The sequence below is a fragment of the Mytilus edulis genome, chromosome 1, assembly GCF_963676685.1.
Source record: "Mytilus edulis chromosome 1, xbMytEdul2.2, whole genome shotgun sequence".
In the NCBI taxonomy this organism is placed as follows: Eukaryota; Metazoa; Mollusca; class Bivalvia; order Mytilida; family Mytilidae; genus Mytilus; species Mytilus edulis.
The window spans coordinates 98,255,166-98,327,254 of record NC_092344.1 but is presented as its reverse complement, the minus strand read 5'-3'; the positions used below and the strand labels follow the sequence as shown (position 1 = coordinate 98,327,254).

Genomic DNA, 72,089 nt, shown 5'->3' with positions numbered 1-72,089 from the left:
ATGAATAGGAGTTCTGATTTTAAGTTTAAAATTCCGTGTAATTCACGATAATAATGTAGACCCATAATATTGTTAAACTAGTATGATAAATTGGACAATTTTTATAACCAGGTGGAATTACTGGCGAATCTAGAATAGCAGAATAAGAATTTGTCATACGATTCAGGTACAATTAAGTTAATTGCAGGAATTTACTTAAAAGTTGGATTTGTCATCAATCTTTGTATGGTAATAATATTTATAATGGTAACAAATTCAAAAAAATTATTGTCCTTTGAATCAATTGCACCGAGCCTAAAAGAGAATGTGCAAAACAACTAAAAACTCGATTTGGATTGGAGATAATATTCTATCAGCAGTTTGCCCACTGTACGTTTTCAGTCGGGTACAAACTCAGAATTAATTTTACATTAAAAACCTATGAACCCTTTTATTACACAGGCTATGTCACTGCTGTTTAAAACTTTGAATATCTAAAGATATAATATCAAAATGTACCATAGGTCAGGGCCAAATACTAATATAAGACAAGTATTATTGCTTCAGATAGCATTGTTTGGATGATCTTGCAGTAGTTAACGTTTTTTACACTACAGTGACTCAAAACTTGGAACAGGTTGTTTAAAGTAGATTTTGAGGTATGGCTATGCTACATATGCAAAGACAATACTGGCTAGATAAACATGTAGAAGTTCTAAAGCGTTATAATAATTCAAGTCACAGAAATGTTCCACTGGCCTCTGACAAATCCTAATGATAAATTGCCGAAGATAATAACCCACCGAATGTTAGAATGAGAATTTCAGGTATGTAATGAAAATTTGAATTATAAGTTCGAAATTAATGTTCTGTTTTTTTTTCTGAAACAAAGTCAAAATATTTCAGGATATAGCATAAAATATTGGCCATCGTATGGCTACATAGGCGTTCCCAGACGCCTGCCTATTGTACCGTCTCCTCCTAAACAAATACTAATCTATGAGTATAGTTTGCACTCAAAACAGAAAAATATAAACTCATTGCTCACATACTCGTTAATATTCTGTCATAATTTGTCAGGTGTGAGTTGATGTTTATTTGTTTCATCCCAATTTGAATGTAGAATAAAGCTTTAGCTAAAACAAAGTTTCAAATATATAAGCTAAGTAAGGTGCATATTTTCAATGTATCTCTTGATTATTTCATTTCTTGGTTTGTTTTCTCATTGACGTATACGCAACATTCGGATGAAATCCAATGAAGAACAGAAGTCATAAAGAAAATATGTAATTTCATTGTTTTTAGTCCACACAGAGTCGAGTTTAAAAGACCACGCTAGTACCATATGCCATTCACATTGAAATTATCGAGATGTTTTTAATTCAACTTTTCAATCCTTAATTTACGCAATAAGTGTGTCTCATGGGTGATAAATTGTATGTAAAAACAGGAGATCCATGCTCTAACTTTAGAATTTATTTCGTTTATTATCTGATGTTTTGACAATTGTTTAAAATATAACAAAATTTACATAAACAATATTTCAGTTAATTTTTTAAGATATTATCAGATTACATAGCATCTTCAGCTCTTTTTTTTTTAATCGGACGGATTTTATTGGCAAGGAATATCCATATCACAAACTGGTAGTACATAGTTTTGACTTGTCATGTTATTTGTTTTGGACCTTTATGTTACTGAAGCATAGACCCATGGTCTCACAACACGGAGCACAGAAACAGTCCATGCAAATGCTGTAGTACTTTCTCCATGCGCCACACTCGACTCTAAAAGCAGATAAACTGGGAGTGACACACCAGATGTGTTCGAAAGCCAAGCAGGCAAAACAACATCCCCAGTATAAAGCGATACATATTCCACAGATGGCTGTTAAGAACTTGTAACAGCAACTCTTTCCTCCTTCGAAACATCTGTAGCTGTTTCGCCATACACAATCAATGGCGTGAGCGCCTGGTACTTCTGCAAGGATATCCTCAAAAGCAACCTGGAAAGAAAGAACTATATGAAGAAAACAAATCCGTTCTATAAACGTATGTTTTATATCCTCGGAGTTAGCCTTTATCACTAACATCTATATTTTCCTGTTATTGTTTGAGTGGCATACGCAAAAGAATTGTTGTCGTAAAACTTGTCCACAGAACAATAATATCTTAAACATGTATTACTGGTAACAGATTTCTCTAAACTCCCAAAATACGAAAATATTTTCTTTTATAGATGTGTAATGAATGTAAGTTTGACTCATATTGCTGAATATTTCTATATGTGTGTACATGATTGTTCGTCTTTCAGGTTTTTTTTCTTTTTCGAGAAGTATTCATAAAACGATATTTTATGTTCATGGTGTGCATAGTAAGGTTGAAAGTAGCAAGAGGTTGAAAATAATCAATATTTTCACTTTAACAGTAATGGTTGTCATATTTCTGATAAATGTAGTAAACTTTTCAAATCACTATTTATGATAGAGTGGGGTCCTCATTTTCGCCATATCTTTCCATGTTTTCTTTCAGGTCCTTATGTTTTTGAAGTATAATGATATTTCTATATGAAGATAACTTCAAATGCAAAATATTCTTAGCTTTAAAACGTGTTTGTTTTGAGAAAAATAATTTGAAATGTTGGATTAAAGGGTGCTTGAAATTTCCTGATGTTTTGTCAACGGGGGACACATATTAAAACAATATGTATCAATTAAATTTCATTATAGATGAATAGCAGACATTTGAAAGGTGTAAAAAAAAAACTGAAATTTAGGGCAATCAGTCAAAGAATTACTAAAGAAATACTTTTTTGAAATTGTTTTTTTCATTCAGGAAATTGGCTGAAAATCGTTGTCCGTTTTTCGGTCCTTTGCGGTAAGTGCCGAAATTTGGTCTCATTTTCAAACATTATCATATTTCTTATAAAAATATAATTTACCGGCATATTTCTTCAATTTCAACCATCCTTTGAAGTTTTTACACCTCAAAATCATAAAACGGCGAAATTGTGTCCACGGCGAATATGAGCGCCCCACTCTAAATATTTGTTTCAATATACCTTAATGTGATTATTTATGTCATTAGGATCTCTGTTCTCCATATCCAAGCCCATGGCATCTCCACTAGATTGTTGTTGCTGTGACATGCTGAATTTATCCTAAACTTTCGTTCTCTCTCACCAGCAATTTGCTCCCTTGACGATATATAAAATCCTTTTTATATTTGTTTCTGTTATGAACCATGGATACACTCACACCTGTGCCCGTTATTGGGTAACACAGGGAGCAAGGATGGATAAACTTGCACTGAAGCATAAACATATGTTAACGTACAAAACACTTATACAATATATACTATTGATATGGAAAATGTTGAGATCTTATAAATAACCCAATACAGTTGGATATATGAATGGGGAAAGTTTTCTATGGTCTCTTTGTAAGAGTTTAATACGACTAACAATCTTTATTATATACTTAGTGATAAATACAGATAAATTTAATGTGTATTATGGTCAACGGCAATCGTGCTGTATCAGCCATCTAATGTGTATTATGGTCAACAGCAATCGTGCTGTATCAGCCATCTATAATGATATCGATATCAGTTACGGATGCAAAGACTTTATCAAACCTTTCATCTGTTTAAGGGCATACGATACAGTTTTTACCCCATAATGAAATTTTGATGAAAATTTGCATATTGGCTATTTGTTTACCTGATTTAATCAAATATGTAATTAAACGTATACCTTCATAAGCTATCTTTTGAGTAAAATGAGTTCGAAATTTCATATTTTTGTTCGAAATTCGGAGTTGCAAACTTTTTTTTCCTCTAGACAGAAATGCATAACTTTTTTTGTTTTAAAAGATAATCACAAACTGTTTTTTTTTAAATTATTTGTTATTTCTGTTTCATATAAAATATAAACTCATCATATATACTAGGATTATATTTTCGTAATAAAAAAACTTACCATTGATGCTCGAATCAAAACAGTTGTAAACACAAAATAAAGTACGAAGCAGAAGAGCATTCTTAACCCTAAATTAGATAAGGTTTTGCCAAATACATCTTAGGTAATCTACTCTATACGGTATACGTGACAAACAGAGCAAAATTCCAAGGCAATAATGAAGTAAAAAAAATGTCTAAAAAGTAAAATCACAAAAAAACTGAACTCCGAGGAAAATTCAAAACGGAAAGTCCCTAATCAAATGGCAAAATCAAATGATAAAACACATCAAACTAAAGGACAACAACTGTCACCAAAAGCAGGGGGATAGTGGTTTTTTTTAGCCAAGAGAGCAATAAAAAGCATGAGTCAATGAAAAAACAAACAATACTGTGACAAAAAGATATACAGACAAATAACAGTCTACTGACACTTCACAGAGAAATCGCATGAAAGATAAAGCCCAATAATAACTGGAGTTAATCGCAGGTGCTTCAGAAAAGTGAGATCTGAAGTTCTTTGATAGAAAATAAACCTGTAGTTTATATCATGGCAAACTGAAGGTATATAATCAACGGAGCTACTTAACTTGTGACCTTAATCTTTACATTAAATCAGTCTAGGGTGTACTGATAACTAATTAGTCAAGAAGGTCATGGTATTTTTACTGGAAATTAGAATTTCAATAGCCTTCAGTAACTGCAAGTACTCTAACGTATATCTTTAAGTAGTGTCGTATGTATTATGTCCTGCCAGCAAGGATCCTGTTATACAGTGGTTGTCGTTAGTTGTTGCCCACCATATGTGTATTTCGTTCATTGCATGGTGTAGTATAAATCAGGTGTTGACTTTCTCTTCAGAATTGTTTCACATTTTTTCATACCAGGGCCTTTTAAAGCTTATGGTATTGAGTTTGCTAATTGTTTAAGACCGTACATGTATATTGACCTGTATTTGTTAACATCTTTATCATTTGATCTCCGGTGGATAGTTATCTTGGTGGCAATCATACCACATTTACATATAAGTATTGTCCTCATTAACACATATTTGTCCTTTTGGTCTATTGACAGTTGTCTCATTGGCAAAGATGCAACACTTTTTTTATAAACACGCTGCAAAGTGTTTTGTTCGTAACAAAACAATTGAAAACCTAATGACAAAAGAAAACTATAAAATAGATATACTTTACTTAACCATGTTAAGTATATCATGGTCTAGTTTTTTTACCGACCGTGCGAGGGATGTACAGCCAGTCAGCTGTGTCATTAAAAACTCCCATCATCATGGTCTAGTTTAAGTAGTGAGTGTTCAGCATCCGATGATATGTTTTATATCAAATATCTAGATACTATACTTTTAAGTTTGACAAGAAATATAACTAACACCATTACACAATAATGATATTTGTATCATATGATATGTTTCTGTCGAGTTTAATTTCGTGTAGTGTACTGCCATCAATGAAATATAAAAAAAAATCTAATTTAAATTACAAGATAATTGTGTACTGACGTAAGATGTGGCATGATCTCATCTCTAATTATCTATACATCTGAACCATGAAAGAGTTAACACGATTTTCATCGTACCATCGAGGAAATTAAAAAACCTGTTGATATATAAAGATTTATTAAAATTCAACTTGATTAACTGTTGAAAATCTCTCAATCAGAGGCCAAAGAATTTTTAGTCAATATAAAAATTGTTTACAAGGAACTTTCTGTGATTTTGAATTTGTGACAATGGCGCAAAGACAACTAGTAGACTTAGAACACAGGGATCCTCATGACATTAATGACCACGTTCGGGTAAGTGACAAAACTTATTTGGATGTGGAAAATATTTACATGGATAGATGATTTTTTTTGTAAATTTGAAAATTTGCTGCTCTAAGGTTTATCAAATTATTGATTTGGTTTTCATTTACAAAATATTTTGAAGTTAAGTTTTTTAAGGGATTTCGATACCTTGAAGTTCATAGAAAGGTAAATATTTTACCTTTTATGATTAATTACCGAAACAAATATATGAAAAACATCTAATAAAATTGAGAATGGAAATGGGGAATGTGTCAAAGAGACAACAACCCGCCCAAATAAAAAACAACAGCAGAGGGTCACCAACAGGTCTTCAATGTAGCGAGAAATTCCCGCACCCGGAGGTGTCCTTCAGCTGGCCCCTTAACAAATATATACTAGTTCAGTGATAATGAACGCCATACTAATTTCCAAATTGTACACAAGAAACTAAAATTAAAATAATACAAGACTAACAAAGGCCAGAGGCTCCTGACTTGGGACAGGCGCAAAAATGCGGCGGGGTTAAACATGTTTGTGAGATCTCAACCCTCCCCCTATACCTCTAACCAATGTAGTAAAGTAAACGCATAACAATACGCACATTAAAATTCAGTTCAAGAGAAATCCGAGTCTGATGTCAGAAGATGTAACCAAAGAAAATAAACAAAATGACAATAATACATAAATAACAACAGACTACTAGCAGTTAACTGACATGCCAGCTCCAGACTTCAACTAAACTGACTGAAAGATTATGATTTCATCATATGAACATCAGGCACAATCCTTCCCGTTAGGGGTTTAGTATCATACCATCATAACATATATGAGAAGAACATAACCCGTGTCATGCCAACAACTGTTTTTAGAATAAATGTGTTTAGTTCCGATGCAAAGACCTTATCAGTGACTCAATATTAACGCCAAAATATGCAATCTTTAATGACTTGACAACAGTATCGTAATTATATCCCTTCTTAATAAGTCTATTCAAAGGTTTTGTAAGTTTCTGAGGTGAATACTGACACCTTTGTGCTTTATAAAGAATATTACCATAAAAAATTGGATGTGAAATACCTGAACGTATTAAAAGTCTGCATGTTGAGCTATATTTACGAAAAATGTCTTTATACCGATGATAAAATTTAGTAAATGTTTTGACTAGTTTGTGATATCGAAAACCCTGGTGTAATAATTTTTCAGTAATACATAAATTTCTCTCGTTAAAATCTAAAACATTGTTACATACACGAGCGAATCGTACAAGTTGAGATATATAAACACCGTAAGATGGTGACAAGGGAACGTCACCATCTAAAAACGGATAATTAACGATAGGAAATGAAAAATCATCCCTTTTATCATAAATTTTAGTATTCAGCTTTCCATTAGTGATATAGATATCAAGATCGAGAAAAGGGCAGTGGTCATTGTTAGTATTAGCTTTATTTAAAGTAAGTTCAACAGGATAAATTTCATTAATATACATACTGAAGTCGTCATTATTGAGAGCCAAAATATCATCCAAATATCTAAACGTATTATTAAATTTGTTTATCAGATGTTGTTTCGATGGGTCTTTGCTTATTTTTGTCATAAATTGTAACTCATAACAATACAAAAACAGGTCCGCAATAAGTGGTGCACAGTTAGTCCCCATTGGAATTCCGATAATCTGACGATATACGGAATCCCCAAAGCGAACAAAAATGTTATCTAGTAAAAATTCAAGGGCATATATAGTATATATAAGTCTGTCTATTTCATACAAGTGAGAAGGTCAGCTAGCTTTATAACCAGGTTTCATCCATCATTTTCTGCATAAGAAAATCATTCATGTCCAGTGAAGGATGTTTATTCAATATTGTCGACATCGCGATATCTACAATGTTAACACGATATAGTGTAAACATTGTTTACATTGTTTGAACCCTTATATAATGTATACATCGTTGACATCGCAATGTATATACAATGTTAAAACGATGTTGTGTCAACATCGTTTACATTGTTTGAACCTTTATATATTGTTTACATCGTTGACATCGTTAACATTGCGATGTATACAATGTAAACACGATGTCGTGTCAACTTCGTTGACATTGTTTGTACTCTTATATATTGTTTACAACGTTGACATCGTTAACATCGCGATGTTTACACTGTTAACACGATGTCGTGTCAACATCGTTTACATTGTTTGATCCCTTATATATTGTTTACATCGTTGACATCGTTAACATTGCGATGTAAACAATGTAAACACGATGTCGTGTCAACATTGTTGACATTGTTTGAACTTTTATATATTGTTTACATCGTTGACATCGTTAACATCGTTATGTTTACAAGGTTAACACGATGTCGTGTGAACATCGTTGACATTGTTTGAACTCTGTCTTATATATTGTTTACATCGTTGACATAGTTAACATCGCGATGTACACAATATTAAACCGATATTTAGTCAACTTCGTTAACATTGTTTAAACTCTTATATATTGTTTACATCGTTGACATCGTTAACATAGCGATGTATACATATAAGAAGATGCGGTATAAGTTCAAATGAGACAACTTTTTATTTAAGTTACATCTTTTATAAGTAAACCCCTATATGTTTGTCATTATTACGGAGTTTTGGTTTTTATCGAGTAGCAAGCTATGAAAGGCACAAGAAAACACTAGTGTAAAACTATTTGAACAGGAAAAATAAAGGTCTAATGTAAAAAAAACATGAAACCAGAAACACGTATGAACAATTCAACAAACGACAACTACTGAACGACAGATTCCTGATTAAGGACAGGTGAAAACAAATGCAGTTAGTTTAACGTTTATATACGTACCATAGACTCAATATAAAATATAAACACGATTTTGACACAATATTGTTAGCATTGTTATGTGAACAATTTAAACAGAAAGGTATTTATAAAAAAAGAGTGGTATGATTGCAAATAAGTAACATTTCCAGTACATACATACTAACTGGCACATCTATAGATAACCGTATGGCCTTTAACATTGAGCAAAGTTTATATGGCATAGTTAACAATAAAAGACGCCGACATGAAAAATGGAAAACAATTTTAACTATATAACTAACTGCTTAACCATGTTAACTTATTTAAAAAAAAAAAGAACGAAAAAAAAATGTATATACAACAACAACAAGATTTTGACACTATATTGTTAACATTACGATGTATACGATGTGAACGATGTAAACAGAAAGGTGTAGACACTATATATACAATGTAAACACGATGTTGACACAATATTGTCAACATCGCAAAGTATACGATGTGAACGATGTAAACAGAAAGGTATAGACTTTATATATATTAATACAATATAAACACGATGTTGACACGATATTGTCAACATCGCGATGTATACGATGTGAACGATGTAAACAGAAAGGTATAGACTCTATATATATATGTAGGACTCTAAAGTGCGATGGTACTCTAAAGTGCGATGGTCACGCTAAAGTGCGATGGTATACGCTAAAGTACGATGGTGTATCACGCTAAAGTACGATGGTGTATCACGCTAAAGTACGATGGTGTATCACGCTAAAGTACGATGGTGTATCACGCTAAAGTGCGATGGTTGTTTGTTTGCTAAAGTACGATAGAGTCTCACGCTATTTAAAGTACGATGCATCATGGATCAAAGCATAATGTTTAAAGCGCTTAAAACGTTAAATATCAGGGATGTTAATAAATTGTCTTTTTGCAAAAGCTAGTATGCTAAGACTTTATTTATAACGTACTTACATGTAGGCTTTCAATGATAATGATCCGGTAGGCTTACGTGATTGTTTCTGAATTTAATAGACTGACCACGTGATAATTATTAAAATGGCAATTTAGGGGTGACAAAAATCTTTATATCCTATGTTTGATTTTTTTTTTTAAATTGGGGCGTATCAAATATTTTGATAATAAGCGCAGCTTGCAGTTCACATGTAGTCTATCCCTTATGTGAACATCTCCCTTAAAGTCGTCATTGTAACTTACAAATACAAATTTCGTTCATTGTGTAACATTTATTTGTTTAAATCGTAATTTAAATGAGAGGAAAATGCAATGTTCTCCGAGCTTTCTCTTTTAAAGTTTCGCAGCGAGTACAAATACAGGTTGTATTTTCCTACAATGTACAAAATAATGTTTTAGCGGACAATTTATGATTTACGCATGAAAACTTGTACCTTTATTTTACCGACTTTAATTTTTAATAAAATCGACAATATTTTAACAGGGACCGACAAAGCACGGTTAGATTTGAATTAAGTAAGGCATGGACGTTTTGTTTAAAGTTTTTAAGGATGTTTGCTACTCTGTTAAAAACTAACAAGCTTTTTAAAAGACTATTATGAATTGATAGTATATTAATAAAGAAACAAAAAAAGGAGAAAAAATTGGAGGGTTCGTGTGCTCGTTTTCGAGATATAAGTCATTGAAAATTTGGCGGGAAACAATTTTCTCTAGATTTTTCATTTATTTAACAATGGCACCTTATTTGTTTCAAAAACTATGAAAAAATAACAAGAACTTTATAATTTTTTAAATATGGCTTTTTAAACTTTATGTAATAAAAATATGAAAAGAAAAGTAGGGGTTAGTGGGCAATTTTTTTTAATGACAATACATGGATAAAACATGAGGATTCCTAAAAATCAGACAAAAAATCAAAAAATGGAGGAGCAAACATCCTTAATCAAATATTCTACATTTATTTTTTCGGCATGCATGTTCATTTTCTTTTTTATAAACGACTGTTCACGTCATAATCCATAGTACGTTTATTACGTCTATAATTTCGCGGACCATCGCACTTTAGCGTATAGAACCATCGTACTTTAGCGTAGACCATCGCACTTTAGCGTGACCATCGTACTTTAGCGTCCCCATCGCACTTTAGAGTCCTACATATATAAACACGATGTTGACACAATATTGTCAACATCGCGATGTATACGATGTGAACGATGTAAACAGAAAGGTATAGACTTTATATATATATATATATATAATAAAAACTATAACACAAATTCCCATACGTTTCGGCCATTACGGCCTTCTTCATTGGAATAAATTACAACATTGAAACAACAATTACATTGCTTGGATACATTACGTTATAATAACTTCTATGACGTATGGGAATTTGTGTTATAGTTTTTATTATACAATCATTCAGAGACTTTACATATATATATACAATATAAACATGATGTTGACACAATATTGGCAACATCGCGATGTATACGATGTGAACGATGTAAACAGAAAGGTATAGACTCTATATATACACGATGTTGACACAATATTGTCAACATCGCGATGTATACGATGTGAACGATGTAAACAGAAAGGTATAGACTTTCTTTATATATATATACAATATAAACACGATGTTGATACAATATTGTCAACATCGCGATGTATACGATGTGAACGATGTAAACAGAAAGCTATAGACTCTATATATATACAATATAAACACGATGTCGACACGATATTGTCAACATCCCGATGTATACGATGTAAACGATGTAAACAGAAAGGTATAGAACATATTGATAGGATACAATGTAAACACAATAACGACACTATAACGTTGACATTGCGATGTTGACAATATCGACAAAACATCGTGCACTGGACATAGTTCAAGAAAATGTCGGTACCAAGTCAGGAATATGACATATATTGTCCATTCGTTTGATGTGTTTGGGCTTTTGATTTTGCCATATGATTAGGTTCTTTTTTTGTTTTGAATTTTCCTCGGAGTGCAGTGTTTTTGTGATTCTATTATGTCATTGATTTAAAAAAAAATAAAGAAGTTTTGTTAACTTTCTATTTAGAATATGAGATAAAGTTTTACAACATTTGGCAATTGCAAATATTCTCGTTTTAAGTTAGTCTTTTTAGTGTTCATTATGAATACACATTATTTACATAAAATGAAATATTCTCAATTACAATACACCATTTAAATAGATTTTTAAAGTAAATGCGTCAGTTAATTCTAAAAAACCGTGTTTAATAGCGAATGAGAAAATAAAATTAAACACCACGATACAAACGAATATTTTGAATAACAATAATTTTACAAAACAAAAACCATTGTTAAAATCCTATACTCATATTGAATTCGTTTTGTAAAACAAATTTATTTGAATTTCTTACAGGTTGCATTCGAAGATGTCTTAGCAGAACCCGATGGGGTCCACAGCTTTGACATTGTGTGGGATTGCAGTTTCAAGTGTTTTGAATGTGCCAAAAATTGCAGTTATAAATTAGCTTCAGCTCTTTGTGGTTGTTGTATTGCGTTTTATTGGGGAATTGAGTTTGGATGTCTTGCTTTTAACTGTATCTGGTGTACCACACCTTTCCTGCGTCAATACAGTATAATAATGGGGAACCTACAGAAATATTGTGGAATTACCATCAACTGTTGTTGTGCTCCATTCTTTGAAGTTTGCGGTCTGTGGTTCAGTAGAATAACTGTTTATAATAAGTCATAACGAAAATATCAATTTGACATATATATACTATTTATTATAAAGTAATGAAAACATTTGCATATTGATGCAAGCTGTATAATCATTTTACTTGTGACGTTCATTTTTTTGTTGTCTTACTACCTTGTTTGATTAAAAGTCTTCTCTAAAAAAAATATGAATTTTGTTGTTGCTGAAATACAAGTTCAAGTTAAACGAGTATTTATTACTTTAACCATGATAGTTGATTGTCAGAACAGGTTTAGACCTAGTGTTTCACCAGCCCAGTGGTCAACACTGTTTAAGTGCTGACATGCATTATCATTGATATTGTCATAATTATAAATTAACTGTTTACAAAACTTTTGAATTTTTGAAAAACTAAGTCTTTTCTACCTAAAGAATAGATTACCTTAGAGGTATTTGGCAAAACATTTAGGAACTTTGGTTCTCAATGCTCTTCAACTTAGTATTTTATTTGACATTTTTAACTTTTTTTGTATCCGAGCGTCACTGATAAGTCTTTTATAGACGAAACACGCGTCTGGCGTAAAAACAAAATTTAATCCTGGTATCTATAATGAGTTTATTTAGTACAGGTTTAGAACAAAATACATCAATCTTTTATAAATAAGAGTATCATCCTATTATGGTATACACTATGACTAAGCACAAGTAAGGACCAAAAACAGCAAATATCAATACACGTTTATAAACCAAAACATGACTCCAAGATCTTTTAAAGAAAAATTTCCGGGAAAAGCACATGAAGATCGGGAGATATCCATACCTCGCTGTTTTTTTTTTATTGTTGTCATTTAATCATACGCTTAATATTTCGAATTGATTGGGGATAAAATTACACTGTGAAAAAATTTGATTCATGAATTTTACAGTAAAGTAGTGATTTGGTCCAGCTGAAAAAGGTTAAAAATAAGTATTTTGGAAGCTGTCAAAAGATTTCAAGACCCCCTGAACATAAAATTGTCCATATTTTGAGTTAGAGTCGATGAAGTTTTCTATAATTTTGATATAATTTGTCCAAAAAGTAGTACATAACACTGTAAAAATATTATTGAGAAAGCGCAGGTGGGATTTTTGTATTTCCATATATTGTCTAAAAGAAATACACTACGAAATAACTGTGTTATCGGACCTTCTGTTTAAGACACCTTTCGGGGTCCTAAGATTTTGTCTTAACGATACATGCCTTCAAAAATCTGAATGGAGCAATTAGATAAGCTGATTTAAATACGAGAAGAACAGAAAATAGAGCCAAGCATTTCTGATTCTTATAGGCAAAGTGTTAACACAGGATTTTTATTTCAATTTGATTGTTGTTTATACACTTACTGTGATTCTATAATTAAAAAATCACCCTTGTAAAAAGTTTCAAATTGAGTACATTTATTGATCAGTACTATGAAAGTGTTTTCATTTTAACGAATGGACGCAAATATACACGGACCTATTATGTTTCAGTTGAGTTTAATTCCGTGTAGAATTTACTTCCATGTACTGCTATCAATGAAATTTTGAAGAAAAGAAAACTTATTCAATTCTTAAATTAGAATATAATTGTTTGGTGACGTAAGATGTGGTTTGATATTCCATCTCTTATTATCTATACTATACTTCTGAACCATGAAAGAGTTGACACGATTTTTATCGTATCAGCGAAATTTCAAAAGCCATTGATATATATAGTGTATTGAATATTCATCTTGATTAACTGTTGAAAATCTTTAAATCAGAGGCCAAAGAACTTTCAGTCGATATAAAACAGTTTACAAGGAACTTTCTGTTATTTTGAATTTTTGACAATGGCGTCAAGACAATTGGTAGACCTAGAACAACGGGATTCTTTTGGCATTAATGACCACCTTAAGGTAAGTGTCAACCCTAATTTGGATGTGGAGAATACGTTAACATGGATTGATGAAATTATTGTATTTTTTTTTAATTTGCTGCTCTAGAGTTTATTAAATTATTGATTGATTTTTTTTTCATTTACAACATATTTTGAAGTTCATTTTTTGTAGATGATTTCGATACGTTTGCGGTTCGTGGAAATGTAAATCGTTTACCTTTGATTCTTAATTACCGAAACAATTATATGGAAATATCTAAGACTATCTATTTCAATATGACCACTCTAGGTTCAATCCACCATTTTCTACATAAGAAAATCCCTGTACCAAGGCAAGAATATGACAGTTATTATCCATTCGTTTGATGCATTTGAGCGTTTGATTTTTTCGTTTGATTCAGTATTTTTCAGATTTTACTTTTTCATTGATTTAAAAAAATAAAGAAATTCTGTTAACTTTCTATTTTGAAGTTTTAAATCATTTGGCAATTGGAAAGATCTCGTTTTAAGTAAGTCTTTCTACTGTTCATTATGAATACACATTATTTACATAAACTGAATTATTGTTCTCAATTAAAATACACCATTTAAATAGATGTTTAAAGTAAATGCGTCAGTTAATTCTAAATAAAACTGTTTATAGCGAATAAGAACATAAAACGCCTCGGTTCTAATGCATATTTTGTATAAATTTTGATAAATTATACAAAACAAAAACCATTGTTAAAATCCTATACACATATTGAATTTAAGTTAATCATTTGTTTTGTAAAATAAATTTATTTGAAATTCTTGCAGGTTGCATTCGAAGATGTCTTGGCCGAACCTGATGGTACCCACAGCTTTGATATTGTGTGGGATTGCAGTTTCAAGTGTTTTGAATGTGCCAAAAATTGCAGTTATAAATTAGCTTCAGCGCTTTGTGGTTGTTGTATTGCGTTTTATTGGGGATTTGAGTTTGGCTGTCTTGCTTTTAACTGTATCTGGTGTACCACACCCTTCCTGCGTCAATACGGTATAATAATGGGGAACCTACAGAAATATTGCGGAATTACCATCAACTGTTGCTGTGCTCCATTCTTTGAAGTTTGTGGTCTGTGGTTCAGTAGAATAACTGTTTATAATAAGTGATAACGAAAAAATCAAATTTGACATAGATATAATATTTATTATAAAGTAATGACAACATTTGCATATTGATGCAAGCGACATAATCATTTTACTTGAGGTGTTTATTTTTTTGTTATCTTACTATCTTGTTTGATTAAAAGTCTTCTGTAAAAAAAATATATGAATTTTGTTGTTGCTGATATAGAAGTTCAAGTAAAACGAGTATTTATCACTTTAACCATAGTTGATTGTCAGAACAGGCTAAGATCAAAATACATCAATCTTTTAGAAATAAGAATGTCATCCCATTATGATATAGAATATGACTAAGCACGAGTAAGGACCAAAAACAGCAAATATCAATAAACTTTTATAAACCAAAATGTGAATCAAGAAAATCTAAAGAAGCATTTCAAGGAAAAGCACAGGAAGATTGGAAGGTATCCATTATGTAGTCATTTTTAATCATACGCTAAATATTTCGAATTGATTGACTTCTATGGAAAAAAAAGTAATATCACCAAAATACTGAACTCCGTGTAAAATTCAAAACGGAAGTCCCTGATCAACTGGAAAAACCAAAAGCTCAAACAACACATCAAACACATCAAACGAATGGATAACAACTGTCATATTCCTGACTTGGTACAGGCATTTTCTTTTGTAGAATATGGTGGATTTAACCTGGTTTTATAGCAAGCTATGAATTTATCTACATCATGTCGGTTTCTGCCATATGACATAATGTGCTTAAGGGATGATTAAGGCATACATTTATGAGTTCATTCATGCAAATGTACATACAATTTGTCATCGGAACTTAAGCAATCTATGATTTTAAAAAATGACAAATTTCAATATGCGTTTGGCTAGCTCAAAAGAACATTACCCTGTACGTTGTCGTAATGTAATGTGACTGTTGCTTGATATAGACGGGTGTTTGATTTTGTCGGGTTTTATTGACTTCCACATTTTAGTTTACAGTGAAGTTCGGGTTTTTGTTGATATACTTTTTAAACTGTTTTTTTTTTTTTAATCTATGCGTTTAAAAGGTTTTTTTTCAAAAATCTCTGCGGCATTTTTATGTAATTCATTTTAAGGATCAACTGAACCAAGTTTTCTATTAGAGTCTTAACTTTAACTTTCATGCATCCATCAATGTGAAGAAGGTATATAGAGGCTAACAAATCACCTGCATTCGATTGATGTGTTTGAGGTTTTGATTTTCCCATTTGATAAGGGACTTTCCGTTTTGAATTTTCCTCGGAGTTCAGTGTTTTTGCGATTTACTTTTTTAGTAGCATAAATATTGTAAGGCATTGGAAATACTTGTTATGATATTATAAATTCAGAAACAGAAATATTATTCTTTTAAACATAACGGTTGTGTTCTTACGCATAGTAACTTGGCTCGCACGAGCAAGTAAAACATTTTTTTTGTAATCATGGATATGGCATTAATTTACTATTTTTTTTATGGATTTCACAGGCCAAAGTTTCATATTTGTTTTTGCCAATAAATTACAGGGGGAGGCATTTCATTAGCTAAAACATAGTTTTACAAGTTAGGTGTGTACATATGTTGGTACTAGGGTGATAATTATCAAGTTGATCAAATTTTTAATGTGTAAAACACTGGAAGTGAAATGAATTGTTCATTTGTTTACATTTTTGTTGTACAAGTGTTACGGCAGGTAATGTATTTAATTACTCATGGCTTACCTTTTTCGTGTTATATATCATGTAATTCCCGTATTAAGGATCATTTCTTGTAACCAAATATTCATATTTAAACGTCTAATATGCCTGATATACATAGGAAAATACTTCAACTGCAATTGTATATTTACGGAGACTTTGTCGTCTAACATTTTGTGAGGACAGAAACATGTGTTTTTATATCTTTAAATACCAATTCGTCCCCTGGACAATTGATCTAATATCGTATTTTCAATACCACAGATAAGATATTTAATAAGTATACCCTGCCGGACACAAATATATTGTGAATATTTAGATGGTTGAAATGAACTATGTTGTATGTTATTTACTTATTATGCACTAACGCAGATCGTCTGCTAAATCAATGCGCGCGCAGTGGTGTCCGATTGTTTATTTCAAGCTTCTTTATCGATATTTTAGATGCTATAGCTTTGTTTTGATATTTTATGTATAAGGACAATGTTCGGACAACTTAAGATGACATGTATATTATGTTTTTCATTATCTGAAATTTTTATAGTTCCGGCTTCCCGGAAAGGACAAGTTTCCATTGGATTAGTATGTCACGTGACAATTACAATTTAGTATATAAACGCACGAGCACTCAGCAATGGCAGATAGCCCAAAGTTTTGCTGGCGGCAAGTTCAAACCTTGAAAAACAAATAAAGCAACAATAACCTTTAGGTAAGAATAAGGATAACATAATGAAGTTTAATGATATTTAATTAGCCGTCTTTTGTACAGTAAGCTATCTCCCACCACGTCGGACACCACAAATATGTATTTAAGGATTTATGATTCAGTACACTTGAACGTAACTGTTTATTGATATAGTTTTACGATGTTATAATGTTACATACTTTTAACAGTGAGCAAATAAAAACTGTTAACATTGGAAAGAGAACTTTATTTTTTTTATGATTGCCAAAGAGACAACTCTCCACAAAAGACCAAAATGACACCGAAATTACCAACTATAGGTCACCATACGGTCGTCAACAATGAAAAAAGCCCATACCGCATAGACAGCTATAAAATGCCCCGAAATAACAATGTAAAACTAGAAAACTAACGGTTGATTTATGTACAAAAAATGAACGAAAAACAAATATGTAACACCTAAACAAACAACCACTATATACGTATACAAGACAAAAAAGAAAAGGACAGTACGAAGTATGTTAAGAATATAATCTAAAATAAAAATGAAAATAATCCTCGTACACAATAAATATTTATATATGTATACCGAAAGGTGACTAGATGCTCTAAAAGGGTAATTAACATATTTTGAATTTTACTTAATATATTATTTACCAGCAATTTAAAAAAAGATAATAAATACATATTTGAACAATACAACAAAGAATTGTTCATTAAAGGATCGGGATATTGTAACTTGATTAAGGAATTCGAATGAGGAATGGTGGTAGCTAACCCATGATCCAAGAAAAGACACGTATATGTAAATAAACATGATATTTATACAATCATACTTTTCTAGTATAAGTGACTTGAAAAAAACGACTAACCAAAGACAAATTACGACAACCCAAATGTTAAATCTATATGACTGTATAAGCACACATGTTCTCTAAATGACAATCAGTAAAAGTTATTGTCTATAGTAGTTCCGATCCCTTCTAAACTAAACCTCGCATATCTAAGACGACAAAACAACAAACATCATAATATAGCATAGTGGTATATATATTTATTATCTAGACTACTAAAAAACAAGCTATACTACTTCCATTATATAATTGCTAAAATCTACATGACAGCATATAAAAAATGTAACAATATAATCAATAAATGTATCTATGTTTTGGCTTTCTCAGGGGCTACTCACTTTATAAAAAATCTACCTAATCTAAACAATAATTTGAAACATTATTCTAAAAATAACCTACTAACTATAGGACAAAATAAAAAACTGCTACGATGAACTGGCAGCTTAAAACGAGCTATTAATACTTTACTTATATCTCCTATCTGATTGGCTAACCAATCTTCTAAAATATCTCAGTTCTCTTAGGAATTTCTAAAAATATCTCTCTCTGTTATCTCAATTTGTATTCTATGAATATCCCACCTGACGAAGTCAGGAATTATTTATCGTATAAACTAAAATTTAAATCTTAAATTACCATTAAAATAAGAAGATGTGATATAATTTTAAATGAGATGTCTGTTTATTACAAGCTATAGCTACTGGTAGAAAAAGCTCCAGTAAATCAAATTCTATCTAGGATGGGAGAGGACTTGTTATCTGAAAGACAGAGAAAACACAAAATCCTTCAACATGATTTTTTTTTATATCAATGTCATGATTCAGGAACTTTTCAATATTCCCCAACTATAGCATCCGACCAACGAACGAAACAGTTTTTTTTTTTTAGTGAGAACACCATTTTATCAAACCACATTCATATTTTGAAAATAAAAATAAGGAGATGTGATATGATTGTCAAATTTAAAAAAATAAATAGATTTAAGCAATTATAGTCGGCTATAAAAGGTCCCGACATGAAAAATAAGAATCAATACCTTTCGAATTTAACTGACGGTCTAGTTCATAATAAAACAATTTACGAAAAGCATATATGACAGACATGAACCAACGACAACCACTGAACTACGGGCTCTTGACTTGGAACAGGTACATAAAGAAATTGGCAGGGTTAAAAAATATTTGTGCGCTCATTTCTACCCAAAACTAGCACAGCACAAGACCAAACTAAAAATAATCTGTTGAATGATCGGATCATCATTTATTACTATCATTGACGATATCAGACCAGGTGCGGATCCCGACTTTCTGCAAAAGGGGGGGGGGGGGTCCAAACCACGGAATACCCTGAAACGACCACAAATTAAAAAGAAAAAAGAAAAAATGGGGTTTCAACCACCAAAACTCCCTCTCCCCGCATACCGGATACGCTAATGCAGGCTGCATCCATTCAAATAAAAGCTTCAAACATCAGTAACACTTTTGAGTGTGTAATTTAGGTTAAAAAAAATTGATAACAATACCAAAAAATTAACTGTAAGTTATTAAATCGTAACAGAAAAGGAGAAAAAAATCATGCCAGACATATATTGTATTGGATTGCAGTAGTTTTAATAAATATTTATATGACAAAAGTATCATGGAAAACATAAACTGATCATGAATGTGGCAGAAGAGATAGTAGTAAGCATTATCTACTTAAGAGTTATAATTAGTCATATGTCACTAGAAACTATTACAGCAAAATGCAATGAGTGTGTAGGTAAAGGTAATACCTTTGACTAGCTTGCTTGTTAGTTGGACCGTGAATTCATTGCAAGGTAAAGTAGGTTACCCTCCTTTCTTAGTAGTCTAGTTGTCCAAACGATGAAAATAAAAGCTCCAAGCGATTGTACAGGAAGGCTCCGAGTGATATTACAGTAAACTTGCAAGCGATTGTACAGTCAATAAAAATATCTGACATGGAGAAAATGAATATATTTGGATTTCTATGGGACAATGGCTTTGAAACTTTCAGACAGGTAAGACTATATATCAGAAAAGGTACATGTGAAAATTCAGGTAGCAAACATTGATTTTTCGATGTTTATTTGACAGTTTTTGTCGCTGTTGTGTGACAATTTTGATTGTTTTACACGGAGCTCCACCATTCTAAGGAAAACGTTTGGATGCATATATCTTTCTTATTATTTTATTGGTTCATATTTACATAAAGAATGTTTTAGCTATCAAAACTTGAAACAGAAACGTTTTATAGTAGCATAAGAGTTCATTAAAGTTTCCATCAGGCAACTTGTTATTTTGCAAATGTCGGAGCCCCGCTTGACAGTCTCCCGAATGACCAAATTAATAGAAAACCGTACAGTTCCGTTCCCACACTGTGATTATGGTCAACGGCAATAGTGCTGTATCAGCCATCTATAATGATATCGGTATCAGTTACGATTTTCTTCATTTCTTTCACTTGACTGGGCGGGATTTAACCGGTTCGCTTATCAAAGGCTAGTCCATCTATAGAAAGGTGGGGAAGAGTTCGGTATAAGTTCGCACTTCCCCAGTTTCTCAGCCCCATACAAAAAAGTATAATATTAGAGGGTTATTGCATGAATATTGGGGAATATTGTCCCGAGTATAATTTTATACTGCACGAGCTTGCGAGTGCAATATATGTTCTACGAGGGACAATATTCCCAAATATTCATGCAATAACCCTTTTATTGTATAGCAATATAATATTTGAAAGTAAAAATTGGTTTAAACTTAGATTATGTTGTTGATGACGTCATGAATTTTGAAGATTTTTTGCACTAGTGCAATATTGGAATTTATTGCACGCTAACTTTTGGTTACTTTCTGTGGGATATATTATATTGCTATGCAATAAATATATTTTTCTGATTGTATATTTATTTTTTTACTTGTAATTGGTGAAAGAATTGATGTTCAGTTTATCATTAAATGAGATAGTGGTAGTGATAGTGATAGTGATAGTGATAGTGATAGTGGTGATCATCGCAAAGACAAAAATATCCGGGAGAGATTTGTCAAATATATCTGTTGTTGATGCTCTTTGTACAAATGCAATATACACTTTTAATGAAATTCGATGAAAATTGGTCAAATGATGATAATATGATAAACGTGAAAAGAGATTTTAAAATTTAGTAAACACATTGCTACTGACTATGATCAAATAGGTTGCCAGGCAAACTAAAAACAAACTTACAACAAGATGTCGTTAAATGAAATTGTCAAAACTAGTGTTTTGGTGATACCTTAGGGAATTAACAGCGCCAGAGGCATCAACACAGTGGTTGTAAATAAACTCATCAAAGATACTAGGACTAAAAATGTCGTATTAAAAAAAACTCACGCGCAATCAAAACAGTTGAAAACCCCAAAAAAAGTACGATGTTGACTGTTGAAGAGCATTGTTAACCCAAAATTCCAACAGGTTTTACCAAATACAGCTAAGGTAATCTACTCCTGAGGTAGAAAATCTTTATGTTTGGAAAAATTCAAAGATTGTAAACAATTAGAATTTATTATTATAACCGTATCAATAAAAATTCATGTCAGCATGATATTGCTGACATTGTTTGATGAATCCATCACCAACAGTACCAGCGACCCACTAATCTATAAGAAACTTCAACAAGACACGAAACTGAAACTTATTTCTTGATATGTCTTTGCTTACTTGTATTGTATTCTATAAGAATTTTTAAGAAGATTCGTATGGTATAAGTGACTGAGAGGGCAAAACACCACGGCAATCATGAAGTTAAAAGCGTCTTATGCAGTTAGAGAGTGTTTTGTATCCAGAGGGAAATCAAAAACATAAGTCAAAGGAAAACAAACAATACTGTGACAAACAACAGTCAACTGACACTTCCTATACATCTCAAGCAAGATAAACCCTTGTTGGAGTTAAACGCAGGTGCTCCGGATAGGTGAGATGTTCTTTTCTAATAGTTAAACCTGATATTTATATTAAGCTAACTGAAGGTATATAAATAGATAAGCTACTAAACAAAAAATATTGCTAAGCACGTGTTACCTGATTAGGCCATGCAGGTTTCTGGATTTTAATAAATTACGATTTATATAAGTATTGTTAAATAAACTGATTTTTATAGGTTTTCAAGTTTGGTCCGTGTATATTTGCGTCCATTCGTTTTTCGTTTTGAGATATTAAAAACAAAAAACGAAAAACGAAAATGTTTTCATTTTAACGAATGGACGCAAATATACACGGACCTATTATGTTTCAGTTGAGTTTAATTCCGTGTAGAATTTACTTCCATGTACTGCTATCAATGAAATTTTGAAGAAAAGAAAACTTATTCAATTCTTAAACTAGAATATAATTGTTTGGTGACGTAAGATGTGGTTTGATATTCCATCTCTTATTATCTATACTATACCTCTGAACCATGAAAGAGTTGACACGATTTTCATCGTACCATCGAAATTTAAAACGCCATTGATATATATATAGTGTATTGAAAATTCATCTTGATTAACTGTTGAAAATCTTTCAATCAGAGGCCAAAGAACTTTCAGTCGATAGAAACCAGTTTACAAGGAACTTTCTGTTATTTTGAATTTGTGACAATGGCGTCAAGACAATTGGTAGATCTAGAACACCGGGATCCTCATGACATTAATGACCACGTTAGGGTAAGTGTCAACACTAATTTGGATGTGGAAAACACGTTAACATGGATTGATGAAATTATTGTATTTTTTTTTTAATTTGCTGCTCTAGAGTTTATTAAATCATTGATTGATTTTTTTTCCATTTACAACATATTTTAAAGTTCATTTTTTTGTAGATGATTTCGATACGTTTGCGGTTCGTGGAAATGTAAATCGTTTACCTTTTATTCTTAATTACCGAAACAATTATATGGAAATATCTAAGACTATCTATTTCAATATGACCACTCTAGGTTCAATCCACCATTTTCTACATAAGAAAATCCCTGTACCAAGGCAAGAATATGACAGTTATTATCCATTCGTTTGATGCATTTGAGCGTTTGATTTTTCCATTTGATTCAGTATTTTTCAGATTTTACTTTTTCATTGATTTAAAAAAATAAAGAAATTCTGTTAACTTTCTATTTAGAAGTTTTAAATCATTTGGCAATTGGAAAGATCTCGTTTTAAGTAAGTCTTTCTACTGTTCATTGTGAATACACATTATTTACATAAACTGAATTATTGTTCTCAATTAAAATACACCATTTAAATAGATGTTTAAAGTAAATGCGTCAGTTAATTCTAAATAAAACTGTTTATAGCGAATAAGAACATAAAACGCCTCGGTTCTAATGCATATTTTGTATAAATTTTGATAAATTATACAAAACAAAAACCATTGTTAAAATCCTATACACATATTGAATTTAAGTTAATCATTTGTTTTGTAAAATAAATTTATTTGAATTTCTTGCAGGTTGCATTCGAAGATGTCTTGGCCGAACCTGATGGTGTCCACAGCTTTGATATTGTGTGGGATTGCAGTTTCAAGTGTTTTGAATGTGCCAAAAATTGCAGTTATAAATTAGCTTCAGCGCTTTGTGGTTGTTGTATTGCGTTTTATTGGGGATTTGAGTTTGGCTGTCTTGCTTTTAACTGTATCTGGTGTACCACACCCTTCCTGCGTCAATACAGTATAATAATGGGGAACCTACAGAAATATTGCGGAATTACCATCAACTGTTGCTGTGCTCCATTCTTTGAAGTTTGTGGTCTGTGGTTCAGTAGAATAACTGTTTATAATAAGTCATAACGAAAAAATCAAATTTGACATAGATATAATATTTATTATAAAGTTATGACAACATTTGCATATTGATGCAAGCGACATAATCATTTTACTTGAGATGTTTATTTTTTTTGTTATCTTACTATCTTGTTTGATTAAAAGTCTTCTGTAAAAAAATATATGAATTTTGTTGTTGCTGATATAGAAGTTCAAGTAAAACGAATATTTATCACTTTAACCATAGTTGATTGTCAGAACAGGCTAAGATCAAAATACATCAATCTTTTAGAAATAAGAATGTCTTCCCATTATGATATAGAATATGACTAAGCACGAGTAAGGACCAAAAACAGCAAATATCAATAAACTTTTATAAACCAAAATGAGAATCAAGAAAATTTAAAGAAGCATTTCCAGGAAAAGCACAGGAAGATTGGAAGGTATCCATTCCTCGCTGTTTATTGTAGTCATTTTTAATCATACGCTTGATATTTCGAATTGATTGACTTCTATGGAAAAAAAGGTAAAATCACCAAAATACTGAACTCCGTGTAAAATTCATAACGGAAGTCCCTAATCAACTGGAAAAACCAAAAGCTCAAACAACACATCAAACACATCAAACGAATGGATAACAACTGTCATATTCCTGACTTGGTACAGGCATTTTCTTTTGTTGAATATGGTGGATTTAACCTGGTTTTATAGCAAGCTATGAATTTATCTACATCATGTCGGTTTGTGCCATATGACATAATGTGCTTAAGGGATGATTAAGGCATACATTTATGAGTTCATTCATGCAAATGTACATACAATTTGTCATTGGAACTTAAGCAATCTATGATTTTAAAAAATGACAAATTTCAATATGCGTTAGGCTACCTCAAAAGAACACTACCCTGTACGTTGTCGTAATGTAATGTGACTGTTGCTTGATATAGACGGGTGTTTGATTTTGTCGGGTTTTATTGACTTCCACATTTTAGTTTACAGTGAAGTTCGGGTTTTTGTTGATATACTTTTTAAACTGTTTTTTTTTTTTTTAATCTATGCGTTTAAAAGGTTTTTTTTCAAAAATCTCTGCGGCATTTTTATGTAATTCATTTTAAGGATCAACTGAACCAAGTTTTCTATTAGAGTCTTAACTTTAACTTTCATGCATCCATCAATGTGAAGAAGGTATATAGAGGCTAACAAATCACCTGCATTGAATCCTTTTGAAACAGGAGCATAGTCGTCATTCTTTATTGTTATAAAATTTGGGTTTCACATGCTTGGTAACTTGGTAGCTTTAAAAACCAGGTTTAATCCAGCATTTTCAACATAAGAAAATGCCTGTACCAAGTCAGAAATATGACAGTTGTTATCCATTCGATTGATGTGTTTGAGGTTTTGATTTTCCCATTTGGTAAGGGACTTTCCGTTTTGAATTTTCCTCGGAGTTCAGTGTTTTTGCGATTTTACTTTTTTGGTAGCATAAATATCATAAATGGTGCTTATGATTTACAAGAACCATTTGTTTTAGATAGTAAATTTAATTGTCGTTGATACCGTATAAAGTATACACTTTTTCGATGCAGTAAAAATTAAGTTAATATAAATATAGGGGTAAAATAAAATAGGTCCAACACTGTTAAAACCACTTCTGTCCGAAAGGCACCTCAAGAGTGCCCATTGTTAAAATATCAAAAACCAAATAGCAGGATGCATAAATACTGAGTCAAGTCAAAAGATACAACCAAAAGAAACATAATAGCACGAAGATAAATAACGAATAAACTAAAAGTAAAATAAAAAGGTATGCAACTTCAGCACCTTTATACTCAAAATCATCTTGTATTATTTGTGTAGAAGACACTGAAAGTTTATCTTTTAGGTCTTGGAACTTTCCGATGAATTTATTTTTAGAAAAAGGACAAGACGTTCTTTGTATAACTCTGTCTCATAAAGTTTTTGCGCAGACACCGATGAAGCTTAACAAAGTTTGAGTAGCAACTACAAGCTCTTGAATGCCACATGGGTTAAGAAATATGTTCCCTTAACGCCGATGGAGCTGTTGTATTACTACATTGATGAGGAAAATTCATGATTTCAAAATTGAAATCGTCATAGATTCTGGTACTGAGATAACCGCAGTTGTCAAATACGAGGTAAATGTCTAGAAATTATGCAGAGGAAGCTATGACTGTGGTTTCTTTAATCTCTACTTTAAGACGACATATAAATCGGACCCAATCAGTAAATTTGGATTGGTAGTAGAAAGAACTTCATCAATATACCTGTATAATCTAGCTTCTTTGATATTCTTGTTTTACAAGTGTCTGAAGGAATTCCATCTTATATGAAAATAAGAATAGGTCGACCAGGTGAGGTGCACAGTTGGATCCTATAGGAATGTCAATAACCTGACGCTATTTTTTTTTAAAGTAATTTGTTAATTTGCATAATGTCTATGTTCCAATGGTATTAAAACACTAAAGTACGTTTAAGAATCTGATCGAATATGTATTTGTAGGTAAAAGTATGAAAGAAAGAAATTCAATTGACATATGGAACATAGATTTAAATATTCATGAAAATCGTACAGAAACATAATTTCACTTGAGCTCAATACAACGAATAAGATGCGAAATGATTACGTACATTTTTCAAAAATACCAAAGAATTTAACATGAAATGAATGTGCTTTAAAAACACTGTTAATGAAAATTGTGTATTCCTATGGTCATCCATGACATTTTTGGCAGATTGTAAATACATCTTTACTATAAATATACAACGGAACTTAAAATGACGAATTGGACGCCTGAAATCTATAATCAGTTTTATGTTAATTTATATATGATTGTCATTTAATTGTTTTTTGGTGGGTTTTTTTCTAATAATCAGTGTCATTGCTTTTGTGCTTTCACATTTAATTATATTAGTATTTTATAAACCATTCTTTTATATTATTTTTGTTTTTAACTGATATTAATCAAGATAAATTTATTTCGTCAATAAAATACAGAGTTATTAAGACAAGTATTGTTAGTATAATTATGTTTATCAAACATTTTATAAGTTAACTTTTGGTCTTTGGATGCTATCAATTTTTACTATATCTAAGTATTCTATGTGAAATAGATGTTTCAGTATATGGGCTTTATTTCTGGCAGATAAATCAAACCTGATCTCAATAGAAATGTAATGCATTGTTTAACTTCTATTTTAACTTGTGTTTATATTATGTTATATTGTTGCTATACAATTTGTATTTCATTTCATTAATATCTCGTTATAGTTCAAAAGATCTTAATGGTATATAATTCAAATTTTGGTTTTAATCAAGGTTGACGAATTACAAATAGGAGATTAAACTTTTTTTGAATTAAAATGGTTTTGCTAATTAGTATATATGAATATATGTTTTTCAAATTTTAAAAGTTATGCTAAACGTATGTGTATATCAACAAAGTTGATAGTGAATCACACACCAATGGTATATCTCTACTTATATACGTTTTTGAATAATAGCTTGAACACGAGATAAATTATAAGCAACAACAACAAACAAACAAACATATAATACACAAACAAAAAAAATAAGACTTTTTTCTTTAACTTTACTCTTACATATCTCAATTACAGAAAGTGCAAACATAGAGACATGCTAGATTGGAATATGCAAAAGGTTCACAAAGAAAACCAGTCAACCAATTGATTTGTTCCCATGCACCTGGCTATACAGTGATGTAATATATGTATACATGCACTAAACGACACCGTGGAAATCGTAACATACGAATTGAATTATTATGTTTATTTTCAAAACTTGCATTGTAAACTGATTACTAACACGTAGAAATAACAAATGTTAAGCAAATTTAGAATAACAAACTACACTTTACATGAGTATTGACCAGTTCAAGATAGCTTCATAACACAGATTTATACTTATAAATTCGTTGTGTCTAGAAGTTGGTGAAGTCACCATAAACAACTGGTTTCCTCGTATGAATAACTATCAATGCCGGATATTTTAATTATGGATTAAAACACTTATTAACATTAATTCCATGTCCCATGTAACGGTTAAGCGCTCACAAACTTTATTTTCTTCATTGACAAACAATCATGGCACATCTCCTTATTTTTATATGTCAACGTCTTTTGCAAATAATAATGAAGTTACACAAGATTCAGATTCATTACATATACCTAATTACCCAACGAAACCGATCTACACGGTTTGTTTTTCAATTGTTTTTAATCATTATTCTAATTATAATGGTTTTTTCTTAAATAGGCAGAGAAGAACAAGGTCACATTCAAAACTGAGTCTAGTAGAAATCGGCAACGCAACTGAAAAAACATGTGTGTTAAGACGGCCACAAAAACATGTTTAGCAAACCCTTTCGATTGAGACCTCAGCTAACATACAAAACCTATATGTATGAAACAAAATGTACTGAAGAGTGGGTCCGTGTTTATTTGCGTCCATTTCGTTTCGTTTTTCATTTTTCGATTTCTCACAAACCAAATAGAAAAACGAAAAGTGTTTTCGTTTTTCATTTTTCTAAAAGCAAATAGAAAAATAAAAGTGTCGACCATGAAATTGAAAACATAATTCATCATTCAAAAAGAAAATAGGTTGAAGAATATGTTAATTTTTAACTCATGTTTGTGTTTGTTGTTGCTAACAACTGACATCATAATAAAGTTCCGTGTGTCTATGTTTACTAGATCAAAACGTTTATGATATTTTATTATAAGTACATATTTTCTCTTCCCTTTAACCAATAACGATGTGTGTCCAATCACCAATAACATATATGAGCGTTTGTTGGTTTTTTATAAACTTGTACTTTTACGGGTTTTTTTTTTAATTTCGTGCATGTGAATTAACGAAGATTAGAATTGCATATTTTATTTTAAGTAAAAGATTTTTAAAAAAACTACTGCATGACTGTATGAGAACTGAATTAAGTCCTCATCCGTAACGATGTATTGAAATAAGGATGAACCTCACATATGTATACAACATAAAAGGACATGTCGGGAAAAATCAAATGTATTTGTACGAGCTTTAGAAACAGGAAGAAAAGCGAAGGTTGTCAACCCTTTCTCCTGTTTCATAGAGAATTAATATTGTCCTTGTCCTACAATTTACACCCATCACTTATAGCTTCAGTTGTTGAAATCAAAATAATTGTGCCTGAATTTTTCGAAAAAACTTGACATAATTTACATTTTAATGAAGAGGACCCCAAAATGAACTGTCATGCAAAAGGAAATATTCAAAATACCACCAGGTACTTGCTCAAAGTGGAAGAGGTGGAAACAGGAGACTGTTTGTACATATAGAGCAGAAAACTATCTGTGTACCTGTTATGTGAATCATAGTTGTTTAATTGCAGGATAAATACTAAATGTATATCTAAGTCAAAGAGCAGAATGTGACTTCAGCTGATAGCCATGCGGACAAACAGCCTGGTCAAAGTGTAGGCAATATAAATAAATCGATCAGAAAATGGACCACCTCAAAGTAAATTCTCCAGATCGTTGTTCAATGTTTATTAAAAATTGTAGCTGTAACTGGCAACATTATTACTTTTGAAAACATATGTTTTTCGCTTGGTGGATTTATTTCACAGAGATAACTATGGATTTGTTTCGTATGTCGAATCATTTATCAACGAACATCATTAATGGTATAGTAGCTGTTATCTTTCCAGTGAACCTGAGTTCACAACCTTATTATGAGTAATGTGTTTTGTTTCTAGTTTTTCTGTACTTGTTTGTCAAATCTTCTTCTATTAATCTCATTTGGCCGAACTAGTCGCCAGTAGGACTCGTCTGATAACATATGGGTGTTTTCGATGTCTCCTCTAAATGTTCTTAGACAATTCAAATAAAATTTAGCCGAAATGATGTACATCAGTGACGCTCGAATAAAAAAATGTTAAAAAGACCAAATAAAGTACGAAGTTGAAGAGCATTAAGGACCAAAAATTCCTAAAAGTTTTGCCAAATACAGCTAAGGTAATCTATTCCCTAGGTAGAAAAGCCTTAGTATTTCAACAATTCAAAGTGTTGTTAACAGTTAACTTATAATTATAAACATATCAATGATATTCTCATATCCCTTCGATTGGTCAAAAAATCATTGGCCGATATGGATGTCATATGTATTATAATACGAAATTTCCATATTTTTTTTCTTTTCAAATTTAAACTTCATACCACTGAGTTTGTGAATTTGAATGAAGATATGAAATTCCTTCTGGTAAAACTGACATCAAATGTTTATTTTTTACTTACAAACACTTCTCTCTTAACTTGTTAACATATATTTTGTGGAGGTAAATTAGAATGTTAAAAATTGAAATAACCTTTTGCAAATGGATTTTAAAATTGCTTTTCTTTAAATAACAAATTTATGTGAGATTTATATTTCATCATTCTTAAACGTCATTTTAAGAGTTCAACGTTTCATTCAAAATACAATTAAATGAACGATAACACCGTTAATATATATCTTTCAATCAATATTATGGACATTCTTTTCAATAATATTATATTTTAAAGTCAACAACATCTGTGGACATATCATTATACAAGGGCATCTCATGTTTCCTCTGCAATAGGTTGATGAGAGTACCAGTTGATTCGAATATTTATTCCATTTTGGTACAAAAGATACTAAAGGAATAAACCTTCCCCTTTTAAAAAAATTAGTTTTACGGGATGTTTTAATTATTTTGAGTAAATCTGGGAAAGTTGATATCTGATGGTCCAAGGATTATAAAACCCCAACACAGCAATTGGAAACCATAACGAGTAGAAGTTGAACTGGATACTTTGTCAGAATGAGTAAAAACAATCAGGTCTCGGATAAAAACGTCGTAGTCAAAAGTTGAAAAAATGTATGAAAGATTGACCAAAGGGCTTACCTTGTTTGTATTGGATACCTAAGTTTTACAAAATTCCGTACAAGCAACGATACATTGCCGGCTCATCTACGTGTTCGACTAAAGAATTGCCCGTTTGATTGAAAAAAATCTCCACAGTGAAAGAGGGTTTTCAGAAATACTGTGAAACTGTTTACTCATGAGTATATTTAATCATACGTGGATTCTAGAAAACTGTAAAGAGCTTCTGGATAATTTTATATCTAGAAATTTTTCGGAAAGTAGTTCTATCAACACTTTTGGATTTTTCAACCCTGTATACGACCATTCCCCGTGTGAAAATAAAAAATCGCTTTAAGAAATAATGCACAATGCTTTCCAACATAAAAATGGTAGCATACGATATAAATTTATTACTTTGGTATACTATACGGCATATTTTGTTAATATAGTGGACAAAAAGGTAAAACATGCTACACAGAGAAAAGTGATCAGTATGGTGGAGTTTCTTATCGTCAACATATTTGTTGAATTTTGATGTCGAGTTTTTCAACAAATGTCGGCATTCCTATGGGAATATGGGAACGAACTGTGCGCCTCTGCTTGTCGACCTCTTCTTATTTTCGTATGAGTCGAGGTTCCTTCAGATACTTGAAAAAAAATAATAAGATAAAAGAATCCAGATCATTCAATTTCACATTCAGATATATTGATGATTTTCATTCTATTAACAATCCAAACTTTCATGATTGGATTGCATTAATATATCAACAAGAACTAGAGATTAAAGAATCAACAGACATGCCTCATTTTAGACTTATAACTCGAATTTGACATACGCAAATAAACGAGACGATTTTAATCTTGAAGTTTTCAATCCCGCCCGCACCCTTAGAAGCAATATACAAACTTCACATCACAATATGTGATATATATTTCTTAGCTTATTCGGTATTCAAGAGCTTGTAGCTGCTACTTAGACTTTGTAAAATGTCACCAGTGTCCGAGTCGAAAGTTGATGAGCTATGGGTATGTCATAGAACGTTTTGTTCTTGTTGTCTAAAAAAATTGTTCATCGGAAGGTACAGAGACTTAATTGATACATATTCCGTATCAACTTCGCAAATCTGCACGAAGATCTTGAAGTATATGTTCTAGGTACTGAAGTTGTTTATCATCTTCATAACGTGTTATATAGTATTTTTGTATTTGTCTTTTTAATATTTAGTCTGTTTTGGTGATATCAATTTGACGTGGCTCAGTACTTATACATCCCGTCATTGTGTTCTTGTGCTATGGTAAATTATTATATTCTTGTTTTTCAATTTTTGCTAATGTGCTTTGTCTATATGCCTTTTGTGTTTCTTTGTTACATATTGTTTGTATTTAAAGTGTTTAAGATTATAACATAATGAAATTTTTACCTATCATGTCTGTTTGTTTTGTCAACATAATTGACTTTTATGCGACTGTCATACAAGTAAGATGTTTAGCGCTAGCTATAAAACCAGGTTTAATCCACCATTTTCTACATAAGAAAATGACTGTAACAAGTCAGGAATATGACAGTTATTAATCATCCATTTGATGTGTTTGAGCTTTTGATTTTGCCATTTGATTACGGACTTTCCGTTTTGAATTTTCCTCGGAGTTCGGGAATTTTAGGAGGTGGCTATGGACAACGAGGATATTTAAGGAGGTGGCTATAGACAACGAGGATATTGGCCATTTTTCAAAAAAAGCAAATTATTGGAATATTTAATTATACAAAAATAACTTAAACAAAATCTGCATTAAAAATATTGTGTCTTTCTATTTGAATACTTGTAAACATGATGCCACACGTGTCGCATATAGGCGCGAAGATGCAAATGACAATGTTACCAATTATGCTGTAGCAACATTCCAACATATATGCCACAACACTTAATGTTGGTGATATACACCATACATTGAAAAACGAAACTACGCCAAAATGGCAACCCCAACAAAGTGCGCAACACAATCCTATTACAAATGTCAGCGTTGCATAGCAACAGTTACGAGCTCCGGTATAAGTACTGTGAACACAGTTCCAAGTGCAGTCTAAACTGTGGACACCTTCTGCTTCTGCCAAAACATGCTCAAATGTAGCCTAAAAATGTAAAAGTTAGAGTGAAACAAGCCGTGAATAAAATACAAATTTATCAATCATATATCAAAAATATTGGAAACAACGTGTTCGTCTTTCAATTTGAACACAGATGCTAGTAAGGATTAACTATGACACGGTTGTGATACATATAGAAAGGGACCACATAAAACTCTTCACAATACGTCAAACAATTCTCAATATGTATGGTGTTTATAAGGGAGCATCAGTGATCTGTTGTTCTTGGTTTAAGATTGTCTATTCAATTTGAGTAGCTACCGTAACAAGACTTGTATATCTTTTAATGTCCTGAGTGATGCCGATAGACTCCATCATTAGTTAATTCATTTAATCTTTATAAACGCCGTCATTATTGGTAGTTTTATTATCATTGTCATTTGACGTCAATGTGATGCAATGTTTGACGAATATGTATGTAAGTAGCAAAGATAATCAGTTTTTTTTTAAGAAGAAGAAGAAGAAAAAACATTTTTTACTTATTAAGATAATGATTAAATGAAATAGAATGAAATTCAAAACAGTGTGGCTGTGGCCATTGATTGACACATTAAATTCATCCATTGACTGGGACAATTTAGGTGAAGGTTTGTATGTAACGACCACTGCTCACTATGTACTTTTTAAAGACACTTAAACTATGGGGTCACCAAAGGTTCTCAACACCTTAATAAAGTAATTCGAAAAATTAATCAGAAATTACATGATGTTTTGATTTATATCAATTATATAAATCAAAACATAAAGGTTATTCCTGATTATTTATTTTTTTCGAATTATTTTATAATTAAAGGCGTTAAGAAACCTTTGGTAACCCCACAGTTTAAATGTCTATCGTAGGTACGTCGTGAACAGTGGTCGTTACAGACAAACGTTCACGTAAATTGTCCCAGTCAATGGATGAATTTAATGTGTCAATCAATGGCCACAGCCACACTGTTTTGAATTTCATTCTATGGTGTTCCGGTATACGTCATTGAAACAGCTACCTAACTACAAAATTAACCAATTGACATTAGCCTTTCACAAAATCAATGATTTTATAACCTGAAGTTCAGAAATATGCGATATTTTTCAATCTTATGTCCAGACAAAATAAAATTCCTGAATCTGTGTCTTTTGAATGAGGTGTTAGTTAGCCGCATTAAAGGGTGGTTAAAGTCGATTTCCCCCAAAACTGTGCCTACATTAAAAGCTTGTTTACTTTTTAGTCATTGGTACCTTTGTCTTGACATTGGTGGCTTAACAGATATATGTATATGAATGATGTGCAACCAAAAAGACCATACCATTGTGTTTGTGTACATATATATAGTGTGTATTCAAAAGATTTCACCTTAACGTAATGGTTAGAACCTTTCGGATCCCGCTGTACTAGGTCAATTATGGTCATACCCTTGCCTCATTTTGAATAACGGATATCCTTTGAGTCTAAAAATATTATAACGAGATAATATTTGTAACGGTTAAGTGATTTGTTTTATTTCAGTTGTTGCAAGTTCCCAAGACAATGCCTTTCTGTCAATTTTGATTGACAAAGGCAATTCCGTGCGGTTTAAATTACTTACTTGACAATCACTCTTTAAAAATGAAAGACTGTGTCAGTGTGTGAGCTCGACCTGAACAATATAGCTGACGTCTGTAGGTTTATGTTATTTAGTTACAATTACATATATATTCAACCTTTTATATATTCCTTTTCGCCTTTTTTGTGTTTGTTTTTTCAAATATATATTATCATTTTTTCAACTTAAACGGTCCTTACCAAGATTCAAACTTAAATAAATGTTAATAAAGATTTTTTTCACAAATGATTCCCACAGATTCAGGGTGTGACAAACACATTGTCAATTACCCCTGTATTTGTTTCACTGTAACGGAAATCATCCTTCACTTTTGGTTGTGTTTAACGATGTTCCTCTTGTATATATCTGTTTGGTTGTGTTTAACTATGTTCCTCTTGTATATATCTGTTTTGGTTGTGTTTAACGATGTTCCTCTTGTATATATCTGTTTTGGTTGTGTTTAAATCAAATCAAATCAAATAATTTTATTGGTGTAAATTCCTATACAGAAATGATACCAGCCGACATTTACAAAATACAAATACAAAAAAAAAAAAACCAAACAAACAAACAAACAAACAAAAACCAACCAAACATATTTTCTCAATGATCATGATAACGATGTTCTTCTTGTATATATCTGTTTTGCGGTTCGATGTTATCTTAAAGTGTTAATGGTTTGGTGGCCTTTTTAGAAATAAGACATAGCCTACACAGTTTGTGCTGTTATATTATGAATTTCAGAAAAAAAGATTGAAAGACGTTAAAATGAAATTAGCCCTGATGAGAAATATAGTATGAGATGCATACTCGAATGATAAATTTGAATGGTGATATATATACATGTATATATCATGCCTCTCTGTCACTTGATTTTGAACATTCGGAAATAATGACGAAGAAATCATTTTGTGATTATGTCAGTTTTAAGTGAAACCACTTATGATTAGATCAATGCTATTTGATATGCAATAGCATTTTAAACATCGCATTGTCGTGAAATTTCATTTGGTCCCTATCCCACATTCAGGATTGGTTTGCTTTGAGACTTTTGAATCCATGATAGTTTGTGATGCATTATGTTTAATTTATGATAAATTCGAGTTTATCCCTGGACATTCTATCAGTTTCTAATTTGCATAACTTCGTTTAAGCATATGGTATTCTTAAACCCTTTTCAAGGGAATACCTAGAACTATGTTATCCTTAACTGGAATCCGCTTGTATCACGCTACACTCAAACAACTGTCTATGAACAAATGCGTAGTGGTTAGCCGAGAACCAGGCTTTTCCCTTATTGTAATCGGGATGTCCATGCTATCATTTTCAAATAAATACAGTTCGTTTCATTTGGAACTATTACACTATCATATCAAATATTAGTCCAAAGATTTCGGTATAGAAAGACTTACTATACAAATCCTTGATTAGTCCTAGGTTTTGTATAGTAAGACTTACTATAGGCCTAAAAATCGTTGATTAGTCCTAGGTTTCATAAAATATTGAAATTGCAATTGCACACACTAAGGTGAAAAAGTTTCTTTGTAGATCTACTGAGATAATGTACCCATAATAGTGTCAGTTCCAGTAAAATATGTCATGTTTAATGATCTCTTATGTACAATATATCTCAGCTTATATTATTAAACTGACACTGTCCTAATATGTTAAATCTAAGTTATAGTTGTAAACCTGTATGTCATTTGGTATGTGGCGGATAGTTACATACCTTTGGAAACTATTCCATATGTTTCTTTTTTGAAGTGCTTTTTGTTGATCGGTTCTATACAAAGAAAGACAACTCTGACCAAATTTATTAATCCGGAACCATTCAGTGCTGTCCGTTGACATATAATTTATAAGCAAACGTTGGTTTCCTGTCTTGGATTGTGTAACAACCTACTCACTAGCGAACTAGGTTTACTGTTCCAGCAACAAAATGACCTTTAAATTGCGAAGCTTGTTATGTCAGAGGCACAGTATACTCTCTAAAACATTCAAGTCTAGAATACTTGTAAATTCTTGCTCATCTAAAACAAATGTGGATACTGAGACTTCAAAAATAAAAACATCTCAGCCAGGACTCCTAGAAACATGGTTTCATGGTGTCGAAAGATTTGGAAGATTAAATATATCGGTACCATTCAGTTTAGATATTGAATCGTTAGATCCTCAGGAATATTCAGACATGGGGAAATTGTTCATCAGACTTAATTATACCCCAGAAGAGAAGGAATCTCAAACAGAACATATCAATAACATTTCACTTGCTGCTCTTACAAAGTTGTACAGTTTTAACATTGATACGTCAGATATAAATGACATTAAAATAACTGCCAAATTCAATACAATGGTGAATTTTCCAGCTACTTGTTCTATACAGATGCCAATTAATTATGGTAATTTATATATGAATTGACTTTATGGCAATTGCACAAATATTTTTATGTCGCCCACCAAAGCGGAGGGGTCATTAAGTTTTGCCCTTGTCTGTAAGTCGGTTCATCCCAATGCTGGTTTCTGTTCTCTAACTTTAGTTTGCCTAAACCTAATTTTATGAAACTTATACAAAATGCTTATTACCACAAAACACAGATAAAGTTTGAAATTTGGTGGCATCACTATAACCATTCTAAAGTTATGCCCCTTTACAAATGGAAAAATTGCTAAATTGCTTAATTTTTCTTTTCTGTGCCCTTGCTTTTATAGTTTGCCTCAACCAAATGTTTTGAAACTTACATGTACACACAATGCTTATTACCACAAAATACAGTTTGTAACAGATCAATTTGGAATTTTTGTGACCCTGAATTATTGTAGTGTCACTTTAACTGTTTTAGAGTTATGCCCCTTTACTAACAGAAAAATGCTGAATTTTTATTTTCTGTTCTCTTACCATGCTTACTTAAATTAGCCTCAACCAAATGATATGAAACTTGTACACAATGCTTAATTAATAATAAAACAAAATACAGATCCAATTTGGAATTTTGGTGGTGTCACTTTTTAATGTTCTAGAATTATGGCCCTTTACAAATAAAAAATGCTGATCTTTTTTGTTTTGTTCTCTAACTTTAGTTTGCCTTCACCAAATATTATGAAACTTATACACAACTCTAATAACCACAACGCTCAGATAAAGGTCAAATTTGGGCATTGTCACTTTTATTCCGTTTTTTCAGTTATGTTCATGTACAACTTTATATAATACAAGCGGGGGCATCATCTGAAATAAAGAATGCCACATGAAAAACATGTGGTACTAGATGTGTCAAAGCCACATGAATTGCCCCGTCCCAAAAAGTTGAAAAATCTGCAATTTCAATAACACATGTGGACACAAAATCTGTATATAACTAATTTTTAATAATTTTTCAAAGTCCAAAGCCTGTAATTTCAGCAAAAATTAGGGGAGCGAAACGAAACTTAAACTTGATCTGTAACTCATCATGGTTAAACTCATATACCAAAAATCAGCCCTATATCTTAAGACATTTAGTAAAAAAGTCCGTATAACTGTGATTTTCAACAATTTCTCAAAGTCCAAAACCAGTAATTTCGGCAAAAAGAGGAACGAAACTTAAACTTGATCTGTAACTCATCATGGTTAACTCACATACCAAAAATCAGCCCAATGTCTGAAGGCGTTTAGAAAAAAACTCTGTATAATGGTTTGTTGCGGAATTGCGGAATTTTAGAATTTCTGACAAGGGTAAAACTATATGGCACCAACAACTTTGTTGCGGGGCCATAAAAATAATCTTGCAACAGACCACTCGCATGTAGGGACCACTCTAAGAGATGTTTCAAGCTCTTAATATATTTTTTTATGCAGAGAGAAAGGCACTCTCTCAGGTATATTTTTATATATTTTTATACGACCGCAAATTTTGAAAAAATTTTCGTCGTATATTGCTATCACGTTGGCGTCAGCGTCGTCGTCGTCGTCGTCGTCGTCGTCGTCGTCGTCCGGCGTCCGAATACTTTTAGTTTTCGCACTCTAACTTTAGTAAAAGTGAATGGAAATCTATGAAATTTTAACACAAGGTTTATGACCACAAAAGGAAGGTTGGTATTGATTTTGGGAGTTTTGGTCCCAACATTTTAGGAATTAGGGGCCAAAAAGGGCCCAAATAAGCATTTTCTTGGTTTTCGCACTATAACTTTAGTTTAAGTTAATAGAAATCTATGAAATTTTGACACAAGGTTTATGACCACAAAAGAACGGTTGGGATTGATTTTGGGAGTTTTGGTCTCAACAGTTTAGGAATTAGGGGCCAAAAAAGGGCCCAAATAAGCATTATTCTTGGTTTTCGCACAATAACATTAGTTTAAGTAAATAGAAATCAATGAAATTTAAACACAATGTTAATGACTACAAAAGGAAGGTTGGTATTGATTTTGGGAGTTTAGTTCCCAACAGTTTAGGAATTAGGGGCCAAAAAGGGACCCAAATAAGCATTTTTCTTGGTTTTCACACCATAACGTTAGTATAAGTAAATAGAAATCTATGAAATTTAAACACAAGGTTTATGACCATAAAAGAAAGGTTGGGTTTGATTTTGGGAGTTTTGGTCCCAACATAATAAGGGGCCCAAAGGGTCCAAAATTAAACTTTTGTTTGATTTCATCAAAATTGAATAATTGGGGTTCTTTGATATGCTGAATCTAACTGTCATGACTGTGTATGTAGATTCTTAACTTTTGGTCCCGTTTTCAAATTGGTCTACATTAAGGTCCAAAGGGTCCAAAATTAAACTTAGTTTGATTTTGACAAAAAATGAATCAGTTAGGTTCTTTGATATGCTGAATCTAAAAATGTACTTAGATTCTTGATTATTGGCCCAGTTTTCAAGTTGGTCCAAATCGGGGTCCAAAATTAAACTTTGTTTGATTTCATCAAAAATTGAATAAATGGGGTTCTTTGATATACCAAATCTAACTGTGTATGTAGATTCTTCATTTTTGGTCCTGTTTTCAAATTGGTCTACACTAAAGTCCAAAGGGTCCAAAATTAAACTTAGTCTGATTTTAACAAAAATTGAAATCTTGAAGTTCTTTGATATGCTGAATCCAAAAATGTACTTAGATTTTTTATTATGGGCCCAGTTTTCAAGTTGGTCCAAATCAGGATCTAAAATTATTATATTAAGTATTGTGCAATAGCAAGTCTTTTCAATTGCACAGTATTGCGCAATGGCAAGAAATATATAATTGCACAATATTGTGAAATATCAAATTTTTTTTTAATTAGAGTTATCTTTCTTTGTCCAGAATCAACTTAAATCTTTGTTATATACAATATACAATGTATATTCACTTTTTACTACCAACTGATAAATTAAAATAATCTTTACCATTCAGTGATAACAAGCAGTTTTTTTACATCTTAATATTTTATGATGTATTTAAATGAGTAGTTATTGTTGCAAACTCCATTAGAAATTTTAATTGAGATTAGTTTTGGAATAAGGGAAAGGGGGATGTGATTAAAAAAATTGGGTTCAATTTTTCTCATTTGAAATTTCATAAATAAAAAAGAAAATTTCTTCAAACATTTTTTTGAGAGGATTAATATTCAACAGCATAGTGAATTGCTCTAAGAGAAACAAAAATTTTAAGTTCATTAGAACACATTCATTCTGTGTCAGAAACCTATGCTGTGTCAACTATTTAATCACAATCCAAATTTAGAGCTGAATCCAGCTTGAATGTTGTGTCCATACTTGCCCTAACCGTTCAGGGTTCAACCTCTGCGGTCGTATAAAGCTACGCCCTGCGGAGCATCTGGTTTATATATATAGTATACATGTACATGTATGTATCACACTGTCAAACAAGCGTCCTTCTTTTAAATACTGAGATGTATTTAGATTGTCAATGAGACAACTACAAATGTATTTCTATATAGCTTCAACAATGAGTAAGCTCCATACCCTTAGCTATAAAAGACACACCCAGACAAAATGTGACAAATAGGCACAACATTTTTAAAAGCATTGGGTTTTTTTACTTGCCTGTGTGAGAAGTCCAGGTGACCAAATGCAATACCACAGTCAATCCTTTGGTGTAATAAACCTTTACTTTAAAGCTGGATTTTCAAATAATTTTAGGTAAAAAAAAACCTATTAAATGAAAATTACAACTGAAGTTTGAACTTTCAACAAGAGATTGTAGGTGTGAGCAAGTACAAACAACAATAAAATATTTTGTCTGGACTTGAAATGAATTATATAGTCTACTAGCATAAATCATATATTGTTAGTATATCAGTCCCAGTATTAATATATAAGCTTTTCTTTTTTTTCTTTTACACAGATCTTAATGTTGAATGTACCGGGAAATCAGTGTCTGTTAGAAATTTGGAAACCAATGAAATCAATATTGCTACAAAGAACTCATTATGTACATTACGTAATCTGAAGGTACTTACTCTGTAGAAGCACACTTACATGTACATGTATACTCAATTTACTCATGGTTGAACCCATTACACCAACCTTATAAGTTAAAGTGCCACAATACTTTAGAATAAAAGCACATCTCCTCTGTTCCATGGTTCAAATGTACTATGAGTCTGGTCTATGACATTTATATCTTCAAAAAATCTATTTTTGCACTTACTGTTTATGTCAATATATGTGTTATACAAGTTTACATACATTTGAAATCATTTCTATAAAACTTGGTTTGAAACTTACAATATCTGACCAAATGGCCAAACATATCAGAGCATAAAACCAAGAGGGCCTTTACAAAACAACCAAACAGTTTTAAGTTCAAATATGTTGATGGACAAAGTTTTCATTCTAAATAAATTTCATTTTAAACTATATAGTCTTATGTGTTTCATTCACTATCAACAAATACTTGTTTTTGTATGCTAGTTTTAATTGTAGTACAAATTAACTGTTTTAGGGTGAAAATGTGACAGTAAAGAGTAATGTTGGTGATATTGTTTGTCAGAAAGTTGTACAGGGTAATCTGGACATGTCTGTTACAGGGGCAGGAGTAAGTAAAGAGTAATGTTGGTGATATTGTTTGTCAGAAAGTCTGGACATGTCTGTTACAGGGGCAGGAGTAAGTAAAGAGTAATGTTGGTGATATTGTTTGTCAGAAAGTCTGGACATGTCTGTTACAGGGGCAGGAGTAAGTAAAGAGTAATGTTGGTGATATTGTTTGTCAGAAAGTTGTACAGGGTAATCTGGACATGTCTGTTACAGGGGCAGGAGTAAGTAAAGAGTAATGTTGGTGATATTGTTTGTCAGAAAATTGTACAGGGTAATCTGGACATGTCTGTTACAGGGGCAGGAGTAAGTAAAGAGTAATGTTGGTGATATTGTTTGCCAGAAAGTTGTACAGGGTAATCTGGACATGTCTGTTACAGGGGCAGGAGTAAGTAAAGAGTAATGTTGGTGATATTGTTTGCCAGAAAGTTGTACAGGGTAATCTGGACATGTCTGTTACAGGGGCAGGAGTAAGTAAAGAGTAATGTTGGTGATATTGTTTGTCAGAAAGTCTGGACATGTCTGTTACAGGTGCAGGAGTAAGTAAAGAGTAATGTTGGTGATATTGTTTGTCAGAAAGTCTGGACATGTCTGTTACAGGTGCAGGAGTAAGTAAAGAGTAATGTTGGTGATATTGTTTGTCAGAAAGTCTGGACATGTCTGTTACAGGGGCAGGAGTAAGTAAAGAGTAATGTTGGTGATATTGTTTGTCAGAAAGTCTGGACATGTCTGTTACAGGGGCAGGAGTAAGTAAAGAGTAATGTTGGTGATATTGTTTGTCAGAAAGTCTGGACATGTCTGTTACAGGGGCAGGAGTAAGTAAAGAGTAATGTTGGTGATATTGTTTGTCAGAAAGTCTGGACATGTCTGTTACAGGGGCAGGAGTAAGTAAAGAGTAATGTTGGTGATATTGTTTGTCAGAAAGTCTGGACATGTCTGTTACAGGGGCAGGAGTAAGTAAAGAGTAATGTTGGTGATATTGTTTGTCAGAAAGTCTGGACATGTCTGTTACAGGGGCAGGAGTAAGTAAAGAGTAATGTTGGTGATATTGTTTGTCAGAAAATTGTACAGGGTAATCTGGACATGTCTGTTACAGGGGCAGGAGAAAATACTAACATTTTTAATTGATCGACTTATGGATTCAAAACCTGGTCAGGTCAAATCAAAGACTAGAAACTTGATATTGCTGCTTCTATGAGGGTGGTAAAGGGTTATTTTCGTGCAACGTTTGAGGCCTTTTTATTTCACGTGTTTTTGTGTTTTATTTCTCGTTTTCTCGTGTTTGGTTCGATGTGCGTGCTTCGTATTTCCCCTTATTTATTTTCCGTGTTTCATGTCGGTGCTGTTAATTTCTCGTTCTTGCATTGTTCCGCATTTGATTAAAAAAAGTAAATTGGAACTAACTCAAAGTCAGTGAGTTATAGTACCTTTTGAAACTTGTGTAATATAATAGAAATTGATGTATATTGTTACCATTCTACTTTCTATTGTATATGTATGCTATACATGTAATAAAGTCCATCATAATAATTTTTTTCAAATCAGATGCAAGTAGCATAGGCTAGCCTGAAAGGTGACCACAAGGTCTTTATGTCCATTAACAATGAACGGCTGAGTAATAACTGCTGGTACTTTTTTTCTTAATATTTACGATTTTATTTCTCGTGCTTCGTTTTTCCCGATTTTTATTTTTCGTGTTATGTTTTTGCGATTTTTATTTCATGTGTTTCCGTGTTCAGTACCCCCCTTTACCACAAAAAACTAGAGGCTCTAAAGAGCCTGTGTCGCTCACCTTGGTCTATGTGAATATTAAACAATGGACACAGATGGATTCATGACAAAATTGTGTTTTGGTGATGGTGATGTGTTTGTAGATCTTACTTTACTAAACATTCTTGCTGCTTACAATTATCTCTATCTATAACAGTACTTTCTGTGGAAAATGTTATTGAAAATCTTCAAATTTTAAGAAAATTGTTAAAAATTGACTATGAAGGGCAATAACTCCTTAGGGGGTCATTTGACTATTTTGGTCATACTGACTTATTTTTAGTTCTTACTTTGCTGTACATTATTGCTGTTTACAGTTTATCTCTATCTATAATAATATTCAAGATAATAACAAAAAAAACAGCAAAATTTCCACAAAATTACCAACTCATTGGCAGCAACCTAACAACCGATTATCTGAAAATTCCAGGGCAGATAGATCGTGTCCTGATCAACAATTTTCTTCCTGTCAGATTTGCTCTTAATGCTTTGGTTTTTGAGTTATAAGCCAAAAACTGCATTTTACCCCCATGTTCTATTTTTAGCCATGGCGACCATCTTGGTTTGTTGGCCAAGTTACCGGACACATTTTTTAAACTAGATACCCCAATGATGATTATGGCTAAGTTTGGTTAAATTTGGCCTAGTAGTTTCAGAGGAAAAGATTTTTCTAAAAGATTACTAAGATTTACGAAAAATGGTTAAAAATTGACTATAAAGGGCAATTACTCCTAAAGTGGTCAACTGACCATTTTGGTCATGTTGACTTATTTGTAGATCTTACTTTGCTGAACATTATTGCTGTTTACAGTTTATCTCTATCTATAATAATATTCAAGATAATAACCAAAAACAGCAAAATTTCCTTAAAATTACCATTTCAGGGGCAGCAACCCAACAACGAAATGTCCGATTCATCTGAAAATTTCAGGGCAGATAGATCTTGACCTGATGAACAATATTACCCCCATGTCAGATTTGCTCTAAATGCTTTGGTTTTTGAGTTATAAGCCAAAAACTGCATTTTACCCCTATGTTCTATTTTTAGCCATTGCGGCCATCTTGGTTGGTTGGCCAGGTCACTGGACACATTTTCTAAACTAGATACCACAATGATGATTATGGCCAAGTTTGGTTAAATTTGGCCCAGTAGTTTCAGAGGAGAAGATTTTTCTAAAAGATTACAAAGATTTACGAAAAATGGTTAAAAATTGACTATAAAGGGCAATAACTCCTAAAGAGGTCAACTGACCATTTTGGTCATGTTGACTTATTTGTAGATCTTACTTTGCTGAACATTATTGCTGTTTACAGTTTATCTCTATCTATAATAATATTCAAGATAATAACCAAAAACAGCAAAATTTCCTTAAAATTACCATTTCAGGGGCAGCAACCCAACAACGAAATGTCCGATTCATCTGAAAATTTCAGGGCAGATAGATCTTGACCTGATGAACAATATTACCCAGTCAGATTTGCTCTAAATGCTTTGGTTTTTGAGTTATAAGCCAAAAACTGCATTTTACCCCTATGTTCTATTTTTAGCCATGGCGGCCATCTTGGTTGGTTGGCCGGGTCACCGGACACATTTTTTAAAATAGTTACCCCAATGATGATTGTGGCCAAGTTTGGTTAAATTTGGCCCAGTAGTTTCAGAGGAGAAGATTTTTGTAAAAGTTAACGCAGGACGACGACGGACGCCGGACGCCAAGTGATGAGAAAAAGCTCACTTGGCCTTTCGGCCAGGTGAGCTAAAAAATGAATTAGAATTATGAGCAAAGACTTTTCAGCTTCGAGTAAGAATAATGTGTCTTAGGGTGAACTGTTCCCTTGTTAACTAGCATATTTAAGATCTAGCTTGGCATGTTGGTGTAGTGCAAAGCAAGTTTATATTCAAATTACATTATAAAGTTCCTGTCTTTAATGTGCATTAATCTGCCACTGGATGATAAACAGCCATCCATTTATAGTTTAACTGAAATAATAACTCAGCATTGGCTATGATAATTTTTATTTTATCTGATACAAAATCAGAGAAATCATGAGATGTATATTATTTTAAATCATTTGTTGATTTTGATATTTATAAGTCTTAAGTGACAGTGACATTTGAGAAATAACACTAGTTTTTTTCATACTACTTCCATTCTGTTATTGACCATCATAGTAAACATGGATAGGGTTTTTAAAATGGTCAAAGGGAGATAAGTCAAGCTTTAATTTTATTATTTCTTTAAAATGCTCCAATATTTATCACTATGAAATGTTATTAACAGAAAAACTGGTGCATTCATTTTTGACTAACATGCATAATGAAGGAAATGGTCACTGAAAGACATTATTCAAATAGTATTCATAATTATGATTTTTGAGAAAAATAAATGTGTGCAGCATCCATAGCTGTCATAAGTTTTTTGTTGATTTATTTTACAGCTATGCTTATTGAAGTCTAAATTTTTATGTTAGTTACTTATTAAGCCTTTTGAGGACTTTCAACTATTTATAACAATTGTGATTCAATATGTAACACTCCCAAACGTGTCCTTTCCCCCAAAAGTGTCTGATTCCCCCAAACCTGTCTAATACCCCCAAATGTGTCCGTAATATTAAATGTTGCCCAAACGTGTCGGATAATTGTTTTTCGCCAAAACGTGTCCACTTTTAAACACCAGAACGTCTCATGTCTTTTAGCGCTAATACATGTACTACATGAAATCAATATCGTTTACAGCATTCTACAATGGGGGACACAGTTGATTAAGTGGTCCGACATTTATTAGCATTAGTTTGTTCAAAGCTGGTTGTTAAAGATTAGCATAAAAAATTATTGCAAATTTAACATATATGTGAATTGACTTTTGAATGAAAATGATTATTGTCCAGTTGCAAGTCTTTTAGAACAAACATACATATGATTTTTATAGATACTGTTGAATAAATCTCTGATGATGCCTTTTATATTAATGCAAATATTGCACGGAAGGTTTTTCAGCAGAATTACTTCCATTTTGTCAACAATTCTGATATTTTAAAAGCTCTTAAACTGGTTATCAGGTGTTTTTTAACAAATTTAAAAAAAATTCCAACCACATGTCCCCATTCAAATGCATTGATCTTTCAAAAAAAGTGGGGTTCCAACTGGGACTTTAATCTAAAAACAAATGTAAGAGCAAGTAAAGACTGATTCTTTTATTGGACTTCAGTAAGAAACTACTCAAATCTTCGTTATGTAAAAGATTACATTTTAATGAAAAGTTGCGGAAATTAAAAAAAAAAGTTGCCTTCTAAAATACAGCTAATGGCACCATGAAACCAATAAGTTGCTTCAAAAGTTTTTTAAATGCGCAGAGAAAGGTACATTCTCCCTACACGAGGTATCTTATTTAATATCTACAATTTAACTGAGTATGTCTGCTTACATTTAAATCCAACATAGCAGAACTTACGCCCTCATTTTACCCAGGTTATACTGTTAAAAAAGACCAAGTAATTTATTTGTAATAAATTTTAAATGAAATAGTAAAATGAGTATATGCTAATAAAAAAGACTGTAACCAGATAACCTATGTACTTGTAATATGGACGAGAATTATAGTTCCAGTAAAGAAAAAAAATTACCTTGACATGGACATGTTTGGGGCATTGGACATGTTTGGGCGTTTACACAAATGACTAGCTTTTGCGCCCTTTTACAACTACACATGTTTTGCAGTTCAGTGACGTCCATTTGGACACGTTTGGGGGAATTGGATACCTTTGAGGGGAAGGACACGTTTCTGAGTGTTACAAATATATAAAAATTGACATGCATATTGATAAAAGAATGAGAGGTTATCAATTTTCATGAAATATTCTTTTGTGTTTTCAGGGTATTTCAACAGACCGAATACAAGGACAGACTATAAAATGTAGTGTTGAGGAAGGAAATATAAGTGCAACTTCTGTTTATAGTACTGATTCTGAGTTTACATGTAACCATGGAAACATTAATCTTATGAATACTCATGGTGTATCAAAGACAACTGTAAATAAAGGAAATCTTATCATAGGTACATGTAAAAACATTGAATAGATTAGTCACATTCCATTATGATAAGGGAAGCTGTGAAAAACTTAATAAGCTGTGCTGGCACATCTGACAAGAATCTAACAACACTCCAGTCATCTTTCTGTTTTAGACACCTTTTGGGTCCTAAGATTTTGTCTTAATGATTCTACCTTCAAAAATCTGAAGTGAGCAATTTGATAGGATGATTTAAAAATGAGTAGAACCAAGCATTTCTGATCTTTATGGGAAAATTGTTAACACAGGATTTTTATTTCAATTAGATTGTTATTTATGTACTCAATATGATTTAATAATTAATAAAACACCCTCTTAAGTTTTGAATACAATTATTGATCAGTATTATGATATATTTTTAGATTCACTTGATGGGAGTTTAGAGGCTAAAGTAAACAATGGATCAACAGACATATTTATTTCTAGACCAGATGTAATTACCATAGAAACAGAAACAGGTAAATGTGGCTCATTGAAAACTTTTACCTTTTTGGAATTTTAAGCGAGATGTCTAAGTTATCTCCTCTGTTAAGTTATCTTGTCAGAAAACTGTATAAAAATATGTGATAAATAATGGGTGAAAATTAGAGAAACCATGATAACTTTCATTTATTTAAAATTTTATATTGTAGGTGATATCAATATCAAAATTCCAGATACTTCTACCTCAATTGATTTAGAAGGGAACAGTGTAACTTGTGATGAAAAACTTAATATTATTGAGAAGAAGACAGAATCTATACAGAATAAACAAACACTTTCAGGTTTGTGCATAATTTGTGGATGTTTTAAAATTGTTTTAGTTTGCTTTACTTTAAATAGGTGAAAGTTGACTGAGTGACTTTGGTATACAGTTATGCAAATCTCTTAGTTTTAATGTGTAATCTAAACTACCATTTAAATAGTCAGAGTTATGTAATCAGAATACATCATTTTGCAATTTTAATCCTTCATTATGAAATCATTATTTCTTACAAATTTTGACCTCAGAATAGGATAAATAAAAGCATAGTTAATTTTTATATTTATGATATGGATGTTTTAAATTACTCTTTTGAAAATGTTTACAACTAAAGATTTAAAGTGATTGCAAATATAATATAATTAAAGTACAACAATGTTTTGACAATGACAAGATAAGTTTTATGTGTTCTGCAAAAAATGTCTTAAATAGACATGTGTTGGTATGATTCAAGGTCTAAAAGGAGTTATATTTGAAAATTGTGTTGTATATTTTACACAAGTTTAACCATAACAAGTGTCACCTGAATAGTAATTTTGTATGCCCCTGTTGTAGCTGAGGGGGAATTAAGTGTTACCCTTGTCTGTCTGTACATTTGAACATCAGTGTGTCCAAAAAAAAAGGGTTTCTGTTCTCTAACTTAAGTTTGCCTAAACCAAATGTTATGAAACTAACACACAAGGCTTATTACCAGAAAACACAGATCAAGTTGGAATTTGGTTGATGTCACTTATACCTTTCTAGAGTTAAGTCCCTTTAGAAAGGGAAACAAATTGTGAATTTTTCTTTTCTTTTCTCTAAATTAAGTTAGCCTCTACCAAATGATTTTTTTTATATACAATGCTTATTACGACAAAACTCAGATCAAGAACAAATTGGGGTGGTCTCAGTGTTACTGTTCTTGGTTTATGTCCCTTTATAACATGATATGCAAATGGGGGCATGACACATTACCCAATTTTTATTTATTGAATTTTTAATAGACAATACAGGTTTAAACTGTCTTTTCAGGCTATCTGTCTGGCACAGATGGACAAATCAAAGCAATCACTAAGGATGGCAGTATAAATGTGAAATGTTTGGATTGGATGGAATCTCTCAACCTTAAAGGATTTTCTGCAGACTGAAACAATTGGGTAGACTGTAGACTGTCCAATTTCATTTAATAGAATAAAGAGGAAGCAACGAAACATTCAGTAAACAAGAGTTAGTAGTTATTGGCCGGTTTGATCTCATAATCCATTGCCAAGGTTCCTGAGATTTGAAAACAATTTTGTTTGAGGTGATCACAAAGGATTTCATTTGACTTGAATAGATCAATCATATCAATATCAAAAAATGTTTGATTATTTTAGAATGCTCTGGTTGTCAATTTTGAATCTTTTTTATGCAGAAACAAGATTTTAAGTTCATGTAAATATAGGTCATCTTACAAAAAGTAAAATTGGATAAGGGCATTGTACAACCTTCGGCAATGTGCAAAAAGCACACTGCAAGCTAGGTGTATAAAGCTTTATATTTCAGAAAGCATAAGTCCTTATGTTGAATACCTTGTATACAGATGCCTCATTTTACAAAGTTTCAATTAGCATATATTCATTCTTCGACCTTGTTTTTATTAGGGTTAGGTGACTGCTTTAAAAAACTTGTTAGTTTTTTTTCACAGTATTTTTTTGCTAATATTATGAATATATTTAGTACATGTATATGTATTACTTGCAAGATCTTCATGTCCACTGGACCTTGGTATCATATCATAGATCAGTGATCAAGGTAACTTCTTGTGATTAGTCTTTTTCCTCAAATACAAAAAGCAGTATTTCAACTACATTCAGTGTATGAAATGATTGTACGGTGATCATGTCTATTTGGCAGGATTTATCTGACATCATCTCATTTTTAATGGTCAATGTTAAGTTTTCATGATTTTGTCCTATAAGCAATATGTTAAATTTATTTGGTGAACATATCTGCCAGACCGATACAAAGTGTCTCTATATCTCGGATAACTTTGGTATGATTTCATAGTCTTACATCTTGAAATACTAGAATGGTAGTCTATTTTATTCTGGACTGAGACATTTTGGCCGAGGTATGAATTTGCATGCAAAGCAGGAGATGCTCAACCAGTCTAAACCCCTATTTTCCCTCCTTTATGAGTTTTTGGGATTCCACAAGTTTATTTACCTTGATTTGTATCATCTCAATAGATTTATCAGTAAACTAGTGTTGCCTATATATTAAATTGAGGATGCCAAAATTTCATTGATTTATACATTTATTTCACAATATTTTTAATTTGACACCTGATTTTATATGCTTCTTTACAAAATAGAAGATAGGTCAAATGCTTGGAGACGAGAACCAATATTCTCTAGATTTCCAGTACTCTTCAATCATTACAGGAGAGTTTTCTGTTAAGTTAACAATTTTACATCATCTGTATTCAAGATAACACATCTCTATATGGCTTTTTCTCAGGTTCTCTTGGTATCTGTTGTAGTTCTCTTAAACCCTGAAATAAATAAATAAACTTTATTGCAACAAACAAGATGCGAACAATTTCTGTTTTTTTAATCTACTGTAATTAAATTTTTATCATTAGATCCTGTTTGTTTAAATTTGATATGACCAGTAGTACTTGTGATGATTAAGTAATTATTTCTTGCTTCAGACTACAAATATGACGTGAGACATTAGAAAATTCTATGCCACTTTTTCTTATGAAAAGGTATATTTTCAACTATTAGCCTCATGTGCAAAAATGCACAAAGAGTATATTTTTACTTATATAAAATGTGGTATGATTGCCAATGAGAAAACTATCCATTAGAGTTCATAAGAAGTGCATGTAAGCAGTTATAGGCTATCTTACAGCCTTCCAGAATGAGAAAAAGCCATACTGATAGGCAGCTATAAAAAACACCAACAGGAAAAATGTGAAACAAAAAGGTATACGAAAATCAAATACCAAAGACATGAACCTACAATAACTACCAAACCAAATGAATGTGACAGGTTATACATGCAAGTAAGTAAGGTATTTTCAAATTTTAAAAAGTTGATATTAACATATCAGTTAAATGATTTACATTTTCTTTAATTTTTTATGTTTACATATGTTTTCAACTAATATGCACTTGGAGGTAGATTTTAAAGGTTACATTATAGAGAGAATGCCACCAACCTTTTTCCCCCCCAAAAAAAACACAAATTTATAACTTAAATCAGGAAATTAAAAGGTCCGACCAATAGAGTGACATCAAAAGAAATGGGTAACTCTGTTCTTTCATTAAAGAAAAAAACTAAAGCTTATTTTCACAAAAATATCAACCAATCCAATATGCATCACTGATTAGTAGATTGATAGTGCAGACAACATATAGAACACAAAACAGAACAAGTTTGTTACCTCTAATACTAATTTTATGTGAGCTTTAACAGATGTGGCATCTTTTGTCAGGATCTTTGCTTTTTCATCTAAATTATCGGTTTTCTTTGTAATAAACTTCAATGCTTCATCATGGGTAAGTTCCACATAAAACCCAAATCCAATATTAACAAATATCATTGATGTGTCAGGTCTGCAAAATAAATAACAACTCTTTGTTTTAAACAATTACACATGTACATTGGCTTTCTTTGTTCATAAATACATTAATAAGTTAATTTGAATTTTAGCCATTTAAATCCAAATTAAATCTTTTTTTAAATTTATTCAAATAATGAAGAATAAATTGACATGTGTCTTGGTAGTGAGTGTTATCTTCAAGATACAAATTGTACACACTATGGAATTCATGCAATGCTCATATTTCAATTGACTGATGTGTCTGCAAGACATGAATGCTCATAAAGGAACCTTCCCATATGCATAATAATAGTAGCTTGCTTCAGAATTTTTTTTTAGGGTTTGTGTTTGTTTTTGAACAAGTGAAGGCGATCGTGTTGTAATTTATTATCCTGCAACCTTTTGTACCAATTTTTCCCATTTATATATAGTTTTCAATGAGTCAAGGCTCCCTGTTAAAGACCGTCCTTTGACCTATAATAGTTTACTTTTACAAATTGTGACTTGGATGGAGAGTTGTCTCATTGCCACTCATACCACATCTTCTTATATCTATAAACAAAAAATTGTTGGTCTATAAGACATTCTTACACTTTAGCTTGAACATAAAAGTTGCATCCTAAATCTATCTTTGTCTTCAATTCTTCTTTTGTATAATCTGTTTGCTATAAAATAAGAAAATAAAACACAAAAAATAAACATGCTAAATTATATCTTTTTATATCTATTTAAGCATTGTACTGGTAAGTTGCAATAATGGGTTTGTTCCTATCATTATACGACCGCAAAAAATATTGGTATCATGTTGGCGTTGTCCGAATACTTTTAGTTTTCGCACTCTAACTTTAGTAAAAGTGAATAGTAATCTATGAAATTTTAACACAAGGTTTATGACCACAAAAGGAAGGTTGGGATTGATTTTAGGAGTTTTGGTCCCAACATTTTAGGAATTGGGGGCCAAAAAGGGCCCAAATAAGCATTTTCTTTGTTTTCGCACCATAACTTTAGTATAAGTAAATAGAAATCTATGAAATTTAAACACAAGGTTTATGACCATTAAAGGAAGGTTGAGTTTGATTTTGGGAGTTTTGGTCCCAACAGTTTAGGAATAAGGGGCCAAAAGGGTCCAAAATTGAACTTTGTTTGATTTCATCAAAAATTGAATAATTGGGGTTCTTTGATATGCCGAATCTAACTGTGTATGTAGATTCTTAATTTTTGGTTCCATTTTCAAATTGGTCTACATTAAGGTTCAAAGGGTCCAAAATTAAACTTAGTTTGATTTTAACAAAAATTGAATCCTTGGGGTTCTTTGATATGCTGAATCTAAAAATGTACTTAGATTTTTTATTATTGGCCCAGTTTTCAAGTTGGTCCAAATCGGGGTCCAAAATTAAACTTGGTTTGATTTCATCAAAAATTGAATAATTGGGGTTCTTTGATATGCCAAATTTAACTGTGTGTGTAGATTCTTAATTTTTAGTCCCGTTTTCAAATTGGTCCACATTAAAGTCCAAAGGGTCCAAAATTAAACTAAGTTTGATTTTAACAAAAATTGAATTCTTGGGCTTTTTTGATATGCTGAATCTAAACATGTACTTAGATTTTTGATTATGGGCCCAGTTATCAAGTTAGTTCAAATCAGGATCCAAAATTATTATATTAAGTATTGTGCAATAGCAAGAAATTTTTAATTGCACAGTATTGCGTAATAGCAAGAAATCTTCAATTGCACAGTATTGTGCAATAGCAAATATTTTTAATTGCACAGTATTGTGCAATAGCAAGAAATGTCTAATTGCAAAATATTGTGCAAATCAAGAAATTTTCAATTGATTGGAGTTATCTTTCTTTGTCCAGAATAGTAGTTGAATCAACTTAAATCATTGTTTTGTACAATGTATATTCACTTTTACTACCAACTGATAAATTAAAACAATCTTTACCATTCAGTGATAACAAGCACCTTTTGTTACATTTTAATATTTTATGATGTATTTAAATGAGCAGTTATTGTTGCAAACTCCATTAGAAATTTGAATTGAGATATGTTTTGGAAAAAGGGAAAGGGGGATGTGAAAAAAAAATGGGGGGATGGGGGGTTAAATTTTTCTCATTTCTGATTTCATAAATAAAAAGAAAATTTCTTCGAATATTTTTTTGAGAGGATTAATATTCAACAGCATAGTGAATTGCTCAAAGGCAAAAAAAATATTTTATTAGACCACATTCATTCTGTGTCCGAAACCTATGCTGTGTCAACTATTTCATCACAATTCAAATTTAGAGCTGAATCCAGCTTGAATGTTGTGTCCATACTTGCCCCAACCATTCAGGGTTCAACCTCTGCAGTCGTATAAAGCTGCGCCCTGCGGAGCATTTGGTTTTAGTATGTTATATTAATTTATTTTTAGATGAAGTGTGACCATCTTGTATTTGGTTTATGAAATGAATTACTGGTCCGAATGCTATCATTCATCTATTAATGTAATTAGGATACATAATAAAAATAAAAATGTAATAATTATGTCATAATAAAATTATCACCTTTTGAAAGATTAATCTTTCTTCTTTCTTTTGATACCTCATTTACAAAATCCAAAGCTGGATGAAAAAAATTGCATCAGTTTAAAGTTTAAAGTTGTCAGATTGAGGGTGAAAAAATCTTTGCATTGTGCTACCTTAAAAATGTTCATACAAAGTTGAAGGAGATTTTTTCTGATCTTGTGACAGATTATGAGCCAAAAACCAATCATAACTTTGGTAGATGATGCTTGTTATGTGCTTCTAATTTAAATTTACTTGATGAAAAGTTGAAGTAATTATAAGTAGACTCATATTATTAACATACATGCTGGTCTACGAGACCACACCAAAACATTTTCCACTTAACCTAATACTTAGCATTTAACTATGGGTTGTTTTGGCATACATGTAGGTGATTTTCATGTGCTTTCTGAATTTTACTATGACCCTGACCTTTTCAAAAAGGTCAAATAGTACAGAATTTATCTAATGTCATCATGCTTTTCTAAGTATCAATCCTTATCAGGGGCGGATCCAGGAATTTGGAAAGGGGGGGCGAAGTTTTTAATGTTCGCCGAGCGGAGCCAGGCAAACAAATTTTGGGACCTTTTTTAGGCTAAAAAACATAAAATAAGTGTAAAATGCACTTTTTAAACAGTTCCTGGCGTGGGGCATGTATATTCTATAGTTGCTGTAAAGTATAAGTGTTTGACATTTTTTTATGCTGTATTCTCCCTATTGATTGTCTGTCATAAAATGATAGTATGGATCCAAAGCTGATATATTTGATGTGGGACTTGTCATTAAAAAATAGACATAGAAAAATCTCGTTTGTTGTATGTTAAGTTAGCATAACCTCACAGATTTCTTGTTGTAAACAAGAAATACGTCGGGCTATTCTATGAAATTTACAATACGACCAACACAAGTTAAAAAAGTCAAACAAGCAATTTTTATCCAAATGTTTGGTTGATATGTTTCACCCAACAAAATTAAGGGAGGTGAGGGGTTCCAAATCAACCAAAGGCTACGAATGAGTCTGAAATGACAACGAATTTATGAATGATGGTCGACAAATGGAGACACAAAGGCCATACTCAGCAGACAGGTTGCAGTCTGGTCTTGAAAATATTCAATATATCAGTTCAACGAAACCGACATTCTGATGAGACATGCAAACCCCGGCCTCAAACAAATACGCCCGTTTTTTATTCATCATGTTCATTTAATACTATATAATTCTGTTGGAAATTTTCGTTTCTAATAGCAAAAAAGATTATTGTTTTCAATCCAGATACGGCCAGAATTTTTATTTAATGCAAAAATCCGAGTCAGATATTTTTCTCTCAATTACCTTAGACTGCCTCCTTAAATCAAATGGTTCGTACCTTAGACTTTAAATCTATCTAGAGCTTATACTGACTGGGGATCATTATTCAGCTATCACGCTATTTTTAAATAGGCTGGGGCGTTTGGGGTTAAACATGTTTTCGTAGGTAAATAATATTGCTGTGGATTTTTTTTCATGAGAGTGTAATAGAGTACATTACTTTCTGTTTGGTTGAATTGTGAAATAGACGTCACTACGTTCTTGTTCAAATCAGTGTCGCTTTGAAGGTATCGTGGTTGTCATACTCAGCATAAGCAATGTGTTACTGTAATTTGAATTTCAAAATAACTAAGTGACGTTTTATTTTACGCACTGATCAACTCCACCATGTAGCGAATCACATGACTTTGACATAATCAGTAAATACCAGCGAAAAATATCTTTATAAGTAAAGAATTGTCGCATGAAAATTAAATACACTGGAAATGGCAAAGTTCACAAAGTCTATTCTAATTAATCATTCCACAAAAAAAAAAAATCCAAGCAAAGGGGGGGGCCTCTACGCCCCCCTCTGGATCCGCCACTGCTTATGTCTACAAGCCTTACTGGGAAGATGAATGACTTCTTCTTTAAAATTTCTTGACAAGTTTCCAAAAGGGACTGAACCATATTCATGATAGTAGTTTTTTTATTGCATAATGTCGATTTTAATTCAAATTTCATATCTTTCCTAATATACAGTATTTTTCGAAAGATCACTTCTTTCTCAGGTTAGGCTAGATATTTGGAATTGTTTTCAATCTGTTTTTGATGGGAATCAAAAAGAGCTCTCTGTGAACAAAATGACTGCAAATGATTAACTGTTTTATCTGTTATCAATGACAATTACATTCCTGTAGTAGAGATAATACATTTATCTTAATACATGTATAAGGTCATATATGATGATCGAACATAATTACCTTAATTGTTTCTATAACTGTTTTTAATTGAAGATATTCAGCTGTTTGTTTGTACACTTCATCCCTCTGCTCTAATAGTTTACTGAAAGAATGGAAATACAACATTTCACTATGAAATTAACAATACAATAATATTACCTAGACTACTCGACTGATTCATTGTTCTGTGGATGAAGCCTGTAGAAGATAAAAGTGTAAACTCATGCTTCCTATTATAAAATGTTGGCTTGTAACATTTGTTTGCTTGTGTCTTTGTATATCATGTATATTATTACTATTTTTGCATTATGCTTTATGTATATATATACCTAAAGTTTGTTTATTGTTGTTGTTAAAGATTAGTAGAGCTTGTGATGTCATGTTTCATGTTATAAACATGTTCAACTATTGACTATAAATGTTTTTAAGTAGGAAATTCTTTCGTGAGGGGTTACTTTACTAATTTCACAACTAATTTCAATTATGTTTACCTAGAAAATCATCACAGCACGAAGGAGTATATGGTTATGTGGCTAGACCAGCGACTCTTTTTTTCTTAAACAGTACAATGAATTTTAATATATTGTTAAATTTGCTTGTGCTGAAGAGAGGGTATTAATGCCCTTTACCCATCAGACGTCAAACATTTTTGGTTACTGTTAGTGTCAAATCAGTTAAAAGATTTCTGTGAATCATCAAAATATCCTTATTTATACACGTCAGAGGTCTCAAATTATTATTGTAACTGGTATTTTGGACAAAATTTAACATGTTTCGTCAAAATTAGTCAATATTTTTACCGTCCAATTGAACACGGTTTTACACTAGTATTTTTGGGGCCTTTTATAGCTTGCCGTTTGCTGTGATCCAAAGCTCATGTTGAAGACCATACCTTGACCTATAATGGTTTATTTTTATAAATTGTTACTTGGATAGAGAGTTGTCTCATTGGCACTTACAGTGGCGGATCCAGAAATTTTCATAAGTGGGGGCCCACTGACTGACCTAAGAGGGGGCCCGCTCCAGTCACGCTTCAGTGATTCCCTATATAAGCAACCAAATTTTTTCCCAAAAAGGGGGGGCCCGGGCCCCCTGGGCCCCCCCCTAAATCTGCCTCTGACTTATACCCTTGATGACCTTTGCATTGTTGTGATGTAAAAGTCCCTAACTGCTGTGCACTGGTCGTGAGGAGAACTACTGCAGAATGAAACACTTTATTCCTGGTTCTATTTTTACTTTTTGTTTCCGTATTAATAAACTTTATATCATATTCTTTTAATATTAAATCGACCTCATTGCACTCAATGCCTCTTACCTTAATTATATCCTACATTGCTCATATCATCAATTTATTATTTGTGTATTACTTATAATATTGTGTATTTCACTAATGTTTATATAATCATTGTATGATGTTTTTGTATCTTGCCCGACAAGGGCCCATGATTGGTTTAATAAAATAATGTCTAATAATGTCTAATATACCACATCTTCCTATATCTATCTATCTATGTACATTTTATCGGCATGACTGTTAAAGTCATTTGGTAACATTTTAATCATTATTTGTCATGGAGGTACCCCATTATTACCCTCTTAAGATGGTAAAATTTTTGAGTGTATCCATTTCCGACCATGCCATGGTCATGGAGGACCCTGTGAATGTAAGATTGAAATCTTGTGGTAAAAAAATAAGATGAATACAATACGATACAACTGTATTGTCACAACATAGGTAGAGTTATTAGAAGCAAGTTTACATATTAATATATGATATGCTGTACATGCCAACCTTAAATCTTTTCTAAGCTTTTCGTTTAGAAACGTTTCGTATTGTGTAACTTTATCTCTTATGTTGGTTTGATTTTCTTCTTTAGACATAATGGTTTGCAATCATAAAATATATTCCGTCATATAAGATAATGACATCAATCATAATTTCTTGCACTAATCATGTTTTTTTAATTTCAACTTGCGTTTTCTACTTTCATTTTACACACCGGAAGTCAATAAAGTAATAACAAAACTGTTACCGAAATGGATGACAAATTGCGGTATTATTACATATTTAAAACTCACCGGACCCAAATGAGCTTTTCAAATCACTTGCGTCCATCGTCGTCTGTTTACTTTAACAAAAAAAATCTCCTTTGAAACTACTGGGTCAAGGTTTAGAAGTCTTGGCTGCCCACAATCTTCATTATGGTATTCAGTTTTAAAAATGTGTCCGACCATTGAAGATGGCTTACATACGGCTAACATAGGTCATAGGGAAAATTTGTCTGCAATTTTGCAACCATTGTCAATATAGAAAATCTGACAAGGCAGAAATTTTCAGAATGTTGAGTTTGACAATCGGTCATTTAGATCAAAACTGTCAGACTACTTAGAGAAGTCATTCTCGCGGCCCTTAAGTTAAATGACAAAATAACGGAAATTGTTGAGGAGGCTAGCTATCACTGTGGAGCTATATGATTAAAAAGGACATAAAAATCAACTTGGCTCAACCGTTTTTGCTGTAGGTTTTGAAATCTTAGTTTCTTTACGATTTATAAACGGACAAATTTAGAAAGGTGTGTTATAGATCATTTATTACCAAAGTACCGACTACTAACTGGTTTTACCCCGGATACTGATAGTCCATCAGCAGAGGTATCGATCCAGGACTGCGGGAAAATAGAAAAACAACACGTTAGAGATTCCATTTGTCCGAAGCGCTTCATTGATTTACCTTCACAAGGAACGCTCAAAGCTTAATATTTGAAACAGTTTAGATCCAAATCCTTAGTTTCAACATGTTCTTCCAGGAAAGACCCCCAATGGTGACTAGGGAATAAACATATGGTCACCATTGGTCTTCCAAAGACCGGCAGTAAAACTCTCACTAAAGTGGGGCTTCCATTTGGCTGTGCAGGATGTACAAGTTCGCAGCAACGTCCAGTAAAAATGAGGACGTTGAATTAATCGGATGCCTCGTGTATAAGAGAGATGCCACGTTTTTGTATGTTAATAACCCTTAGCAGCAACTCTTTGTGGGATCCGTATAAGGTGACCAGTTGCACGGCTAAATTTTCCTATCTGATATACCCATATTTTCCTGTGTTAGCCCAAATTTCTCCGACTTCCATCCGGACTGCTTTTATTAGAGGACCTTCCTTTAGTGTGATTGTTTGTTAATTTGTTCTCGTCCTGAACATGATTGAAATATTTGTCACTGAACGTTTAGCAACCAATAGTCAATCAATCCTTATTTCGGGAAATAAGTCTGTTTACATGCCGATAAATTGTAATGCGGAACGCTACCCCTTACAATTAAAAACAAGTATTTGTGTGTGAAGTTTACACACCAACTAAAAGATATGTGTGGATGAAGTTCACTTACTAACTAAAGGATATATAGAGAACAATTGAGGGTCATGCATTCATTTTACTTTTTTCAAGGTTGGAACTTGAACAAATCGGAAATAGCTCTACACGAAGGAAAATTGTAAAGATCGGAAGCTTTCGCGTATTTATTAACATCATTGTAATTATTGAAGTCCGCGGTCTTTCTGTCATTTCGTGGTTCCATAAATATGGGTTACCTTCTTAATTGTCATTAATCAGTGACATCGTCAGTTAGCTTGCTGTCGGACATCGATGTTGAACATTTTATTTTTGTATTTGTAACAGTTCACAACAAATCAAATTAGCCCCATTGTTAAAACAATAGCACGTCAAACCAGTAAATTAAATTATGGTTTTTGTAATTGTAGTTTTATGTGACGGCCACATTAATACATTAGTTGAAACATATTTTATTTGCCAAATTAAAGCAACATGGATTATACATAAGTAAATCATACCAGTTTTTCTCCATAATACAATATAAATAAATACAATAATGGTATTATGAACATGCATGTAAAGCAAACAGTTTTAGGTGGTATGGGAGTCTAAAATAAAAATGATAGAATTTGTTCATACTTTGCCAAAACGTAGTATCTAATGATATATGTTGAAAAATATAATAAAAATGATAGGTCACCGCGCATTTTCTCAAGCTACAGGACGTGACAAAATGACACATTTTGTATGGATTATACAGGGAAAAACACCATTTTGTGATTAGAAACTAAACAAAATGATAGAATTGTTAAATACTTAAGGAAAAGATAGCTTTCAGACAATGCTTTGAGAAAATCAAAAAAAAGATAGGGTCACCGTACGTTTATTTTGGCTAAAATACAAAATAGGAAAATTCCATGTAGAATCCTTCAGAAAATACACTGTTTTAGAGTTACATCCCCTTAAATGCCAATTTAATTTTTTTGTAAAACAACCAAAAATAATCACCACTAGCAAAAATATTAATATTTATAAGTTATATTCTTATAAATTGGTTCTTTTAAATGAAAATTCACATTAAATATCTGCATTCCTGCATCAAATTTTGCTAACTTGATAAAAAATCTGGACCTTGGGTTCTCTGTTTTTTACAATCCAAGATGGAGGAAGACACCCATACTACCTTAATAGAATAAAATACGCTGGAGCTATTGTAGGTTAAAAAAAAAAAGAACGAAAATTTACAAAGTCATATACACTATTAATTCTGTGATGATGAAATCTGTTTGTGACCTTTTGGTGAAATTTTGAACATGTTTGTAAATGAACATTATGTTCGTTCGAAGGTTTCAAGCCTCCGCAAATTGATAGTTTTGTATCTTTAACAAAGTTTTTTGAAAGCTAGTTAAGATTATTGAGTGAGGTTTTTCTACATGAAGTGTGTTTTGGACAAGCAACGACCATATTCGTATGTCGTTCTCTGTATAGATGCTTATATGGTGGTGGAAAACAGAAAAATAAAAATTCACTCCTTTATCCCTGCAACGCACCTGCATAAAAGACAAGACGATGTTTGTTGAATATTCATGTCTCAGTATATATAACAAAAATAAAAAAGATATTTTGCATCCAAAATTATTTTATATTTCAAGCTCACTGTAACAGGTCTGCAATTTTTTTAATATCGCCGGGAAGAAAATTGCAGATTTAGGAGGTTGCATCTTGACTAATTTTGCAAAAATGTTTGCATTTCTTACCCAAATAGTTTTAAAAGCCGTGATATTTGCACATTTAATTGTAAAATAGACCATCTAAACATCAAAGAGGAGCACTAGATATTTTAATCCTTAATGTGCAACCTTGTCATATATACTAGTCAACAAAAGAAACGATACACGACTTTAGAATAAAAATTTATCAAAAAGTATTAAAACTAAAACAAAATGAGATACACTATTTTAAAAAGCTTTCATTTGCAATATATGCACATATGATAATGAAATTCAAAACCTGTCGGAAAGTAACTAAATTCCATGTAAACGATCAAAGGGTGCAAATTATTTTTGCGGAAAGTTGGACACAAAATCGACACATAATTTTCTAAGTCCTAAATGAATTTTCAAATTTGTTTAAAAAATATTCAATATATATGCTAATCAAGTAATGTTCATATTTTCACTAATGGGTTGAAATATTGTTTTTTTTTTATTTTTGGTAAAAAAAAAAAGTGTTTTTTGAAATCTCAAAAAATGCACACTGGAAATTTTGAACCTTTCGGATTAGTTTTAAGATTATTAACGGTTTTTTTTTTAAATTCACTTTACACATACTGTCAATGGTAAATCAATTGATAATGTTTACATTTAAACGAATTCTTGTTGGACCGAACTTTGCTTTACAAATAAACAAAGAAACTGTACGATTTTTAAAAAAGAATTTATGGCAAACATTGTCTTTATCTTTAAATGAGAGGTTGGCATCATTAGTTGGAACTTCTGTTTTTAAAATTATCGTTTTATGTAAATTTTGTCAAAAAAATTAAGTTTCGCAAAATGACGTCATGAGAGCAAAAAAACATTTTTTTTAAACGGATTTATTACCATGGTCATTAAATATTACTACCTTCAATATTAGTCCTAGAAACGGAAAACTTCATCTTTAATTTGAAAAAAAAGTCGTGTATCGTTTCTTTTGTTGACTATATATAAAACGATTCTTAAAAAAAGTTGCATGCAGGGATCGGAATAAATATGTACCAAATTTAACCTGGTCAGACTTTTTTTAGTTTGCATTGTTCCAGTAAATTAAAAAGGTGTTTGACTTTTTTCTCCCCACTTATTTGTCATTTTCGATCGTATAGCACCACGAAGGGTTACTTTTTTAATAGTTTATTTTTCCTAATTAACATGTGACTCCGCATATATATACTTAATTCCATTTCTAACGTTTGCTGGTTAAAAAAAATCGGGAAGGCGAATATTTAATAAGTTGAAAGTAAGTTTGACAATATAATTTAAGCAAAAATTGTATTTGGAAATTTCATTTTGCTACGCGATATTTGGCTAATCAGATATGACCTCGGGCAGCACATTTATCGTAAAAAAACAAAAATAACCAAGAGCTTATAAGTCAAAAGTAAATACAAGAAAACAAATATAAAAAAAAGTTCGAAATATTGCCTTCGAGGTCATATGTCACTATTGTTGGTAAACTTTTTGAACAATTAAAGTAATTCTAATATATCAATGTCTTTTTTCTCAGATTCACACATTTTGGTTAGAATGATCAAAAATGACAATCGCGTCATACATGTGTAATATGTACATGTAATGTATGACGAAGCAAAATATTGTATATGTAAACAACGTAGGCTTCCTATACTAAGTGATCTGATTATATTTAAACTAGAACGGTGTATTTTAGTCCACTGTGTTTTTTTCGGTCACGGGTTTTAAATGCCATTCAAGAAAAATATTTCAAAATGGTAGGAAGGAAAGAAGTATTAAGCTTACTTGTTTCGACTGTTTCAACTACAGGTAAATAAAATTTTCGTTTTTCGAATATATTTCCAATTATCAGTTATGGTTATTACTGTAAAATATTATTCAAAAATCGCGATTTCAGTTGAATAAAAAAACTTCTTTGATAATCCATATCTACCAATTATTATTAAGTGTTATTTTAATATGTTTAATACTAACAACACATTTAAATCGGTCAATATATTCGATATGTGATCTTTCAAAGTGAGCATTTTTCTGTAAATAGGGAAAAGAAAATGTATTTTACGCGGAAGCAAATACTTATACATAACAAACACTTTTTGATAACGAAAGACTTTTTAAGTGTTCATGCTCGATAATGCATGTATCCTACATCAATGGATGTCCTTTCAAGTAAAGAATCACGAATTCTCGGAAGTATACTAATTTCATTTCAAACTATGTAACAATTAACAACCATGATTGTTAAATATAATTGAATAATAAAAATAAGTTTGTTTACAATAACTGGCATTTTTGTGCATTTGTATGAAATAGGAACTGGAAAAAAAATCTGTATGTCTTCTTGCCTTTAAAGGAAAACTACAAAAATCGCATAATTGAGAGAAACTTGCTCCATCTGCATATAGACATGAGCAACAAACCTTTAATGATGGTGCTAATAAATAAATGTTAATAAGACGACAATAACACGACATCATCAAAATCCATGTCTATTGTGATATGTTTATAAAATCAAAAATCTGTTCTTATTAAACTAGTGTATACCACTATTTTCATTGATCAATATATCAAACAAAATCTAAAGGAATGAAGAACTCAAATAAATATTATCATTTTTGGTTCTCAAAAAAGTTCCTGATAAATCCCTTAATTTTCTATGAAATTAAAATATAACAAGGGCTAATGTTTACAGCTTTAAGAGCATCAATAGTCTTATCAAACATAATGTGGTTGTATACATAGAGGATCGTGAATCAAAGTCGTGCAATACAACAAAATTCTCTTATCATTCAATTTGTAGGTCAAATCCAAGACCAGAGACTTTTCAGTCTTTTTCAGCAGTAGGCATTATCCCACACCTACCAAAACGTTTTACATTTTAAACTTTATATTTCGGTCATGTAATAACCAGTACAGGCAGCCTTTGTAAGCTCGTTTTACCATTTATGAATAATTTAGTACGGGAATTTTTATTATGGGATATTGAAAGCTGATCTGTTAAATGCTTATTGACTTTTTGCTCAACATTTTTTTAATTTACATATTTGTTTAATACCATTTGTTGTTTCTTGTTCTTGATATCAAGTCAAAGTTATTGAAAAGGTTCAACAGAACATAAGTTTTCGTCTATTGCAGTTTCTTTTTCACAAAGTATTAGCATGTGAATTATTTTTTTTTTTTTTTGGGGGGGGGGGGGGGGTATTATAAATATTCTTCTAAGCTTTCAGACAGTGGTAAAATACTACATAGGTTGTCCGTTCCTTTTTTCTCCAAACGATAGCCGTATACAGCATACAAGTTTATGTAAAATTATACTAATTCAGTGAGAATATCCCCCTATTCAACAAAATCTTAACAAGTTGTGTGACTAAAATAAACAATTGACCAGTTGTGTGACTGTCAAAAAACAAACAATTGGTCAATAAATGATAACTAATTTGATTAAATTTTGACGGTGTAGTTTTGGGATTAATGAGAAAATGCAGTGCAGTCTTCTTCACTCGTAAGAAGCGGGGAATTTAATATAAGCATAGGCGGATCCAGGGGGGGGGGGGGGGCCGCCCCCCCCCCTTTTCGTTGGAAATATTTGGTTGCTTATATAGGGAATCACTAAAGCGTGACTGGAGCACCCCCCTTTACAAAAAGTTCTGGATCCGCCACTGATAAGGCGATTTGGGAGATTACAAGTTACATTAAAAATAATGAGTAAATCGAAAAAAGAACAATATTCTAAGTTCTGCTTCATAAAATTTATATAACTTTGCACATGGTCGATACACGTTGCGAAATAACAAAAAAAATACCATTTACGTAACCAAAGGGCAACAAATAGAACATGAACATTTATAAAGAAAGAAAATAACGTCGGTTTAAACATCTTAAGAATTCTTTCCTTACGAAATACATTCATTGTCACAGTTTTCTTTATCCTTAGATTTTGAAAATCAACTCTTTGAAAACATCCAACACTTCGTTGCTATTTCCAAAGAACCGATTTTATTTAGAACAGACGAAATTAGTGTTAAACAAAACACAATCCTTTTCAGAAATATACATAGTTATATACGCCATACAAAACAATTCTTTGATTAATATTGCTGTATCTTCATATGTACTCGTATCCAACTGTTGTTTTTTAAACATAATACATTTATTGTATATATTTTTCATATTGTACTGAATTATATAATTGCTGTCATCTTAAAATTTTGTATTATTGTACTTTTTTGGAGAGAATTATTTTAATTGTTATAACTTGTATCCAATCCTATTGTTATTTTGACAATAAAATATGTTTAAACCAAACATTATCCTTTTACAGTAGAATGTGCCAGAAGTTCAACATGTATGGCTTTAGATGGATCATACTGGAATAGTTGTTATTACGGTTGCTGCGGTAACTCAACATTTAATGGGTATGGTACTACACCCTGCTGCCAGTAAGTTGATTGCATATTATACTTATAGCTGATGCTATTTTAGTTGTTAGTATTGAAATATCTTTTTGTGTACGTATGTAGGTGCAGTTCTAGGATTTCGAAAAGGGGGGGGGGGCTGGCAAGCTAAGGCGATTGGAGCGAAACTTGCAATAAAAAGCTGCGCCATGAGCGCATGATACGCCCGTCGTCTTGTGCGTGAAGTTTTATGTAAAAATCATAAATAGTTTCTGATATATGGCGTGACATGTGAAAACCCCCTTATTTACAAAAACCTGAACTCTAAAATAAATTTTGAATCATCACCAAAAAGTATACAGATCTTTTGATTAATATAATAATGAACTAAGAAGTGTGAAAAGTTTTAAGCAATAATCATCAATCATTTTTGAGATACCGTTACGGCGCGACAAGCTCAATAACTCTACAACAGAATCTTGTATCATGACCAAAAAGTATACAGATCTTTAGATTAATATAACTAAGAAATGTGTAAAGTTTTAAGCAATAAACATAAATCGTTTTTATACGCCCGTCAAAATTTTGACGGGACGTATTATGGTATACAAATGTCCGGTGTCCGTCCGTCCGTCCGTCCGTCCGTCTGTCCGTCTGTCCGGCGTAAACATGTCGCACCGTAACTTGAGAACGACTTATCCAAATTTCATGAAACTTAATAGAGTTGTTTCTTATGATGGTCAAATGATCTGTATACTTTTTGGTGAAAATAAGATTTAAACTTTTTGAGTTACGGCACCAATGTAACTAAAACAGGGGTGTGTTTTTTTTTCACATGTCGCACCGTTTCTCAAAAACGTTTCTTGATTATTGCTTAAAACTTTACACACTTCTTAGTTATATTAATCTTAATATCTGTATACTTTTTGGTGATGATTCAAAATTTCATTTTTGAGTTTTTGAGTATTTTATAAAAAAGGGGGAGGGTTTTTTTACATGTCGCGCCGTATCTCAAAAACGATTTATGATTATTGCTTAAAACTTTACACACTTCTTTGTTATATTAATCTAAAGATCTGTATACTTTTTGGTGATGATTAAAAATTTCATTTTTGAGTTATTGAGTATTTTGTAAAAAAGGGGGAGGGTTTTTTTACATGTCGTGCTGTATCTCAAAAACGATTTATGATTATTGCTTAAAACTTTACACACTTCTTTGTTATATTAATCTAAAGATCTGTATACTTTTTGGTGATGACTCAAAATTTTATTTTTGAGTTGAGTATTTTGTAAAAAAGGGGAGGGTTTTTTTTTACATGTCGCGCCGTATCTCAAAAACAATTTATGATTATTGCTTGAAACTGTACACACTTCTTTGTTATACTAATTTAAAGATCTGTATACATTTTGGTTTGATTCAAAATTTTATTTTAGTGATATTTGTAAAAAAAAAACAGGGTGGGGGGGGGGGGGGTTTCACATGTCCTTCCGTGTCTCAAAAACAATAAATGGTTATTGCTTAAAACTTCCTCAGAAACTATTTATGAATATTGCATAAAACTTCCACACAAGACGTCGGGCGTATCATGCGCTCATGGCGCAGCTGTTTATTGAGTTATGGCGCGACATGTGAAAAAACACACCCCTGTTTAAGTTATTAAGTCCCGTAACTCAAAAAGTTTAAATCTTATTTTCACCAAAAAGTATACAGATCGTTTGACCATCATAGGAAACAACTATGGATCAGTAGTTCTCAAATAACGCCGGTTTGACAGACAGACAGACAGAAAGACAGACTTTATGCATATTCTTATCCCCCTCTAGACCTGTCTCTGTCATGGACGGTTATTTGATAAGCTGCAGTTTGCTGAAATTATGGTTGTAGTAATAATATGCTCTAGTACTATATATATTAAGATGTCCGTCAGTTCTAGTGTACATTATAAACTGTCTTTTTTTAAGTGTACATTATTTACTGGCCCTTTTTGTAGTGTACATTATTTACTGTCCTTTTTTGTAGTGTACATTATTTACCGACCCTTTTTGTAGTGTACATTATTTACTGACCCTTTTTGTAGTGAGCATTATTTACTGACCCTTTAAGGTTGCTGTTGAATATCTTTGTAGTACAGTGTATATAGCAACTTTGCTGTTGGTGAGTATTAAACGGGTCATTGTGGCAGTGGCAGTAACATTGCGCCTAATGACTTCGCTTCAGTACTTATGATAAACAGAAATGTGAGGTATACGACAATGAGACATCTAAATAACAACACAAATTTCTCAAAAAATGTCAAGACTTAGAAGCTATTCAGTTTGGCAACTTCTGAATTGTTTAGAGTCTGAAAAATGTAAACAAATCAGCCCAATGATTAGTTTCGTAAGTAGTGGATGCAGATGTAACATTTGTATGACAAGCTCGATCGTTACTTAAAGCAACTATTTTAAGAATGATTTAATACTATAATCCAGAAGTTATAATATTTCTATGGAAGTTAATATTAGTATATTTGGTCTTGCAACACATGTATCTGTTATACATGTACCATAATGTATGCGAGTATTTGACAGTAGTGGTAACAGCACGCCACATGCATCGTTATTTGATATTTTGGTACGCTTTATGTAAGTGTAACCTGTCCGTAATTATTGGAGTAGCTGCTTATATGGTAATACAAATGTAGTGACAACATGAGACTATCATCTACACAAACAACATACTGAAGGAAATTAACATGCGGTAAAAATATTTATGTTTTGTTGATTTATTTCAGAAATGAAGACCCTCCCCAGTATTCCTACTTGTTGCTTGCCATTGGATTACTGATTCCTTGTGCAATATGTTTAATGGTTTTAAGAAGAACAGGAGAGAGATGTCGACGTCCGGTTCCTGTTGGACGATCCCGAGGCGAAGAGAATCTACGAGGCAGCATGCCGGGATATGGAGGTATTTACCATCGTTAATTAAGCAATGCATATTTACACTTTCGACAGTCTCATCATATAGTGTTTATGAATTATAGTGAGGGCCTTCGTTTTTCTGCTGCACTACATTATCCATTCAAAACATCAGAAAATTCTATTAATGGATACTGACCCATAAAAATATCATTTTTATAACTGATCAAATGTAGGGTCTATCATTTTATTTCCAAAATAATCATAAGAGTTAATGAAAGAATGTCGATCACCTAGCTGTTCTGTTTTTGAAGTAAAGGTAGTGCAGCATTTTTATTATTATATATATGAACAGAGGAAACACAAAATAAAAGGTAACTATATCGAAGGATTTTGAAATAAATCATCAAGTACAGTAATTTATAAAGGGAAAATTTGGATAAAAATTAGACACGCTTCCGCTGCTCCTGCTAAAACAAAATGATGAGATATTCGTTACATTCTATTATGAAACAAAGTGAAACTAACAAGAATTATCTCCGATCATCTTCCTTATAAATCCAAAGTCGTTTTTTTTTTATTTCGTAAAAGTTGTCTTTTTAAATATGAACTCGAAAATTCATGCAAGTAAACTGCATTATTTTATTCATGTTTGCTAAATATTGGTAACGCAAATAACCTAATTATATAATGGCCAAGATAACCACCATGGATTTTCTATGGTAGCACAAGTTACAATTGGGTTCAATCGGTGTCTTTGATAAACTTTATTATCTACATTTTGTTGTAGTGCTAGTATTACAAATAATTAAGAGAAGGGGAAACACGTTTGCATTGCAGTATTGAAAAATTGTGTGGACAAGAGCAAAAACAAATAAAATTAGGGAAAGTATGTCGAAATATTGAAATAAAAGTAAATTTGATTGTTTTATGACCAATGTCACACTATGATTGTGTTGCAGGTCGAAGATTAATGGTAACGACCATAGCTGATCTGTTAATGTCTTCTCGAGACCAACATCGTGATCGATGTGATTCAACTGCGGAGATCATCACACCACCAGCATACGAAGATGTAGTTAAAGAATCAAATGATGAATATTTACCGCCAGCCTATTCTGAAGTACTTAAAATGGACTCTGAATGTCCAAATCCATTATACGTGATGTCTCAAAGTCATCCTTACTATCATTCCAATCATCAAACTACAGATGGGACAGTTATACAAGGACCATCTTCATCTATAGACAATCCAGACAGTAGTGAAAATCATATTAGTATCTCATTAGAACATATATCGCCAGAGGACACTGGTGAAAATGTGATATCGGAAAGCTCGTTCGATAATCGTGCTTTTACACCAGAAACGTCGGGCCAAGTAGATCGATGTACGCCCAGTCAAAGCAGTGAAACAACAACAGACAATCAAAACTCAACATGACCAATCAAAACCTTTTTAATTCTTTATTAGATATATATTGAGCTGTTCAAGTGTGGTACATTTGCTGTATTATGTATACCAATTTGTTTTAGAATTGAATATTATACAAAAACACACATATATGTGTGATTTTCGTGCGTGAAACACATGTTTCTATTATGGCCTTAATGTACTTTATCGCAGAAACGCTCTTGAACGAAAGCTTAGAAAGCCAAAAGATTTGAGAGCATGAAAATCAAAAAGAGTAGTCAAAAGTTAGCCTTAGAGAATTGTTACTTTATAGTCGCATCACAATTGCTTAATTCTATGAACTGAACATGTAGACATGTATAATGTACAATGATGTATAAATATTTATTCAACTTTTTCCTTTAGTCAGTTTTAAGGGGATATTCGTTCTCGGACCTCTTAAGTTTCCACAGCCCGTTGCAGTGATTCATCTATTGTTATTTCTGAATCATTCATTCAAAATGCCCCAAAATGAAAAGAAAAAGAAATTTTCATGGAGAAAGACGAAATAATTCACATCTTTTATTTAAGTTCATTGTATATATACGGCTTTCACTTTGTCCCCAGTTGATTTATTACCCCTGTTTATGTATACTGTAAATGTGTATTTATTGTTATAAAATATTTATTGTTTATACTTCAAGTATTTATATTGTTAATCCGCAAGTCGGATCGTCACAGAAAAAAGAAGGAGCCGCCCGTTTATACTCAAATATGTATTGTTCATCCGCTAGTCAGACCGTCACAGAAAAAAGGACACAATTGTTGACTGTGTTGTTGAAATAAGTCAGACTTATGCTAACAGATATCTTTCCGGGAATGTATTACAATTTCTGGAAACAAAATAAAACCGTGCAATAGATTCTGGTTGACTGAAACAAAAACTTCTTTATGATACAAGACAAAACTTGCAATGCAGTTACATTCCAATATTGTTCACAAGTATTTTCTTAATTTAGTGACAACACATAAAGGTTTATGTATATACTGTAAACAACTGTAGATTTATATAATTTTTCAACATTCAGAAAACCTATTCAAGTGAAAAAATAAAAATAAGTGTACTGGAAAATTATATAAGGAGACTGAAAAGTAAATGGCCTTCAAAATTCAAGTAAATATATATTATACAATTGCGACTTTTTGTATATAGAAATGAGGTCATTTGAGGGTAATGCGTATTTTGTGTAAAAAAGAAACATTGCAATGCACAATCGTGTTAATTTAAAATATAACATATACATAGTTAAATAAGACAATAGGAATGGAACTATCTAGAATAGAAAGTGAAATTGACATGTTAAATTTTTTATCCGTTTTTTGAGATTAAGTAAAGCAAGTTGTTGCAGCCGTACATGTATTTAATTTCTGGTTCCTATGCTGTCATGCTGAAAAAAATAGTGGACAATGAAAGTATGCAAGGGATATTATCGTAAAATGTGTATAACATAACTTTAGTTCACCATCATTTATTTCGTCGTAA

At 31.9% G+C, this 72,089-nt stretch overlaps 3 protein-coding genes across 3 annotated transcripts; 2 read left to right on the top strand and 1 right to left on the bottom strand.

The window, feature by feature from the left end:
• The first annotated feature begins 36,712 nt into the window (after positions 1-36,712).
• LOC139496764 (protein FAM185A-like) lies at positions 36,713-50,668 on the top strand. Its single transcript, XM_071285114.1, has 7 exons — positions 36,713-37,256; positions 41,176-41,282; positions 41,776-41,868; positions 47,506-47,686; positions 48,063-48,158; positions 48,333-48,464; positions 49,454-50,668. The coding sequence occupies exons 1-7, from the start codon at positions 36,797-36,799 to the stop codon at positions 49,567-49,569; spliced, it is 1,185 nt and encodes a 394-aa protein (XP_071141215.1). The 5' UTR covers positions 36,713-36,796; the 3' UTR covers positions 49,570-50,668.
• Positions 50,669-50,702: 34 nt separating this feature from the next.
• Positions 50,703-58,822, bottom strand: LOC139496782 (protein UXT-like). The gene is made up of 5 exons (XM_071285115.1): positions 58,603-58,822; positions 56,832-56,913; positions 52,605-52,678; positions 51,855-52,026; positions 50,703-50,957 (listed from the first exon to the last, which is right to left on the bottom strand). Exons 1-5 carry the CDS (start codon positions 58,689-58,691, stop codon positions 50,889-50,891), a joined length of 486 nt encoding a protein of 161 aa, XP_071141216.1. The 5' UTR covers positions 58,692-58,822; the 3' UTR covers positions 50,703-50,888.
• Positions 58,823-63,457: 4,635 nt separating this feature from the next.
• LOC139496748 (uncharacterized) lies at positions 63,458-71,243 on the top strand. The gene is made up of 4 exons (XM_071285113.1): positions 63,458-63,673; positions 66,186-66,303; positions 69,033-69,205; positions 70,119-71,243. Exons 1-4 carry the CDS (start codon positions 63,619-63,621, stop codon positions 70,595-70,597), a joined length of 825 nt encoding a protein of 274 aa, XP_071141214.1. The 5' UTR covers positions 63,458-63,618; the 3' UTR covers positions 70,598-71,243.
• The last annotated feature ends 846 nt before the right edge of the window (positions 71,244-72,089 follow it).

What these genes read in the sequence shown, in the direction of transcription:
- LOC139496764 (XM_071285114.1), top strand. Translation starts at nt 36,797, where the DNA reads ATGACCTTTAAATTGCGAAGCTTGTTATGTCAGAGGCACAGTATACTC. An exon ending in TAAAGGAAATCTTATCATAG is followed by an intron (nt 47,687 to 48,062) that starts GTACATGTAAAA and finishes ATATATTTTTAG; the next exon opens with ATTCACTTGATGGGAGTTTA. An exon ending in TACCATAGAAACAGAAACAG is followed by an intron (nt 48,159 to 48,332) that starts GTAAATGTGGCT and finishes TTTATATTGTAG; the next exon opens with GTGATATCAATATCAAAATT.
- LOC139496782 (XM_071285115.1), bottom strand. Translation starts at nt 58,691, where the DNA reads ATGTCTAAAGAAGAAAATCAAACCAACATAAGAGATAAAGTTACACAA. An exon ending in AAGCTTAGAAAAGATTTAAG is followed by an intron (nt 56,914 to 58,602) that starts GTTGGCATGTAC and finishes CCATTCTTTCAG; the next exon opens with TAAACTATTAGAGCAGAGGG. An exon ending in TTTTATGTTCAAGCTAAAGT is followed by an intron (nt 52,027 to 52,604) that starts GTAAGAATGTCT and finishes TTTATTTTGCAG; the next exon opens with ACCTGACACATCAATGATAT.
- LOC139496748 (XM_071285113.1), top strand. Translation starts at nt 63,619, where the DNA reads ATGGTAGGAAGGAAAGAAGTATTAAGCTTACTTGTTTCGACTGTTTCA. An exon ending in GGTACTACACCCTGCTGCCA is followed by an intron (nt 66,304 to 69,032) that starts GTAAGTTGATTG and finishes GATTTATTTCAG; the next exon opens with AAATGAAGACCCTCCCCAGT. An exon ending in CAGCATGCCGGGATATGGAG is followed by an intron (nt 69,206 to 70,118) that starts GTATTTACCATC and finishes ATTGTGTTGCAG; the next exon opens with GTCGAAGATTAATGGTAACG.